This window comes from Salmo trutta, chromosome 39 (genome assembly GCF_901001165.1).
Source record: "Salmo trutta chromosome 39, fSalTru1.1, whole genome shotgun sequence".
In the NCBI taxonomy this organism is placed as follows: Eukaryota; Metazoa; Chordata; class Actinopteri; order Salmoniformes; family Salmonidae; genus Salmo; species Salmo trutta.
This window is the reverse complement of record NC_042995.1, coordinates 18936788-19008372: the sequence shown is the minus strand read 5'-3', so window position 1 is coordinate 19008372 and position 71585 is coordinate 18936788. Positions and strand designations below refer to the sequence as shown.

Below are 71585 nucleotides of genomic sequence, written 5' to 3'. Positions count from 1 at the left end.
ATCGACTACTGCAACAGTTCAGTGATTTTTTTCCATTGGAACTTTCAGGCTAATAGCCACACCATTTGTAACTGACAAACTGAAAAAGGTCAACCAATAAGGTTTGGTTGAATTTGTTTGATAAAATTTCTTCAAATGGCCTTGGTTTTCAAGGCAATATTATGTTCCAATATGATTTAACAGATTGCATTTTAAGGTCAACAATTGTGGGATTTGAATGTCATTGTTAAATCTTCAATTAGCTCCCTCAGTTTGTACACTATTTGCTGATGAAGAAAATAAAAGGAAAGGCTATAAACTAGCCTACTGCTCAGTTCTCTCCCGATCTGGTAATTTATTGTGATTCATTTTATAACCAATGAGGTACTACGTACAGTAGGTACTCTAATGATTTGGTTGGAGGTTTGGTCTTCTAGTTTGATACATCTTATGTTTGGACTGTCTCTAACTACAGACAGCTCCTGAGTGTCGCAGCGGTTTAAGGCACTGCATCTCAGTGCTAGAGGCGTCACTACAGACCCTGGTTTGATTCCAGGCTGTAATGCAACCGGTTGTAACTGGGAGACCCTTTAGGACGGCGCACAACTGGCCTAGCTTCGTCCGCGTTAGGATTTGGCCGGGGTAGGCCGTCATTGTAAATAAGAATGTGTTTTTAACTGACTTGCCTAGTTAAATAAAGGTTAAATAAAATATTAAAAAAACAGAGTCTGCTCCCTCTGTCCGTTCCTTTCAGCTCGCACTTGCCTCTGTCTCCCTTCCACCATCTCATCTCATCACCTCTCCGCAGCACATGGATAAGTCACGCCTGTGGCTTGACGGGGCCTGGTCGAGGGTCCTGTCCAGCGTGTCTAAAAATGATATTTCACGGCGAGAAAATGGAGGGTGCGAGAGAGAAACATACGCCGCCGCTGCTGCCGCCAATGTTCAAGGAAGCTTTTTGTGCTGAAAGGCACCAACACCTTATTTCTCCCAAGTCCGCCCAAACCCAGTGGATCGATCCATCCGCGTTAGACCACTGAGGGGTGGCTCTGACAGTTGGTTTCAGAATTCCCCTCCAGCTATAGTACTATTCCACTTCTAGAACCAGAACTGTCCCCAACTTCCATTGATCAATGTCTCCTCATGGGTTGTCTGGTTAGCTCTGACACCTCTGGCTGGTGTCTCCCTCACAGCGTCTCCCGTCATCATCACGAGTTCAGCATTGTTTTCCTCGCTGATGGGATTTGAGTCGGTGGTTTATTGAGGGTATTACCAGCTCTTGACGAGGGTTGATGATGGTTGACTGCTGATTGAGAGCACGGTACCAGGTGGTTAAATACATATTGTGGTGAACTTCACAGTAAATGCACATCATAACATTACATTTCATATTTCCACATTTTTCCCTCCCAAAAATTCTAATTGTTATTTTTCATCACCAGAAAGTGTGGAATGGGTTTATCCTATCTTATCAGGGGACAATACCTCAGATTTTATGGAATATATGTTTTATATTTCCATAATAATAATAATATTCTCATTTTCTCTTATTTTCATAGGTGTCATCAACAAAGCAATGACAGAAGGTATGTAGGGTGCTCACGTTGTCTAGTTTTATGCTACTTTAATTAACTTTAAAACGGTCCTGCCATTTCACAGCATGTGTGTGTGTGCTGACGTGCAAGCCTGCTTGTGTGTACTATACAGTATACTATGAGTACATAACAAGATTTGTAAGATATGTTCCGCCCTGTGTATCTGTGCGCGGTGGTGCATGAATGTCGTTGTATGTCTGAGACAGGAGTGTATCGTTTGAAGGTGAACAACACAGGCGGACATTGTAACTAGGTGTTGGTCTCTGTGGTCCAGGCTGTGTGAGATACTGTCTGTTTCTCCATAGGACGTGAAGGACAGGCTTCAGACAGATCTATGTATCAGACATACAGCTCCAGACTCTCCTGGGTTTCCTATTAAACGCATGTTTACACCACACAGACAGCATATGCTGCTATAGATACATTAGTGTAGAACCACATTTTTTGATGTTCGATCACCAATGGCAATCCTTTATGGCTTTCACACGTTGGTCCTTAGGATGAAGTAGTGTGCATTGATTTGCTAATATCGCGGGTTGATATTCATAGTCCTAAGATTCCCAACGTTGACTTGGGGATAGCGACTGTGAATAACAACAAGCTCAAATGGGTTGATCCTTGTAAACACACGCTAGCTAAAGTTCTAACGAGAAGACTTCAATCGTGTTTTTAATGTGAAACCTTTTAACATGAATGGCTAACAGGCTGTGGATGCAATCCAATGTTGATATCTGTGAGCTTTGACAGTGAGCAGAATGCCACTCCAAATCCTTGAAGTCTATCTCCCCACTTCCCTTTTCTTCAAACGTGTGTACACAAACTCACTCACAGATAACTACTTTTGTTGACGTTTTCTCATTCCGCCCCGGCTAATTTCTGTCGCTCATTATCTGGTGAGCGAATGGCAACCTAAGCCTCGGTCTCTGTCAATCCGGCACACACAAAGCAAGCAGCCAGCATTTCCAGCGACGGCGCCAGGGCTCGGCAGCCTGATAACATTGTCAGCGCTAATGTTCAGGGAGGAAGGAGTTGAGTGGCGGCGGGGGTACGAGGCCACTTCTTGTCACACAGAGAGACGAGATTACACCGTTCAGGCTGAGAGAGAGAGAGAGAGAGAGGCTGGTTTGGTTAACACAAAAGCCAGCTCTGATCTTCGTACAACCAAAGCAGCTTAACCACAAGGCTTTCTTGGTCTACTTGGTTCACTTATGTGATTTACTTACTATGATGTGCACCATTCACTGTTGTGTGTATAATTCTTGTGTGTCCTCCTCCTAAGACTGTCTAAAACCAGGCTCTTAGAAACCCCCCTGGGAAAGCTGACTGCCATAAAGAATAAAGTAGGCATATGGTTAACAAAAGCACTCTGTATGTAGCACTGTGCAATACCATATGTGTCAAAGAAAAGGAGGTAAATACCCTTTTCTCAGCCCTGTCCACCAGCTCCTAGCACTAAGAGCAGCATTCATATCCTGCTGATTTCCCTTCCTGGAATGTGCATTGACCACCCTGCTGATTCTGGTTGTTGTTGTTCCCCTACATGAAATATTAGCTCAGCTATGGCCCCTAGCAGTCTACAGCTATGTATGTGGCCTAGGGGAAATATAGCAATAGGCACATTACCACACCAAATGTTTATTGCTATGGTTCTGGCCAATTCAGTGGCCTGCTGTGCTGAGAGCTGTGCAGCACTAGCGCTGTCCATGGTGCTGACAAAGAGCTACTCGACAAAAAAAGAAACGTCCCTTTTTTTAGGACCCTGTCTTTCAAAGATAATTCGTAAAAATCCAAATAACTTCACAGATCTTCATTGTAAAGGGTTTGAACACTGTTTCCCATGCTTCAATGAACCATAAACAATTAATGAACATGAACCTGTGGAACGGTCGGTAAGACACTAACAGCTTACAGACAGTAGGCAATTAAGGTCACAGTTATGAAAACTTAGGACACTAAAGAGACCTTTCTACTGACTCTAAAAAACACCAAAAGAAAGATGCCCAGGGTCCCTGCTCATCTGCGTGAACGTGCCTTAGGCATGCTGCAAGGAGGCATGATGACTGCAGATTTGGCCAGGGCAATAAATTGCAATGTCCGTACTGTGAGACGCCTAAGACAGCGCTACAGGGAGACAGGACGGACAGCTGATCGTCCTCGCTGTGGTAGACCACGTGTAACAACACCTGCACAGGATCGGTACATCCGAACATCACACCTGCAGGACAGGTACAGGATGGCAACAACAACTGCCCGAGTTACACCAGGAACGCACAATCCCTCCATCAGTGCTCAGACTGTCCGCAATAGGCTGAGAGAGGCTGGACTGAGGGCTTGTAGGCTTGTTGTAAGGCAGGTCCTCACCAGACATCACCGGCAACAACGTAGCCTATGGGCACAAACCCACCATTGCTGGACCAGACAGGACTGGCAAAAAGCGCTCTTCACTGACGAGTCACGGTTTTGTCTCACCAGGGGTGATGGTCGGATTTGCGTTTATCGTCGAAAGAATGAGCGTTACACCGAGTCCTGTACTCTGGAGCGGGATCAATTTGGAGGTGGAGGGTCCGTCATGGTCTGGGGCGGTGTGTCACAGCATCATCGGACTGAGCTTGTTGTCATTACAGGCAATCTCAACGCTGTGCATTACAGGGAAGACATCCTCCTCCCTCATGTGGTACCCTTCCTGCAGGCACATGACCCCCCAGCATGACATTGCCACCAGCCATACTGCTCGTTCTGTGCGTGATTTCCTGCAAGACAGGAATGCCAGTGTTCTGCCATGTCCAGCGAAGAGATCCAGATCTCAATCCCATATCTCAATCCCATTGAGCACGTCTGGGACCTGTTGGATCAGAGGGTGAGGGCTAGGGCCATTCCACCCAGAAATGTCCGGGAACTTGCAGGTGCCTTGGTGGAAGAGTGGGGTAACATCTCACAGCAAGAACTGGCAAATCTGGTGCAGTCCATGAGGAGGAGATGCACTGCAGTACTTAATGCAGCTGGTGGCCACACCAGATACTGACTGTTACTTTTGATTTTGACCCCCCTCCCCCCCTTGTTCAGGGACACATTATTGAATTTCAGTTAATCACATGTCTGTGGAACTTGTTCAGTTTATGTCTCAGTTGTTGAATCTTGAGATGTTCATATAAATATTTACACAAATTTGTATGACAGTGAGAGGACGTTTCTTTTTTTGCTGAGTTTATATTCCTAATGAAACCTGTTCTGGAGGCTATGGCAGCTACGGCCCACTACCCTTTCTTTAATACCCATCTGGCTCCCTGAGCCTGGCCATTATGACTCTGACACATGTTGAGCCAACAGCCACGCTGTTGCCTCCAGCACCATGTTAGTGGAATAGGACGTAGTGCAGCTGGGTGGCTGTAAGGGGTCTGGATGGATGATGCCATTATAGCAAGGTTGGATATCACTAGCTACAGACACCTTGGTTCAGTGAGAGCTCATTTTGGCGCCGACACATGCTTCATCACTCAGCTAAACTGATCTTTTCATGCAGGGCCAAGGCAATATGAACCATCATAGACCTGGTACTTAATTTAGTATTTGTCCACTTGAAAGTGAGAGCAAACCAAACAAAGATGACATTTAGACAAAGTAATGAGTAAGACTGTAACTTAACCCAGACCTCCATTAATCTTCAGTGATGCAAATATGACCGCTTCCTGTCCCTTGACCTCTGACCCCTGTCATGGAAATGCCAGCTATTATCCACAAGGCCACTCTCCAGGAAGTGACCGTTCAGTCACCGCCCCCCACAGCCAGGAAAGCAAGGTCCCTAATCCCTAGCTAAGAGTGTTACAGTAAAAACCACCCCGTCAACGTTCGTTTCAACCCAGAACGAAGCGATGATAATTATCTGGTACTTCATTAATTATTTCATTTCCTGCCTGGTGGATGACATGTCGAGTGACAGTTTGGGGATTAACCTAACGTGAATAACAGCAGCGTCGCTTCCCTTATCGTCCTGGAAGGCGAGCGCTGCTGTCTCACGGTGAGAGCTACAGTTTAAGACGGGGGGATGCAAGGGAGGTGATGGCTCTCTGACAGGCAGTCAGGAAGGGGGAGGAAGGGGGAGGCAAAAGGGGTATAGGAAGAAATGTGAGCAATGTCATTTAATAGCTTAGGCTCAATAAGGTGGCAGTTGCAGAAGCGCTGTCTAAATGAATGGTTTCTATTATCTACTCTGCTTTCATGTTGACTACAACAACAAACTTGCCGTTTGCTCCCAAATATTATTGTCTTTTCTCATTGTCATTGAATGAGAAAAGTTGTAAAAAAGCAAAAACTTTTCAGTTTGACATTTTATGTATTCTACATCTAGTGGTGTCAGCACCCTCTCCCAGCACCCTCTCCTTCTTGAAAGTGTCATTACGGAAGTGATATGGAGTCTGTATTCCTCAATCACTCCGTCTGTAGTGGCTGGCCTGATTGGATAGATTCAGCAGGCTGCTTTTCTGTGGGAATGCTTATCAAATGCATCCGCTTCAAAGCAACGGCACCAAAGAAATGCTTCTGCAGCAATCAACAGATCATCTCCATTCAATTCCCTCCATTTTCTCTCATCTGCAGGAGGACTTTGCATTTGGTTGCTTTTGAGAGAGAGGACACCAATTACACTGTCCCAGTCTGTGTGAAGTATTTATATCCAAATATTATTGTTTCTATTTGAAACCCTCAGTCATTTATTTCCCCCCCAAAATAAATAAGTGTGTCTAGATTACTCCAGTAGCGTTTTCAAATGGTATGTTTGAGCAGTAGGTGCTGCTGTGGTCCTCGTTGGATATATCCACTCTCTGAAACTCTGAAAATGTGCATTAGAAATCTCTGCTTCTTTTTGGCCTATTTACCATAGTCCTTCAAGGGTCTCTCCCCTCTCTTCTGAAAAATAACTGTGTGGACAACACTTAGAGTTTCTGTAACCCGCCAATGGAATTGGTTTTTCCCCTCAGTGTTCCTATGACGTTACTGCGTCTCATTCTGTTGACTACTCTTCCCTCTACAGAAGTGCTATGTTGTTATCGCCACACAACAGACCATTGGGGGGGGGGGGGGCAGAATACAAATCTAACACCCTATTTAATCCCACAGGGCGGAATAGAGAGAACAGACTACTATCTTTCCACATTTTCTTGGCTTTGGTCAAGATAGATTGTGGAGATGAGTATTGGAAAAACGACAGTATGCCCGATACAATACAGCTTGTATTGACTGATGTATAAACTGTAGATTCAATCACTATTTAATGATATGATTTCCGAAGGGCAAATGAATATATGCAACAGCTTCCTTAGTGCTCTGTGACTGTAGGGTTGATTGGCTGGAGAAATGTCCCGTGTAAAATGGAACAGCAGAGTTAGATTAGCTTGAGGCGGTTTTTCTGTTTTACAATTATTATATTGATTTACTCTTTCTCCTTTCCGCTCCCTCTCTCCCTGGCTTTTCGCTCCGTCTGTTTGTGGGTTGATGTAGTATCTGAGATTAACGCCATGAACGGTAGTTTCTTCCCGATGGCAAGGGTATATCGCTCGGCCCATTGCTTCCTACAGTTGCTGTCACTGCCGTGCTCGTTTGCGCTGGTTACACTTAACTTTACGCTCAGTAGGCTATTTTCAGACATCCGATACTCCGTTCCATCAGTGTGTTGCAATCTTATATACTGTAGCACTGATACTGTACGTTTAACATGGACGTTTTTCCATGACTGTCTGGGGAAATATAATTTAGGTATTATATTTCTGTCGACTTCCTGTGTATCCTCAAATGAACCACGTAGGCTACTGTACTGTAGAGTGTGTGAACCGCAGCATTTTCCAGAAGTGCTAGTTCAGGGGTTCCCAAACTTTTTTGACCCACGACCCCATTTTCATATCAAAACGGTTTTGCGACCCCACCGAGTTATGTAATCAACGACTAATGTTGACTTTATTACAAATCAGTCTGACAGCACTTTTGACAGTATTTCAATCTGAAGGAAGTATAGTTCCAAGTGACTGAAATGCATCAGGAAGGTATTGAAAAGTTCAGAAGATCATCATGCCATCCTTTTGTATGATCTTCTGTGTAGAATAGAAGGCACCGTTCTGATTTAGTGTCTGGTCTTGTCCATTCTGAGTCCTGTGCGGCTTGTAGAGGGAAACAGAAGACACATACTTGTTCTGAGAGTCTTATCTTTCAGTGATGGGGGGGGGGGGCGTAATATTTTCCAGCTTAAACGGTTTAAAAGATAGAACCACAATTGTTCGGAAGAAAACAGAAAATGCTCTGTTTATTACAACCACGTCTACACCCACACCGAACGTGATTTAGTTGATTTGATTTCATTATGAGAATCGCAGAGCTAGTTGAAACCGAGGGATAATGGGACAGATATTAAAGTCACAAAAGACTGCCCAGACCTATATGGTCTGTCGGCATGGACAGGTTTAGTCCAGATACTGAATATGTACAGTACCAGTCAAAAGTTTGGACACACCAACTCATTCCAGGGTTTTCTACATTGTAGAACAATAGCAAAGACATCAAAACTATGAAATAACACGTATGGAATCATGTAGTAACCAAAAAAGTGTTAAACACTGCTTTGCTTCATCTTGGCCAGGTCGCAGTTGTAAATGAGAACTTGTTCTCAATTGGCCTACCTGGTTAAATAAAGATGAAATTAAAAACAAAATGTTTTTAAAAAACGAGTCCAAATATATTTGAGATTTGAGATTCTTCAAAGTAGCCACCCTTTGCCTTGATGACAGCTTTGCACACTCTTGGCATTCTCTCAACCAGCTTCATGAGGAATGCTTTTCCAACAGTCTTGAAGGAGTATGCTGAGCACTTGTTGGCTGCTTTTTCTTCACTCTGTGGTCCAACTCATCCCAAACCATCTCAATTGGATTGAGCTGACATAGCTTGAGTGGATCTGAAGTGACGAATGGGAGAAACTCCCAAATACAGGTGTGCCAAGCTTGTAGCGTCATACCAAGAAGACTCACGGCTGTAATCGCTGCCAAAGCTGCTTCAACAAAGTACTGAGTAAAGGGTCTGAGTACTTCTGTTAATGTGATATTTCAGTTTCTATTTGTAATACATTTGCAAAAAAATCGAAAAACCTGTTTTTGCTATGTCATTATGGGGTATTGTGTGTAGATTGATGAGAGAAAAAATGAATTCAATCCATTTTAGAATAAGTCTGGAACGTAACAAAATGTGGAACAAAAAGTAAATTGTTCTGAATACTTTCCGAATGCGCTCTATAGCAAGATATCTCAAGATTCCTTTCTGATGTCTGTCTGTCTGTCTGTCTGTCTGTCTGTCTGTCTGTCTGTCTGTCTGTCTGTCTGTCTGTCTGTCTGTCTGTCTGTCTGTCTGTCTGTCTGTCTGTCTGTCCTACAGGTCGAGCTGGTGTGAAGCAGCCTGGTAACCAGCCAAGGTTCTTCACCATGGAGGGAGATGAAGAAGAGAGCATGAGTGAGTCGCCCCCCCCCTCCCCCATTTCACCACACTGGTCCCTCCACTTGCTGTTATGCTTGTGAAGTGCTTACACACAGTAATAATATAATATCCCTAGTAGTGCAAAACTATTTACTTGGTTATTGATTGAATACTGTTAGCAATAACGCAACATTATTGGAAGGAATCCAGAATTGTAGGCCTACAATGTATTACATCTCCTCTCCCTGATTTGTTTGTGTCGGACTGACCTTGAGAAAGTGTCATCAGACTGTGTTTCCTGGCTCAGGAGGGTAGGATCAGAGTTTAATCTCCCATTCAGGGGGAGATGAGGGGATATCTCCTGCGTTATTTCAGACCATTTTAAGAGACGGATTCTAAGCTTGACCCCCTGCTCCTCTTCTCAAAGCTTCTAAAATCCCACAGAGTACCTCCTCTAGGTTCTGGGAGCAGTTATAGTTCAGTCTTAAACTGCCTGCAACAAGCCTGGGAGGGTTATTGAGGAAAGGATTCTCTTTCTATAGTCAAAATACAGGGTTTGGCAACAACAACAACAAAAAATTCCAAGCCCAATGTGGCTGCCTCATGTTGTAAGGTACAGAGAGAGAGAGAGAGAGAGAGGGGCTGTATGTATCTATGCCCACAGTATGGAGCAGATGTTGAATTCATTCAGCGCAGTGCTTTGGCTGGCAGTGCTTTGCCCCAGAACCATCACATAGATCCCATTACACACTTGACAGTTATGATGTTAGGACATGTTATGTGTTAGGACAGCCCTAATCCTCCCGCTGCCCTGTTACACCAAACCCAACCCAGACGGGAGCTCACTTGGATTACTGTGTCGGTCAGGGACGTCCTCGCTGCACAGCACACAGGGAGGGTTGTTGGCAGGCCGACGGGCATACGTTGCCAAGGTTACTCAAGGGCTTTCTGGTGTGCGTGCGTGTGTGCGTGCGTGTGTGTGTGTGTGGGTCAGAACTGAGCATGGTTGGCGACGGACGGTGTTGTCATGGCGTGGTCAATCACAACGCTCTGTTGTTCAATAATCTCTCTCTTTCCCAACAGGGTTGTAATCACAACTCCACTCCTGTTGCGCTGGGCTCTCTCAGCATTGTGTTTTTTACACTGTTTCTATTTTCTCTTGCATGCTTGTTATTTGCTTTACCGCTATATACTCTGTACACTTTGTTTTATAAAATGATGATATACAGCTTGGTCCAGAGCTAAATTATAATGAAAATAAAATGATTATTTGAATACGTTTTGGACTGCGGTGGTGCATGAAAATCCCAGAAAACACTTGTTTGTTTGTCTCCATTTTGGGAGGTGGCGATATCCTTATTCTGTCCCTCTTCTTTCCAAGCCCCGTTGTCGCTACCTTCTTCTCTCCTCCTGCATTTTGTACAAGGATGTATTTTATCCCTGAGCGCCGAAAGGAGTAACCTATCGAGCTTTTGCTGGAGGATGTTATAAATGAAAATTTACACCAAGTTCCATCAGCTTTATAATCAGGACGTGGCGATATGTGTTCCCCCATCCACAGCTACACCTCATTTATCGATACCATGATAAATACAAGCCTTACAGTTCAATTGCTCATGCAGTCCCTCACAGGATGTTTCTTGAAGTTTTGAGAGCCCGTTCTTCAATAACACAGATGAATAGATAATCAGGAGCCAGATGACAACACTGAAATGTTTAGTCATTTTGGTGGGGTTACTTTTGTATTTACACTTACATTTACACTACCAAAGACACCTAGGTCTTTGGTAGTGCTATTCTGAAAAATACATTAATAAATAAAATCGAAAGATTTTCCTCAGAAATCAGTCCTTTCATCAAGTTTTATTCAGCCCCCCCTTTGATTGTATTGGAGGTTAGCGGTGATACTAATATTACTGTGTATTTAAGATACAGTGTTTTCTATAAGGACTACTTAGAACTCTTTGAAAATCTAACATACAAAAGGAACACACATCACTTGTCCAGTTACAAAGAGAGATAAAGGAATCTATAAATTTTACATTTACAAGATCCTGCAACGAAGGCGTTGTAAGTTACTCTTTCTGGGCACTGCAGGTTCCAGCAGCACCGACGTTAAGGAAAACCGCAACCTGGACAACGTGGGCTCCTCCTCCAAGGAGGGGTTGGGGGGTGAGGGGGCAGCTCACCTCCCTAATGGGGGCAGTGCAGGGTGTGGAGGGGGCAGGAAGCGTCCCTTAGAAGAGGGTAATAATGGGCATCACAATAACAAGTACAGGCCCAAGAAGCGTAAGAAAATGCCCGGGCCCATTCTGCCCAAAAATGCCCTGATGCAGCTGAATGAGATCAAGCCTGGGCTGCAGTACAAGCTGCTGTCTCAGACCGGTCCGGTCCACGCGCCCGTGTTCGTCATGACTGTCGAGGTCAATGGGCAGCTGTTCGAGGGCTCCGGCCCCACCAAGAAGAAGGCTAAGCTCAACTCGGCTGAGAAGGCTCTGCGGTCGTTCGTTCAGTTCCCCAACGCCTCCGAGGCACACATGGCAATGGGTCGGACGCTAACGGTCAACACAGACTTTACCTCTGACCAGGCCGACTTCCCGGACATGTTGTTTAATGGGTTTGAAACCCCTGCCCCTACGGAGGAGTCCTTCTACCTGGGCTCTAACGGCACCAATGGCTCCTTCAGCTCCCTGGGACTAGTAGAGTACCCCCTGCTAGCGAACTCAGGTACTACCGCCCTGAGTCAGTCCTCGTTAGGCCTACCACCCACCTCCTCCGTCCCAGCCTTCGTCTCCCCCGCTATTGCCAAGAACCCTGTCATGATCCTCAACGAACTACGACCCGGGCTGAAGTACGAATTTGTGTCAGAGAGTGGAGAGAGCCATGCCAAGAACTTTGCCATGTCCGTGGTGGTGGACACACAGACGTTCCAAGGCTCAGGGCGCAATAAGAAGCTGGCCAAGGCCCGGGCGGCGCAGGCTGCTCTCTCTGCCCTCTTTAACATGCAACTGGACCAGACACCTTCCAGACAGCCCATACCCAGAGAGGGCCTGCAACTGCACCTGCCACAGGTAAGAACTACTACTGCCCACAACACGTTCACTCAGAGACTGTTGGATCACATGCTTGTTTCATATGGTTATTTGAAAAGCTTTACTTTGAATATAAGCCACAGAAAAGCACATAGTACACTTATAATGCAGGACAAACCCCCTCTCCCCATCGGAAATCTTGTGGAGCAGTAGAACAATTGTAGTAGTATGCAGAGACTCGTCTTAACTCTATCTGGGTGGTATAACATTTCATTTCATTTTCATTTCATAACCCCATGAAATAAGAGAGCAATGGTCAGATATGTCAGTTTGGTTCATCCTTCATTGCAGGCAGTATTCAGTGTTCACTTCCTATTAACTATTATCAGTTTAATTGACTTAATGGTTTAACCAGCTCATTATAAGCCTCTGACAGGGTTTAATTGAAAAGGAGACGAGGCTTTGAGAGACAGTGGTGCATTACAGCCTTGAACGTTCCACGTTGCATTGTGTACACTCAAATCTATTTACACATCACTTAATCCCGTACCCCTAATCCCTCCTGCCTGAGATAACGACTGAAGAGGCAAGGTCAATTAAACTGCAATCTTAATTAACATCAGCTCCTGAATGCTATTCAAACATACCTATTGATTAGACAAGCTGCCTGCTCCGTTGGCCTGTTTTAGAGCAGATCAGTCAATGAAGCGGATGGATGATTTGCGTTGCAGCGTTTAAGCTCCCTGGTGTCTTGTCTGTCACTCATCCCTATCTAAACCCCTTTATCTGCAGTTGGTATGTCTGATCCCTGAAGAAGTAGGCACCTCTAATCTATTATACTGCACTAGCCTGTCTTCTGTTCTGTTACCTGAGCTTCAGTTTGAGAAAGCAGTGTCTCTTAGAGGGTACCCTGGATTGTCATTGCCTCTGTGATTTCTAATGTACACATTCATGTGGGGGTTTTGGATAGATTTCCAATTGATCATAGATCAGAGCTAATATGATAAGCCAGAAAGGTGATCATCATAACATTTAAACTTCTCCAGGAACTTTCCCCTCTCCTCCCTCCACTTCTCTGTGTATTGCCTTCTATTCTGTCTGGGTTTAGTCTCTGGTTTTAAGGCCTGGGTTTTTCTTCTGATGTTATGATGCAGAATCCCGTGTATCTCATGTTCTGCTCGGTGGTTGTTTCAGGTTCTAGCTGATGCTGTGTCCGGTCTGGTAGTTGACAAGTTCAGTGAGCTGACGGATAACTTCACATCCCCGCACGCGCGACGGAAAGTCCTAGCAGGCATTGTCATGACAACAGGTACTGTTAGAATATCTTTATTTTTCCCGCCCAAAGGAACTTTTACTTTAACTTGATTGTTAATCTCTGATTCTCTGTCGAATCGAGAGAGCCCCACTGGTGCTGCATGGATCACAACTGGGGGTTTCATTAGAGACTAATCACAAAAGACGTTTGTGTATTTTACATTGTGGAATAGGTATCACTTCACATTTCCTAGTTGATTTTATCACTTCATCATGAAACACGAGAAAAATATGATATAGTGTACTCAGTAGACTATGTCGTTTATATACCATTTTAAACCGTTTTTGTCTCACAATCCACACATCCCACCCAGGCACCGATGTCAAGGAGGCACAAGTGATCTGTGTTACAACGGGGACCAAGTGTATAAACGGCGAGTACATGAGCGACCGCGGCCTGGCTTTAAACGACTGCCATGCTGAGATCATTGCTCGTCGTTCCCTCCTTAGGTACCTGTACGCACAGCTGGAACACTTCCTCAGGTAAGTCACTGTAACCACGGAGACTGGGTTAGTAGGAACTGACTGATCAACAACACAAAAAATGACATTTTACCAGAAGAAACAAATGTCAATGTAGAGAAACGGTTACCCTTTTCTTACCACACATCTGTCCATTTGTCTGTCTGTCTGTCCGTCTGTCTGTCTGCCATAGTAACAACAGAGAGGAGCAGCAGAAGTCGATGTTCACGAGGTGTGAGAACAAGCAGGGCTTCCGTCTAAAGGACAACGTGCAGTTCCACCTGTACATCAGCACGTCGCCCTGCGGAGACGCACGCATTTTCTCCCCCCACGAGGCTGCCTTTGAGGGTGAGACTTTTCCCTAGGTGGCTCTTCCATCTTTTTCTTCATTTTAAAATGCTTCTTCTTCACCATTTTTAAGGCTTATTTCCTTTCCATGTCATCCACAGATCAGGGAGACAGGCACCCTAACAGGAAAGCTCGTGGTCAGCTGAGGACCAAGATAGAGTCTGGGGAGGGGACCATCCCTGTGAAAGTCAGTAACACCACCCAGACCTGGGACGGGGTACTGCAGGGAGAGAGGCTGCTCACCATGTCCTGCAGTGACAAGATCGCTAGGTCTGTATCTGTCTTTGATACCACTCCTTGTTACTATGTCAACAGTTTAGCAACCAGTCAAACTATAACCATACAGAAGGTGTCCAGTCATTTTCATGGAATGAAGATGTAAATGTGATATTCATAAAAACACCAACAATGTAAATCTACGTAAACGCATTATTGTGAACTTCGTCCGACTTCTCACGAGTCAGAGATAGCCGCAAAGGCTTTTGCTTGAGCGAATCACACGGACAGAAAAAGCCCAGAGAACAAGCCTTGAAGAAACAATCTAACAAACTTTACTGAGATCTAAAGGGTGTAAATCAACAATATTGTTCATGATTACACACCTGCAGTTTGAGCAGCTGTTACAGTTCCTAGGGCACTCCCGGCAGGGATGCCATTTCCGTGGAGATTAATCAAAGGGCTAATCACGGCTCTACCATAATCACACCTGTAGCACTGCTCTGTTGGCATAGTGATTGGGACTTGAGAGAGGGTAGCTAGCCTGAGGAATGCACTAATCAGAATCATTTGAATAGCATCTGACTCCAGGCAATAAACACCCTTCATCACTAAAAGTGGAGCTTAGCGTTCGAAAAATAGGAAACGTCCAACTGAGAGGCTATTACATATTATTTTCTTCAACCCACGTTGCATTATCAGGTGGAGAAAAACAGGGCACAGGAAGACATTTTCAAATTCAACCTCTGCGTTCAGATTGATTGAAATGTTTTCAGGGTAAAATCCAAAATGTCAAGAATATTTTTTTTAACTTAGACTTGGGTCTTATCCGTATCGTGCACTCAGAAATGTCTGTGCTTTGAGGTGGTGAGACTCAAAAGGTCATGTGACTCAAAAAGCAGTGCCTCCCTTTGAACACCACCTCTCACTGCCGCCCTTCTCTCAGGTGGAACGTAGTTGGGATCCAGGGCTCTCTGATGTGTTACTTCACAGAGCCCATCTACTTCTCCAGCATTATCCTGGGCAGCTTGTACCACGCAGACCACCTCTCCAGAGCCATGTACCAGAGGATTGCTGACATTGAGGACCTGCCTCAGACGTTCAACCTCAACCGGCCACTTCTGAGCGGTAAGGGGTCTGGCTGTCGTCCTACTCATCCTACATCCTGATCCTACTTAGTTTACGTCAGACACAGCCCCTGGATTGTCCTGAAAACATACAGTACCAGTCAAAAGTTTGGACACACCTACTCATTCAAGGGTTTTTCTTTATTTGTACTATTTTCTACATTGTAGAATAATAGGGAAGACATCAAAACTATGAAATAACACATATGGAATCATATAGCCCTTACACAGCCTGGAGGTGTGTTGGGTCATTGTCCTGTTGAAAAACAAATGATAGTCCCACTAAGCGCAAACCAGATGGGATGGCATATTGTTGCAGAATGCTGTGGTAGCCATGCTGGTTAAGTCTGCCTTGAATTCTTAATAAATCGCTGACTGTGTCACCAGCAAAGCACCATCACATCTCCTCCTCCATGGTTCATGATGGGAACCACACATGCGGAGATCATCCGTTCACCTACTCTGTGTCTCACAAAGACATGGCAGTTGGAAACAAAAATCTAAAATTTGGACTCATCAGACTAAAGGACAGATTTCCACCTTTCTACTGTCCATTGCTTGTGTTTTTTGGCCCAAGCAAGTCTCTTCTCCTTTAGTAGTGGTTTCTTTGCAGCAATTTGAACATGAAGGCCTTGATTCTTGAATACTTGAATCCAAGATGGCATAGCAGTCAGACGTCCTTTGTCCTCGTCTTGTTGTGTCCCGTGTATATATATATTTACATCTTTTCTTCGCATATCTTTTTATATATTTTTTTTCTAAAAACTCAACTTCAAAACACTCTCCTGCAACCCGCCTCACCAATTGTTTAAAAAAAAACTATTATTCACCTCAAATCTGAAATCCACAACAGAAGCTAGCCAGAAGTTAGCCAGTTCACTGGCTATCGCCAGTTTTGTACAACGCGACTCAGACCAGAGCATACCGGACCTATTTTCTCTCCATATCCCCGGATTTCTACCGCAAGCTCTGGACATTTACACCTGGATCTTGCAGCTAGCTAGCTGCTATCCGAGTGACTATTGGCTCACGTCGATCCCGGAGCAAACATCAATTATTCCGGAGCTAGCCAGCTGAAGAGTTCCATCAGCCACTCCTGGGCTACAATCACCTATCCGGACACGTTTTACTGCCGATGCGGAGCCCCACCGGGCCTTCATGACTGGACTACCGACGTTATCTGCCCGAGGGAGTTATCCAACTGGTCCCTCCGTCGCGACGTAACCTGAACGCCCATCTGCGGCCTGCTAATCGTTAGCTGTCTTATCGGCTTTCTGAATAGGTCTATCGAACAATTTTCTTAGGCCACTATAACTATAACTATTTTGCCAATTGGAATGGTCCCCTCTACCACACGGAACCCCACTAATCTATCGACGGAAACGCACGAGGTGGCTAAAAACAGACCTCCCTCCATCTTCTGCCAGCTTGCTACCTATGGCCTGGCTAGCTGTCTGAATCGCCGTGACCCCAACCAACCTCACTACTCACTGGACCCTTATGATCACTCGGCTAAGCATGCCTCTCCTTAATGTCAATATTCCTTGTCCATTGCTGTTCTGGTTAGTGTTTATTGTCTTATTTCACTGTAGAGCCTCTAGATCTGCTCATTATACCTTATCCAACCTCTCAGTCCCACCACCCACACATGCGATGACATCACCTGGTTTCAGTGATGTTTCTAGAGACAATATCTCTCTCATCGTCACTCAATGCCTAGGTTTACCTCCACTGTATTCACATCCTACCATACCTTTGTCTGTACATTATACCTTGAAGCTATTTTATCGCCCCCAGAAACCTGCTCCTTTTACTCTCTGTTCCGGACGTCCTAGACGACCAATTCTCATAGCTTTTAGCCGTACCCTTATCCTACTCCTCTCTTCCTCTGGTGATGAAGAGGTGAATCCAGGCCCTGCAGTGCCTAGCTCCACTCCTATTCCCCAGGTGCTCTCTTTTGATGACTTCTGTAACCGTAATAGCCTTGGTTTCATGCATGTTAACATTAGAAGCCTCCTCCCTAAGTTTGTTTTATTCACTGCTTTAGCACACTCTGCCAACCCAGATGTCCTAGCCGTGTCTGAATCCTGGCTTAGGAAGACCACCAAAAACTCTGAAATCTCCATCCCTAACTACAACATTTTCAGACAAGATAGAATGGCCAAAGGGGGCGGTGTTGCAATCTACTGCAGAGATAGCCTGCAGAGTTCTGTCCTACTATCCAGGTCTGTACCCAAACAATTTGAACCTCTACTTTTAAAAATCCACCTCTCTAAAACAAGTCTCTCACCGTTGCCGCCTGCTATAGACCACCCTGTGCCCCCAGCTGTGCTCTGGACACCATATGTGAACTGATTGCCCCCCCATCTATCTTCAGAGCTCGTGCTGCTAAGTGACCTAAACTGGGACATGTTTAACACCCCAGCCATCCTACAATCTAAGCTTGATGCCCTCAATCTCACACAAACTATCAATGAACCTACCAGGTACCACCCCAAAGCCGTTAACACGGGCACCCTCATAGATATCATCCTAACCAACTTGCCCTCTAAATACACCTCTGCTGTTTTCAACCAAGATCTCAGCGATCACTGCCTCATTGCCTGCATCCGTAATGGGTCAGCAGTCAAACGATCTCCACTCATCACTGTCAAACGCTCCCTGTAACACTTCAGTGAGCAGGCCTTTCTAATCGACCTGGCCCGGGTATCCTGGAAGGATATTGACCTCATCCCGTCAGTAGAGGATGCCTGGTTATTTTTTTTAAATGCCTTCCTCACCATCTTAAATAAGCATGCCCCATTCAAGAAATTTAGAACCAGCAACAGATATAGCCCTTGGTTCTCTCCAGACCTGACTGCCCTTAACCAACACAAAAACATCCTGTGGCGTTCTGCATTAGCATCAAACAGCTCCCGTGATATGCAACTTTTCAGGGAAGTTAGAAACCAATATACACAGGCAGCTAGAAAAGCTAAGGCTAGCGTTTTCAAGCAGAAATGTACTTTCTGCAACACAAACTCAAAAAAGTTCTGGGACACTGTAAAGTCCATGGAGAATAAGAGCACCTCCTTCCAGCTGCCCACTGCACTGAGGATAGGAAACTCTGTCACCACCCATAAATCCACTATAATTGAGAATTTCAGTAAGCATTTTTCTACGGCTGGCCATGCTTTCCACCTGGCTACCCCAACACCACAGCAACTCGCCCAAGCCTTCCCCATTTCTCCTTCTCCCAAATCCAGTCAGCTGATGTTCTGAAAGAGCTGCAAAATCTGGACCCCTACAAATCAGCCGGGCTAGACAATCTGGACCCTTTCTTTCTAAAATGATCTGCCAAAATTGTTGCAAGCCCTATTACTAGCCTGTTCAACCTCTCTTTCGTGTCGTCTGAGATTCCCAAAGATTGGAAAGCAGCTGCGGTCATCCCCCTCTTCAAAGGCGGGGACACTCTTGACCCAAACTGCTACAGACCTATATCTATCCTACCCTGCCTTTCTAAGCTCTTCGAAAGCCAAGTCAACAAACAGATTACCGACCATTTCGAATCTCACCGCACCTTCTCCGCTATGCAATCTGGTTTCAGAGCTGGTCATGGGTGCACCTCTGCCACGCTCAAGGTCCTAAACGATATCTTAACTGCCATCGATAAGAAACAATACTGTGCAGCCGTATTCATTGACCTGGCCAAGGCTTTCGACTCTGTCAATCCCCACATCCTCATCGGCAGACTCAATAGTCTTGGTTTCTCAAATGATTGCCTCGCCTGGTTCACCAACTACTTCTCTGATAGAGTTCAGTGTGTCAAATCGGAGGGCCTGTTTTCCGGACCTCTTGCAGTCTCTATGGGGATGCCACAGGGTTCAATTCTTGGGCCGACTCTCTTCTCTGTATACATCAAGGATGTCGCTCTTGCTGCTGGTGAGTCTCTGATCCACCTCTACGCAGACGACACCATTCTGTATACTTCTGGCCCTTCTTTGGACACTGTGTTAACAACCCTCCAGACAAGCTTCAATGCCATACAACTCTCCTTCCGTGGCCTCCAACTGCTCTTAAATACAAGTAAAACTAAATGCATGCTTTTCAATCGATCGCTGCCTGCACCTGCCCGCCTGTCCAGCATCACTACTCTGGACGGTTCTGACTTAGAATATGTGGACAACTACAAATACCTAGGTCTCTGGTTAGACTGCAAACTCTCCTTCCAGACTCATATCAAACATCTCCAATCCAAAGTTAAATCTGGAATTGGCTTCCTATTTCGCAACAAAGCATCCTTCACTCATGCTGCCAAACATACCCTCGTAAAACTGACCATTCTACCGAACCTCGACTTCGGCGATGTCATTTACAAAATAGCCTCCAATTCCCTACTCAATACATTGGATGCAGTCTATCACAGTGCCATCCGTTTTGTCACCAAAGCCCCGTATACTACCCACCACTGCGACCTGTACGCTCTCGTTGGCTGGCCCTCACTTCATACTCGTCACCAAACCCACTGGCTCCAGGTCAATTACAAGACCCTGCTAGGTAAAGTCCCCCCTTATCTCAGCTCGTTGGTCACCATAGGAGCACCCACCTGTAGCACGCGCTCCAGCAGGTATATCTCTCTGGTCACCCCCAAAGCCAATTCCTCCTTCGGCCACCTCTCCTTCCAGTTCTCTGCTGCCAATGACTGGAACGAACTACAAAAATCTCTGGAACTGGAGACACTTATCTCCCTCACTAGCTTTAAGCACCAGCTGTCAGAGCAGCTCACAGATTACTGCACCTGTACATAGCCCATCTATAATTTAGCCCAAACAACTACCGCTTCCCCTACTGTATTTATTTATTTAGCTCTTTTTTTCACCCCATTATTTCTATTTCAACTTTGCACTTTCTTCCACTGCAAATCTACCATTCCAGTGTTTTACTTGCTATATTGTATGTACTTCGCCACCATGGCCTTTTTTTGCCTTTACCTCCCTTCTCACCTCATTTGCTCACATTGTATATAGACATATTTTTCTACTGTATTATTGACTGTATGTTTGTTTTACTCCATGTGTAACTCTGTGTTGTTGTATGTGTCGAACTGCTTTGCTTTATCTTGGCCAGGTCGCAATTTTAAATGAGAACTTGTTCTCAACTTGCCTACCAGGTTAAATAAAGGTGAAATAAAAAATAAAATTCACACAGGCCTTGATTCACACAGTTGAGATGTGTCTGTTACTTGAACTGCAATTTCTGAGGCTGGTAACTCTAATGAACTTATCCTCTGCAGCAGAGGTAACTCTGGGTCTTCCTTTCCTGTGGTGGTCCTCATGAGCGCCAGTTTAATCATAGCGCTTGATGTTTTTTGTGACTGCACTTGAAGAAACTTTCAAAGTTCTTGACATTTTCCGCATTGACTGACCTTCATGTCTTAAAGTATTGATGGGCTGTCGTTTCTCTTTGCTTATTTAAGCTGTTCTTTCCATTATATGGACTTGGTCTTTTACCAAATAGGGCTATCTTCTGTATACCACCCCTAACTTGTCACAACACAACTGATTGGCTCAAACACATTAAGAAGGAAAGAAATTCTACAAAATAACTTTTAACAAGGCACACCTGTTAATTGAAATGCTTTCCAGGTGACTACCACAAGAAGCTGGTTGAGAGAATGTCAAGAGTGTGCAAAGCTGTCATCAAGGCAAAGGGTGGCTACTTTGAAGAATCTCAAATATAAAATTACTACATTATTCCATGTGTGTTATTTCATAGTTTTGATGTCTTCACTATTATTCTACAATGTAGAAAATAGTAAAAAAATAAGAAAAACCCTTGAATGAGTAGGTGTTTCCAAACTTTTGACTAGTACTGTATATCTCACAAAGGAATCTTTTTATTGCACTTTCTCTTCCCTGCAGGAATAAGCAACGCAGAAGCACGGCAACCGGGTAAAGCTCCTAACTTCAGTGTGAACTGGGCTGTGGGAGACCAGGGGTTAGAGGTTATCAACGCCATGACAGGCAAGGATGACTTGGGACGGCCCTCGAGGCTCTGCAAGCACGCCCTCTACAGCCGCTGGGTGCGCCTGTACTGCAAGGTAGGATACTTAGTAACCCGCACAACACCTTATATACTCTCAGGTGGCTGTTGCTATGCGTGGCTGGGTATTTGAGACTTATTATCTTCCAAGAACTCAATTTAAAAGGTTTGACATCGTGTTTGTTCACTTCATTGTTGAATCATTTCTTACCGTGTTTTATTCTTGTCCAATTAAAACCTCTCTCTTCCGGCCTTTAGCTTTCACAGACTCTGAGAATCAAAGGTGCCAAACCCAGCTTGTACCATGACGCCAAACAGGCAGCGATGGAGTACCATGCTGCCAAGCAGACTCTGATCAAGGAATTCCACAAGGCAGGACTGGGAGCCTGGGTAAAGAAGCCTATCGAACAGGACCAGTTCTCACTCCAGTCCTGAGTGGATTGTTTTCATAGAAATAGAATGACTATGTTGTTCTAAAATGTGTATGGTTGTTGTCATGGGAGGAAGAGGACGCTCAGATGAAGATACTACTCCTACCAGCTGTTTAGACTTGATTTGTTCTGTGTTTTGGATGATGCTCGCCAAACCCTTGTTCCCTCTCCTGATCACTCCACTTTTGACCGTAAGACACTGAATTTGGTTGAATTTTGTCTGATTGTTTTTCTCAATGACTCACTGTAAAGGCTTGTTTTCCGTTATTGTCCGCGTCAACCGAATGATTGTTGATGTTTTGTTAGTTTAATGATGTTTATTCCACTTACACTAGTAACCTAACACGTGACATACGACAGCTGTACAACTGGAAACCTGGGATTTTTTAAACGGATTTTGTTGATACATTTTATAAATCAATACATGCAAAAATCAACTGAAATCAGTTGGCTATCTACAGACAAACCTTGTCTACACTCACTGTATGATTATGCCAAATATATAGAAGGCTTTCAAGCTTACCTCCCAGTAGTGGTCATAACAATATCTATTTTGCTGTCTTCTTCCTAAGTATTAGCGTTGTGGCCGTTCCTCTTGTCTTGAAGGCTGATGTCCTCTCGTGCACTTTTCATGTGCAGTCTTTTCTTTGTTTCTGCTGTGAGATGTAAAGCATTGCACCGTCTGAGGACGATATGTTTGTTTGTTTTTGAATATTGATATATACGTGTGCTTTTTGATTCGGAAAATTTGATTGAGAATGCTTTCTATACTGATAATGACATGTTTTATCTAAGTCTATCTGAAGTAGGCCTAATTAACTTCTGAAAAAGATTTGATTCCTTTTTCCCTTTACAGTGAATGACATAAATTATACTAAAGTACATATGGCCTTTGAAACGTACATTTCTGTGGAAAGATATTCTTGCAGGATGGCTCACACTCTTGTGGTTGCCAGACAGATGCAGTGGACTTTATGTACTGCTTTTTATTTGAACACACAGACAACATTTTGCTATCACTATGTATCATTTGTTGAGCTTGACAAAAAAAACGACAGAAATTATTTTAGCTTATATTTAGCCATGAGTGTTGAGGTGACTTGAGCTATTTTTACTTCTGTCATCATACGCCTTCTTGCCTCACCAAAGATGATTTCTATTTGCGTTTTGTTTCTTTAATGTGTAATATTTGTTTGTACAAAGTTTCTGGACACTTCATTTTGATTACTGTGTTTTATACTGCTCGATGTCATCTCTGTGGACTATTTATTTTTAAATGAATTGAAATGGATCCCTGTGTTAATGTAGCAATTTAAAAGTACGAAACTGTAGATCATTTTGACCTGTTCTGTGTCATTTTTAACAATTAACATGTTACCAAAAAAAGATGTATTTCTAACAGGCTCGGAAATGTTAATGTACAGTACTTTATCCAAGTATACTCATTGGAATCGGACTTCTCTCGTGAATAAGCCCATTTTGTAATTTTCCCCCTTCTGTATTGTCATACTTCTCATCCGCATTTGGCATGTTTTCTTATTTGTTTATTTTAAATAGAGTTGTAAGAATCCACAAGAATCAAGGCGATTGCAGTTTTTGAAAGGGGGCCAAGCACAACTTGTGATGTTTAAAAAAAAAACACTTGAACTGCATCAGTAGTGAATGGCTGGTTAACCATTGTGATTCACTTTTGATCACTCCGTCCAAACCTTTGGCTGTTATGAGGGGTCTTCTCTACATATGTTTGCTTTCTCTGACCAAGTTGTGAGCGTTGACTGTGAACTTTGACCGGGTCTTTTGCCGTCCTGTAATGGTTCATGCACCGTTTGATTGATGTGCCCAGTCCAATGTAGTCTCTAGAATACGGGCCCTAATGCATGAGCTCTCGCTATAAAGCATGAGGAAAAAATTGAATAAAACAAACCAGATAAACAAAAATCATACATGTAGAAAATGAAAAAAGACCTATAAATGAGAAATATAATAAATGGTAACATAGGTAGATGTTGTATATAGTTGTCTTTCATTATTTCATACACTATTTGCTGCCAAGTTTACTGCATTAAGTCATTTCTTATTTTATACACAAAGCAATTATATTGACAATACAATAATTTTAAAAAATGTGACAGAAATGTATGAAAAGTAAAAAGTGGCATTATGATGATTTTATAGAAAATAGCGTAATAGCAATGATGTTAACACAATGCTAGGCAGCTGCTCTGTTTGCATTAAAGTAACTGTCCAGTGAAAATCAAAATTTTAAAAGCTTATATTCTGTTTGCTCATACCCAAATAATGTTGTTGACTCGTCCTTTTCTTGTAGTTGTGGACAAATAATACATTAGAGAAAACCCACTCATTTAAACCCCATCTCAAAAAATGCTTGAAATTTGCTTGGAGAATGACATCACAGGTCTTTCTGTGATTGGTCCAGCAGCTTTTTCCTCCCCCCCCCCCAAATTCTCTGGTGGGGAGAAGGAGTCTAAGGGAGACAGGCTCAGGAGGGTGCACAAGCAGCTGGTGTTAAGAAACAGGACAAAGCCTATATAACAACTATCTAGCCAGTCACTTCTATTTAACATTTTGTAGTTTGTAAGAGTTGGACTGCTGGCTGTTTAGAAGCAGTAAGCTAGCATGCTAACATTAGCTATCGAGATTAACTTAGCTAGCTGGCTAGCCAACTGTGATTGACTGATATATGTAGCAGCAGTTAGCTAGCTAACTTGCAGTAGCGCCTAGAAACCACAAACAAAAATACAGGAATAGTGACAAAGCAATGGACAGAAACAACACACACTTGTAAAATAATCAGTCTGCATTTATTGCTGTTATAGTAAAATTCCCTAGTAGTTCCATCATGTTTCCAAATCTTGAACATCCATACTAGCTATTTGCTAGGCTGTGTGCAGCCCTATCCAAGTGTATGCCCCCCTCCCCCGCCAAACCCCTCTGTTGTTTCCACTCAGGCCAAGCAGGGACACATAGAAAATCAGCTTATTAACATCCTTAATTATCATTTTTTGGAAGGACATCTATTTCATTCATATTTTAATTAAAGGTAGACTCAGCGATATGACATAGATGCAGAAAGTAAACAGCATAGTGGGTCAATTTCTGCAACAACTAAGAGCATTGAAGCGCAAGGCTCAATTTCTCCGCTGTTTTGGTCCTGTGGCTACCACGCTGTACAGTGTACAAGCACAGATACTGGGTGAGAGTGAAGTGTTGCATCTCGCTCATCTCAATATCTCCAGTGCTGCTCGTGGCAACGTCATTTCACTGAGTCTACCTTTAATTTTAGGTAAATATTTCATAGAAATCTGGAACGCAGGACAGAGACTTTAAATGTTATCTGGACAATCCCTAACACTATCTCCACATGAGGTGGTGCAGGGATATTACTTTGTGTCATATCAGCCTCTTGCACCTGTGGTACATGAGAGTCAGATCATCTCTGCATGGATTACCTGTCCTTTCTGCCTCAACAGGGAGCAAAACAAACAAAAAATAGAGCAAGAGAGACCTCAATAATCAGGCTGTTTCCATGCCAATCCCAATTGTTGACACCTTTCTACATTTTTGGACCAAATACAAAAAAAAATAAAAAATTGTTTAATGGCAAATATATACACTGCTCAAAAAAATAAAGGGAACACTAAAATAACACATCCTAGATCTGAATGAATGAAATAATCTTATTAAATACTTTTTTCTTTAAATAGTTGAATGTGCTGACAACAAAATCACACAAAAATAATCAATGGAAATCCAATTTATCAACCCATGGAGGTCTGGATTTGGAATCACACTCAAAATTAAAGTGGAAAACAACACTACAGGCTGATCCAACTTTGATGTAATGTCCTTAAAACAAGTCGAAATGAGGCTCAGTAGTGTGTGTTGCCTCCACGTGCCTGTATGACCTCCCTACAATGCCTGGGCATGCTCCTGATGAGGTGGCGGATGGTCTCATGAGGGATCTCCCGGACCTGGACTAAAGCATCCGCCAACTCCTGGACAGTCTGTGGTGCAACGTGGCGTTGGTGGATGTAGCGAGACATGATGTCCCAGATGTGCTCAATTGGATTCAGGTCTGGGGAATGGGCGAGCCAGTCCATAGCATCAATGCCTTCTTCTTGCAGGAACTGCTGACACACTCCAGCCACATGAGGTCTAGCATTGTCTAGCATTAGGAGGAACCCAGGGCCTAACCGCACCAGCATATGGTCTCACAAGGGGTCTGAGGATCTCATCTCGGTACCTATTGGCAGTCAAGCTACCTCTGGCGAGCACATGGAGGGCTGTGCGGCCCCCCAAAGAAATGCCACCCCACACCATGACTGACCCACCGCCAAACCGGTCATGCTGGAGGATGTTGCAGGCAGCAGAACGTTCTCCACGGCGTCTCCAGACTCTGTCACGTCTGTCACATGTGCTCAGTGTGAACCTGCTTTCATCTGTGAAGAGCACAGGGCGCCAGTGGTGAATTTGCCAATCTTGGTGTTCTCTGGCAAATGCCAAACGTCCTGCACGGTGTTGGGCTGTAAGCACAAACCCCACCTGTGGACGTCTGGCCCTCATACCACCCTCATGGAGTCTGTTTCTGACCGTTTGAGCAGACACATGCACATTTGTGGCCTGCTGGAGGTCATTTTGCAGGGCTCTGGCAGTGCTCCTCCTGCTCCTCTTTGCAGAGAGGCGGAGGTAGTGGTCCTGCTGCTGGGTTGTTGCCCTCCTACGGCCTCCTCCACGTCTCCTGATGTACTGGCCTGTCTCCTGGTAGCGCCTACATGCTCTGGACACTACGCTGACAGACACAGCAAAACTTTTTGCCACAGCTCGCATTGATGTGCCATCCTGGATGGGCTGCACTACCTGAGCCACTTGTGTGGGTATTAGACTCCGTCTCATGCTACCACTAGAGTGAAAGCACCTCCAGCATTCAAAAGTGACCAAAACATCAGCCAGGAAGCATAGGAACTGAGAAGTGGTCTGTGGTTACCACTTGCCGAACCACTCCTTTATTGGGGCTGTCTTGCTAATTGCCTATAATTTCCTCCTGTTGTCTATTCCATTTGCACAACAGCATGTGAAATGTATTGTCAATCAGTGTTGCTTCCTAAGTGGACAGTTTGATTTCACAGAAGTGTGATTGACTTGGAGTTACATTGTGTTGTTTAAGTGTTCCCTTTATTTTTTTGAGCAGTATATTTTTTGACCATTACAGGTAATGAATTCATGAAAATTGACAAATGAAAGAATGATGCTGGGAAGTGGCAGTGTGTCAAGGGGAAGTGGGATTAGTGGAGAGAGCTATTTATGCTTTCCCCCTTTCATGTTTTATCTGCAAATTATAAATTATGTTTCAGGAAGTTACGTCTCTAAAAGGTGAAAATAAAACGGTTCTCCCTCCATGACCTTGACAGATGTGGCTGCTGGGAGATTTGTTGTAGCCCTCTCCTGTCTATTTCAGTTCATAGTATTGTAGAGACAATTCTCCAAAGTCCAAAAAAGACAATTCTCTTAAGTTAACAAATGTACAGTACAATACAGTATTATTTGGTAGTAGAATACAGTCAAAATGGAAACTACTTTCTTGGCTTTCCAATAATATTGTGTCTATTAAATTGCATGACATTTATAATACAACATGGACATAAACTTACGTTCATACAGCTTCAATTTATTTTTGTTATACCTTGTGCATACTTTCGTAACATCCTCCTCCCTTTTTATTTCCCACCTCCTGACTTGGATACAGTAGTGGTCCATCCTTTTGGACATATTTTCATTTGTCACAGCTCATTTGCCCTGACAATGACAATCAACCTCCATTACCCACCTAATGGAGCGGTGGACCCAACGTACATCCAGTACTAGTCCTTAACAGATGGTAAGGATACAGACAGAACTCTACATCAGCAGTGTTTATCCTCCCCTCCTAGCCCCAGCCCCATGCACTGCAAAATAAGACTAAACTTGAGTTCCTAACAACATTCAGTTCCTATAGTAACATTCCTAACAGCAGAAGGACATCCTCACCAGCTGTATACCACCCACCCTATAACCATGCTGCTTTTGGGAGCATCTCATTCTCAACCCCAAATAGTGGTGATATAATGCTGACTTCTATACAGTACATTGGTCCAATTGGTTAGCAAAAGAGAAAGCTACAACAGAATGAACCAGTGTGCCAGGCAAATAGCCTTAGAATAGATATCAGATGGCACATTACACGTTGCTTAGTTGTTTATTTCCTAGAATAAGTCTCCTGAGACTTGAAGAACCGCAGAACAGAAGCTAATGTCAGGCATTCTGCTAAAACTGCAGAAGGAAACACATTTCTACCACATGAAACAGATGCTACTAAACTGTTTCATTTAAAATACAAGGACAGCATTAAAAGCTCTTTAAATTGATTAATTTACACAAACAGAAGATAGGCGACTTGCGTTAGAAACAATTAACTACAATAAAAAACCTGCAACATTTTTAAAGTACGTTTTTTACGGGGGGGTGTTTTTTACAAAGATGGATGCCACATTTTACGTTGCAGAGCTGACCTTGGCATGAGGTGATGTGAATGTCAGCTCTTGGCATTTGCAATCAGGAGGCAATTGTTTGGCGAAATTACGTGGCATTTAACTAAATTTCAGATAACAACATGAGGTTAATTAACTAGTTCTTTGCAAAATATCTTATACTTTTAGAAGTGTAAAAGTAAATATTTAATGAGACAACGTTGTTTTCCTCGAAATTGGAAGACATTCATTCATATGGGCCAATGTCTTCTTGGCTGGTGGTTATCCAATATCCAGTATCCACTTCGCTCACAGGTATCATTCTATAGAGACCACCCATCTACCATGAATCATTCATCTAAGGCTGCATTTACACAGGCAGCCCAATTCGGATCTAATTCAGATTTGTTTTTACTAATCAGATCAGCTTGGTTCTATTCCAGCAATATCAGAATTGGGCTGCCTGTGTAAACACAGCCTTATGTTAACAGGATTCACACTAGTTCAAGGCTTAAATTTCCATTCAAATGTTCTGCTTGATATACAGTATGTGGGGACAGTGAGTAGCCATGGAGGCTCTTCGGACAATTCTATTCCAATATGGTATAGGGAAGGGATGACCTTTTTTTTTTTTTTTACCTTTATTTAACTTGGCAAGTCAGTTTAGAACAACTTCTTATTTTCAATGACAGCCTAGGAACAGTGGAACTGCCTTGTTCAGGGGCAGAACGACAGATTTTTTTTATTTTTAACCTTGTCAGCTTGGGATTTGATCTTGCAACTTTTTGGTTACTAGTCCAACGCTCTAACCACTAGGCTACCTGCCGCCCCATTGCCTGTATGAACTCCAATCTACCTTCCACAGGGAGGCAGGTGATGCCTAGAATGAATAAGGCCTACAGAAATTTACTAGCTGAATTTGAACGCCTGACAGCTTTCACACATACTCTAGGGATAACATATGGGATTTCTTAGATGGTTCAGCTATATCCAATAGTCTCAAGTGGTTGTTTACTGTATCTGACCACTGTTTTTTTTCAACACCACATTGGCCAATAAGGGAGACATTAGATAATGTACAATATTCACATTTTTCTGCCTGATCAAAAGCCTGAAAAGAAGCAGACAGAATAATTAAAAAACAGACCCTCTATTTATTCACGAGTATACTGCATGGGTGATAGTGTGGCGGCTAAGATTTGCATTTTGACCTTCTTGAGACAATTACAGGTTTGCCCTTTCTCCAGTGTGGCTGTCCAGTGACAGGAGAAAGACATCAAATGCCACCAGCTTGCACCAGCTCGTGTGTAAGAGGTTGACAGATATCCTTTTAATCTCTTTCTTACTGACATTATCTTAGGGCAGAGTGATTTTTAAATGTCCATACTGTGTTTTTAGTCTATGAAATGATGGGTAAAATTCATACCTAGAAGTCAGTGGAGGCTGCTGAGGGGAGGACGGCTCATAATAATTGCTGGAAAGGAGCGAATGGAATGGCATCAAACCATATGTTTGAACAAAAATATAAATTCAAATTCGTTTGCATCCCTGTTAGTGAGCATTTCTCCTTTGCCAAGATAATTCATTCAACTGACAGGTGTGGCATATCAAGAAGCTGATTAAACAGCATTATCATTACACAGGTGCACCTTGTGCTGGGAACAATAAAAGGCCACTTTAAAATGTGCAGTTTTGTCACACAACACCAGTTTTGTCACACAACACCTCAAGTTTTGAGGAAGTGTGCAATTGGCATGCTGACTGCAGGAATGTCCACTAGTGCTGTTGCCAGATATAGTACATTCGCAAAGTATTTGACTTTTTCCACATTTTGTTAGGTTACAGCCTTATTCTAAAATGTATTAAATAGTTTTCCCCCCCTCATCAATCTACACACAGTAACCGTTAATGACAAAATCTATAACTGTTTTAGAAATTTTAGCAAATTTCAGCAAAGTATTCAGACCATTTACTCAGTACTTTGTTGGAGCGCCTTTGGCAGCAATTACAGCCTCAAGTCTTCTTGAGTTTCTCCCATTTTTCTCTAAATATCCACTCAAACACTGTCAGGTTGGATGGGGAGCGTCGGTGCACAGCTGTGTGCTTTGGGTCGTTGTCCTGTTGGAAGGTGAGCCTTCACCCCAGTCTGAGGTGCTGAGCACTCGGGAGCAGGTATTCATCATATACTTTGCTCCGTTTCTTGTTTCTTGTTTCTCATGGTCTGAGAGTCTTTAGGTGCCTTTTAGCAAACTCCAAGTGGGCTGTCATGTGCCTTTTACTGAGGAGTGGCTTCCATCTGGCCACGCTACCATAAAGGCTTGATTGGTGGAGTGCTGTAGAGATAATTGTCCTTCTAGAAGGTTCCTCTACCTCCACAGAGGAACTCTGGAGCTCTGTTAGAGTAACCATCGGGTTCTTGGTCACCTCCCTGACCAAGGCCCTTCTCCCCCGATTGCTCAGTTTGGCCGGGCGCCAGGTCTAGGAAGAGTCTTGGTGGTTCCAAACTTCTTCCATTTAAGAATGATTGAGGCCACTGTGTTCTTGGGAACCTTCAATGCTGCAGACATTTTTTGGTACCCTTCCCCAGAGATGTGCCTTGACATAATCCTATCTCGGAGCTCTACGGACAATTCCTTCGACCTCATGTCTTGGTTTTTGCTCTGACATGCACTGTCAAGTTTGGGACCATATATAGGCAGGTGCGTGCCTTTCCAAATCATGTCCAATCAATTGAATTTACCACAGGTGGACTCCAATAAAGTTGTAGAAACATCTCAAGGATGATCAATGGAAACAGGATGCACCTGAGCTCAATTTCGAGTCTCAAAGCAAAGGTTCTGAATGCTTATGTAAATAAGGTATTTCAGTTTTTTTTTAAGTATAAATTTGCTAACATTTCTAAAATCCCGTTTTCACTTTGTCATTAAGGAGTATTGTGTGTAGATTGATGAGGGAAGAAATTTTCGAATAAGGCTTTAACGTAACAAAATGTGGAAAAAGGGAAGGGGTCTGAATACTTTCCTAATGCACTGTAATTTAATGTTAAATTCTCTACCATAAGCCTCCTCCAATGTCGTCTTAGAGAATTTGGCAGTACCTCCAACCGACCTTACAACTGCAGACCACGTGTATGGCATTGTGTGAGTGAGTGGTTTGCTGATGTCAATGTTGTGAACAGAGTGCTATATCGCGGTGGTGGGGTTATGGTATGGACAGACATAAACTACGGACAACGAACACAATTGCATTTTATCGATGGCAATTTGAAGGCAGAGATACCATGACAAGATCCTGAGGCCCATTGTCTTGCCATTCACCCGCCGCCATCACCTCATGTTTCAGCATAATAATACAATGCCTCGTTTCTCAAGGATCTGTACACAATTCCTGAAAGCTGAAAATGTTCCAGTTCTTTCCCAGCCTGCATACTCACCAGACATGTCACAGATTGAGCATGTTTGGGATGCTCTGGATCTACATGTACGTTCCTGCCAATATCCACCCATTCGCACAGCCATTGAAGAGGAGTGGGACAACATTCCATAGGCCACAATCAACAGCCTGATCAACTCCATGCAAAGGAGATGTGTCATGCTGCCAACAGATGCATATCTGTATTACCAGTCATGTGAAATCCATAGATTAGGGCCTAATGAATTTATTTCAATTGACTGATTTCCTTATATGAACTGCAACTCAGTAAAATCTTTGAAATTGTTGCATGTCGTGTTTATATTGTTGTTCCGTATATTTGATACCATTCCAATAATACCGCTCCAGCCATTGCCACAAACCCTTCCTGCCCAATTAAGGTGCCATCAACCTCCTGTGCAGACGTTTATGATACACTGGTGTCATTTTGAGATTAGGTTATTTTGAGATTTATAGCAGATAGCTATATTCAACTGAAGCAAGTTTGACAAATGATGACACTTAATTCCCAAACTAAACTCAGCAAAAAAAGAAACGTCCCTTTTTCAGGACCCAGTCTTTCAAAGATAATTCGTACAAATCCAAATAACTTCACAGATCTTCATTGTAAAGGGTTTAAACACTGTTTCCCATGCTTCAATGAACCATAAACAATTAATGAACATGAACCTGTGGAACGATCGTCAAGACACTAACAGCTTACAGACGGTAGGCAATTAAGTCACAGTTATGAAAACTTAGGACACTAAAGAGGCCTTTCTACTGACTCTGAATAACACCAAAAGAAAGATGCCCAGGGTCCCTGCTCATCTGCGTGAACGTGCCTTGGGCATGCTGCAAGGAGGCATGAGGACTGCAGATGTGGCCAGGGCAATAAATTGCAATGTCCGTACTGTGAGACGCCTAAGACAGCGCTACAGGGAGACAGGACGGACAGCTGATCGTCCTCGCAGTGGCAGACCACGTGTAACAACACCTGCACAGGTACATCCAAACATCACACCTGCGGGACAGGTACAGGATGGCAACAACAACTGCCGTGTTACACCAGGAACGCACAATCCCTCCATCAGTGCTCAGACATTCCGCAATAGGCTTAGAGAGACTGGACTGAGGGCCTGTAGGCTTGTTGTAAGGCAGGTCCTCACCAGACATCACCGGCAACAACGTCGCCTATGAGCACAAACCCACCAACTCTGGACCAGACAGGACTGGCAAAAAGTGCCAGGGTCTCACCAGGGTTGATGGTCGGATTTGCGTTTGTCGTTGAAGGTATGAGCGTTACACCGAGGCCTGTATTCTGGAGTGGGATCGATTTGGAGGTGGAGGGTCAATCATGGTCTGGGCGGTGTGTCACAGTATCATCGGACTTAGCTTAACGCTGTGCGTTACCGGGAAGACATCCTCCTCCCTCATGTCGTACCCATCTTGCAGGCTCATCCTGACATGACCCTCCAGCATGACAATGCCACCAGCCATACTGCTCGTTCTGTGCGTGATTTCCTGCAAGACAGGAATGTCAGTGTTCTACCATTGCCAGCGAAAGCCCGGATCTCAATCCCATTGAGCATGTCTGGGACCTGTTGGATCGGAGGGTGAGGGCTACGGCCATTCCCCCCAGAAATGTCCGGGAACTTGCAGGTGCCTTGGCGGAAGAGTGGGGTAACATCTCACAGCAAGAACTGGCAAATCTGGTGCAGTCCATGAGGAGGAGATGCACTGCAGTACTTAATGCAGCTGGTGGCCACACCAGATACTGACTGTTACTTTTGATTTTGACCCCCCCTTTGTTCAGAGACACTTTATTCCATTTCTGTTAGTCACATGTCTGTGGAACTTGTTCAGTTTTTTTCTCAGTTGTTGAATCTTGTTATGTTCATATAAATATTTACACATGTTAAGTTTGCTGAAAATAAACGCAGTTGACAGTGAGAGGACGTTTGTTTCTTTGCTGAGTTTATTATGTTATATTCGACATCAGTAATTACCTGCGCAGCGTGACTGCAATCAAACGATATGGAACATATTTTTAAGGTTGCTATGTTACGTTAGTGGAACGCAGAAACTAAACTCGCCCATGTCTGAGAAAAAAATCTCGATTCACCAATCAAAATCCTACATGAACTATCCCCTACATTTTCCTTTATCTTATTGGTTGAAACCGACCACAATCGTTCCTATTTTACTTCCGCGCTGTTTGTTTGAAATTTGTAAACTGACATTTTTGGAGAAACCAATCATCACAACAAGCACATTCATGGTGAATATGCTAAGCCCGAACGTTATTGTAGGAAAGGAGTATTCAGAATGTTTTATGAATTATATATATATTTTTCTGCAACATGCAATACTTGGCTAACTAGCTAGCAACGTAGATTGCTAGCTAGCTAACAGTAGATAGCTAGCCTATGTGTTCAACGCCCCTGCTATCTCAGCTAGCTAGTAAACTAACCTATTTTCACCCCTGCAGGTGGAGAAGAGATGGAACAGGTATTACAACTATGTTTGTGTGTTGTCATGGTGGTCTCAAAGGGGGACCAAGTAATTTGATAACCCCATATAACGTTAGGTGTTGACTGGGGGAGGGTACAGTAGGAGGCTGACACTGTCACACACCGACAGCCTCCTGTCAAATAGAAGATGGAGCAAGAGGAACGCTTAGAATGTATTTATCTCACCAGGAACAGACATGGTGGTGTGTATAGCCTAAAGTGTATAACATACTGAGGAGAGTCAGCGTTAGCCAGAGAGGAGATGGATAGGAAGAACACAAAAGCTGTGTTTCATTCAAGAGACGAGACATATGTGTTTCTGTGGACCTACAGCCAGTTTCAGGTAGAGCAGAGCTCATATTATGCATTGTATGCATTTAAAAAAAAAAAATTGGGAACAAACTGCATCATACTACATCCTTTGTGTGTTGTATTGTAATAGACCGTTTGATGTGGTGGTTTTGCTGTGTGTTTGGACCTAGCAGCAGGAGCAGACAGAGTGGGATGCTGTGAACAGACTCCTCCAGCACCATGGGTTCAAGCCGGTTCACTTTGCTGATCCCGTCGAGAATAAGAACCTTGCAGGTAATGGATTAGTATGTTTTTGTATTATCTTCTTGCTGTAACATTCTGAACTGTCATATCTTAGCTAATGTCTTAACTCACTTCTTGGATCATGTTGAACAAGTCTATAAGGAGGAGTGTTAATGCTTTAGACCGCTCAACATGCTACTTACTGTCTGTCGTGTTTCTGTGTGTGCAAATAATGAATAATTATTGGCTCTAGGTGTGCATTGTCTCATCTAAGTTAATACTCAAACTCACCCCTCTGTGTGATGAGCCTTTTCCCAAAGGGAAACCATTTGGTGCACGCATTGCTCCTGTTCTGCTTATGTTCTGCTTATTGGTTCTTCTATTTCCAGTAGGCTGCCAGCCAGGGTCTCAATGTTTCTGGCTAGTTTTCTCAATGTTATTTAGTGAGGCACTGGTCATGGTACCAAACAATATAGGCCTATAAGTAAAAAGAACTGGAAGGAAAATGGAAAATAAGATATTCTACTATAATGTGTGTTATCTTGGTCATAGACTTGGTTCTTCTGGAGAAGAAGTCGGCCTGTGACATCAGGACTATGCTGCAGACGATGCTTACAGACTCGGAGAGGAGACAGACCTTGATTCAGGAGCTCATCCAGTCCAAAAACCAACTTAAGTAAATAGTTATATACAGTTGAAGTCGGAGGTTTACATACACCTTAGCCAAATACATTTAAACTCTGTTTTTTCCACAATTCCTGACATTTAATCCTAGTAAAAATTCCCTGTCTTAGGTCAGTTAGTATCACCACTTTATTTTAAGAATGTGAAATGTCAGAATAATAATAGAGAGAATTATTTATTTCAGCTTTTATTTCTTTCCTCACATTTCCAGTGGGTCAGAAGTTTACATACACTCAATTAGTATTTGGTAGCATTGCCTTTAAATTGTTTAACTTGGGTCAAAAGTTTCAGGTAGCCTTTCACAAGCTTCCCACAATAAGGTGGGTGAATTTTGGCCCATTCCTTCTGATAGAGCTGGTGTAACTGAGTCAGGTTTGTAGGCCTCCTTGCTCACACACGCTTTTTCAGTTCTGCCCACAAATGTTCTATAGGATTGAGGTCAGGTCAGGGCTCCAATACCTTGACTTTGTTGTCCTTATGCCATTTTGCCACAACTTTGGAAATATGCTTGGGGTCATTGTCCATTTGGAAGACCCATTTGCGACCAAGCTTTAACTTCCTGACTGATGTCTTGAGATGTTGCTTCAATATATCCACATCATTTTTCTACCTCATGATGCCATCTATTTTGTGAAGTGCACCAGTCCCTCCTGCAGCAAAGCACCCCCACAACATCATGCTGCCACCCCCGTGCTTCACGGTTGGGATGGTGTTCTTCGGCTTGCAAGCTTCCCCCTTTTTCCTCCAAACATAACGATGGTCATTATGGCCAAACAATTTTATTTTTGTTTCATCAGATCAGAGGACATTTCTCCAAAATGTACGATCTTTGTCCCTATGTGCAGTTGCAAACCGTAGTCTGGCTTTTTTATGGCGGTTTTGGAGCAGTGGCTTCTTCCTTGCTGAGCAGCCTTTCAGGTTATGTCGATATAGGACTCGTTTTACTGTGGATATAGATAGATACTTTTGTACCTGTTTCCTCCAGCATCTTGGCAAGGTACTTTGCTGTTGTTTTGGGATTGATTTGCACTTTTTGCACCAAAGTACGTTAATCTCTAGGAGACAGAATGCGTCCTGAGTGGTATGATGCGTTCCTGAGTGGTATGATGGCTGCGTGGTCCCATGGTGTTTATACTTGCGTACTATTGTTTGTACAGATGAACGTGGTCCCTTCAGGCGTTTGGAAATTGCTCCCAAGGATGAACCAGACTTGTGGAGGTCTGCAATGTTTTTTCTGAGGTCTTGGCTGATTTCTTTTGATTTTCCCATGATGTCAAGCAAAGAGATACTGAGTTTGAAGGTAGGTCTTGCAATACATCCACAGGTACACCTCCAATTGACTCAAATGATGTCAATTAGCCTATCAGAAGCTTCTAAAGCCATGACATTTTCTGGAATTTTCCAAGCTGTTTAAAGGCATTTTAATTTAAATTTAATTTAAATTTAAATGTAATTTAGTGTATGTAATTTTCAGACCCACTGGAATTGTGATACAGTGAATTATACGTGAAATAATCTCTGTAAATAATTGTTGGAAAAATTACTTATCATGCTCAAGGTAGATGTCCTAACTAACTTGCCAAAACTATGGTTTGTTAACAAGAAATTTGTGGAGTGGTTGAAAAATGAGTTTTAATGACTCCAACCTAAATGTATGTAAACTTCTGACTTCAACCGTAGTTATATAATTCATATTAAATAGTTATATTTTTTATCATTTGAGACACTCATGGACATGCAGAACATTGCTTTTCCAGTATGTAGGAAACCTTACTTCTTGAAGCCTAATATTTTTGAACCCTCAATTATTTGATCCTGTTTCTCACCTCTTTAAACATTCCTCCATCACCTTATATGATTAGAATAACCTCCATGCCAGAAATAAATGTTTTTTGGCAGGTCTGTGGTTCATCCATCTACCTAATAATGTAGATCCATGATCATTTTTCAGCCAGCTGTTGTCACACAATAGTCTTAGTGGACATGAGTAGTAAGCCTAATACAGTGAGACCGAGTGGGGTAAGAGGTAGACATGGGGCCGGCTTCCACCAGCTGCTCAGCCAGCAAGTGTTAACCATTGGGGCGTGACGGAGGGAGATCACCTAGCCTGAACATCAATCTATCACCATGTTAAGCCTGTCTGTCAGAGACCCTCTCTTTAGCCTGGAATTTAATCTGATATGCTATTTTTTCCCCAAAAACATCAGTTCGGATTCCAGGCTACCTCACTTTACCTTCTCTCCTGGAAAGATAATAGCTGGTTTTTGGCTGTTTTTCTAGGATAGCTTATTGATATATCTGACGACTCAATATATGATTGAAAGTTGGATTTGATATTTTTCATATTGCCCAGATGATCACTTGAATAATTATGTATATCCTCTTAACCATAATTTCCTGTGAAAGATCTTCTGTTTGATATGTACTTACCCTAGTTTGTTCAATATAACCCTCTTCAATTTATATTATCCAATTAAACAGGAGGGTGGCAGGTAGCTTAGCGGTTAAGCGCGTTGGGCCAGTAAGTGAAAAGTTGCTGGTTCAAATCCGGAGCTGACTAGGTGAAAAATCTGTCTGTGCCCTTATTGGTCCTGTAAGTCTCTCTGGATAAGAGCGTCTGCTAAATGACAAATGTAAATGTAGGATTACATAGAATTGAATGATCTTATTATATATTCAAATGGACTATTATCTATCATTTAGTAAGGGGTAATTGTGTGTCCCAAAGGAATAGTAGCAATGCTTCAGTGTAACATTTCTGTCTTTGTGTTGCTTTACAATTACCTGTATTGTATCATAATCCATTAGACCTGCCAGCTTTAAGTAAAGTGTTACCGATGTTTGTTCCAGAGAGGAGGCTCAGCAGCACGTTAGCCGCGCTGCCCGTCAGTCCCAGAGGGTGTCCGAGTTGGAGGGAGTTCTGGACGGGGTGAAGAGCAAGCTGCAGGACCTGGAAGATAGTTACATTGGCAAGGCCGTGCAGCAGCACAGCAAAGTGCACCAACTTCAGCACGACAAGAGAGATGCACAGGTAGGTGGTGCCCTGGAAATAACAAGGGCTGGTTTACCGGCAGACACAGATTAAGTCTAGTCCTGAACTAAAAAGAGCTTTCAATGAAGATTCTCTATTCACCATGTTTTTTAGTCCAGGTCGAGGCTTAATCTGTGTCTGGGGAACTGGCCACAAGAGTTGGGCACCTTTTTTTTTTTTTTTTTTTTTTTTCCCCTCCAACAGCACATGGTATCCCCTGATTGTACTGGCGATTATGATTATACTGTAATATACTGTAATTGTCTTATCTTGTTGTTTTGTTTGTCTGCTCTGCCGCTGGTAGAAACACTGCCAGGGCCTGGAGCAGAAGCTGTCTGAGGAGAAAGATGTGGCTTCCCAGCTGCAGAGGAAGCTCTACTTCACTGTGACAGAGGAAGAGAAGCGGGTTGCTAGGCAGAACCAGGTGTTTCAGCAGATCCACAAGAGATCAGCTCGGACCAACTCACCAGTGGACCAGCAGTAAGATAAACCGCTGCTGTCGTTAAGACCATAGATTAGGATTCATAATACAGCATTTTACCCTTACTTGACTAAATTATTACAGATTTATGGCTGGATGTTATAGGATTTCAAATACCTTTCTTTTCTATCAGGGTGTTGGATGTAATTGACATCTATGAGGCCCAAATGGAACAGCTCCGCGATGATATGAAGTAAATATTGTAGACAATCTTATTTTCAATGTTTTGCTTCATTTTTATAACAACACCCTTTCTCACTGTAAGACTAAAGAAAAGTAGACTGATGTCACTAACCAACCTTTACTTCTTCCCTCAGGTCTCTCAAAGGAGAGTCTAGGGGATCACAAACATCTGACCAATCGCAGAGCAGCATGAGAAGCACCACTGGGGTCTCCCCCAATCACAAAGCTCTCCTGAAGGTGACTTCCTGTACTTTTCTAACATGATGAACACCAGAACTCATGGTTCTGGATGACTTTTCTTGAACAGTGTAACGACTGTCCCTCTTCCCCACAGTCCATGATCATGATCTTAGCTCCGAATCTTTCTTCTCCCCAATAGTCCTATCAGGAACAGTTAAAGGACACCAAAGCTCAGAGGGTGGAGCTTAGGAATGAAATTCAGCAGTTGAAGCAAGACTTGGAATCTAGGCCCACAGTGAAAGAGCTGAAGTCCTACAAAGAACAACTGAGACGCATGGACAGACTTATTCAACAGAATAACATGAGGTGGGAAAACATTACGCAACTGTCATTCTTGGATACAAGGAGCACCACAGCTTAACCTCAGTTAACCCCACAGTTAACCCCTTCCTTACCTTAACCTAGAGCGCTGCCTGTCCTATTGGTAGTCATATCATCTCCTTTACCTCCACCACAGGTCTGCTCGGGAGTTTAAAGAAGAGGAGAGTGCTGCTCTGAGTAACCAGGAGGTGGCGAAGGCAAAGGCCTTGGCTGCCAGACACGAGAAGGTATATCTCCCCTTGTTTAAAGCGGGAGCGAGTATCAACTCACTTTACTTTGTTTTTGATTCAGACTTTGCTGGACTATTTGCCGTGCCTGACTTTCAGGTTCTGAATGACGTCAGAGCGCTTTTGACTACTTCCGGGGCTCCACTGAGGCTCTATAAAGCGAGGCCATCAACCAGCCATCAGCTGTCCAACAGGGCCTCAGAGATGGTCGAGTTTGACGAACTCCTCTCCACTCTGGAGATGTGGGCTGACCAACTGGCTTCACTGAAGGTGAGAGCTGACTGACTGTCTATAAAGCGCATCTAACATGTATGCAGCCAGGTCCAATGGTCCAGTGTCAACTTGCCCTGTCACTGCAAGCCAGAGTTTAGGAGCTCTTCATATCGTCAACATCTCAGTTTTCTGTGATATGTATGGCTAGAATAGGCTACTTTAACCGCGTCTGTTTACCATTGTCTGTAGTCTAGAGACCCATGTCTTTGTCTCTCTCTCTGTGTGCTTAGGACCTGCACTGTGCCCTGAGTAAGTTGATGCTGAGACTGTTACCATGGCAGCCAGCAGGCGCTAATAGTCTTATGGAAAGTGTTCGAGTGGAGGACCTTATGCTATTGGTGGACACTCTGCTAGAGGAGACCAACTCTGGGGAGGATAAGGTTTGTAGTCCTGGCTTACAGCAGTGAATGGAGTAACCATGGAAATTACATCTCAACTTTAGATAAGGCAAAACATTATACCTCGGCACATTTCTCATGTAGTGTTAGTGATACAGCGATATCAGAATTCTCAGATTCTTGTTCTTAATCAAATTTTATGAAAAGTTACGTTGTGTGTATTGGTGAAAGCCGAACTCTTTATGTGAAACTAACTCTAACCAGGTGTTGAGGAGCCCCACTAAGAACACTCTCCAGTCCATGGTGTCCCACTTCCAGAAGCTGTTTGATATAACCTCCCTCAGCGGGGTGTATCCACGTATGAACGAGGTCTACACCAGGCTTGGGGAGATGACCAACGCTATGAGGAACCTGAGGGACATCCTGGCCCTGGGTAGGACTGTCTGTCTACAACTCATTTTAGCTATCCTACAGCACCATTAGGGAAAGGGGGATACCTAGTCAGTTTTACAACTGAATGCCTTCTTTGTCCATTTATTTCCCAAAGAGGTGCGGGGTGCAGCCTTAATCGACATCCACGTCTTCGGCGCCCGATAGCGCATACTGTACTGGTCAATTCATGTTCTCCAGAACATACACTGAACAACAATATAAATGTAATATGCAACAAAGTTTTACTGAGCTACAGTTCATACAAGGAAATCATTCAATTGAAGTAAGTCCATTAGGCATTAATCTATGAATTTCACATGACTGGGAATATAGATATGCATCGGTTGGTCACATACCTTAACTGCACATTGTACAGTGGCCTTTTATTGTCCCCAGCACAAGGTGCACCTGTGTAATGATCATGCTGTTTGATATGCCACACCTATCAGGTGGATGGATTATCTTGTCAAAGGATAAATGCTCACTAACAGGGATGTAAACAAATGTGAGAGAGAAGCTTTTTGTGCGTTTGGAACATTTCTGGGATCTTATTTCAGCTCATGAAACCAACACTTGACATGTTGCGTTTATATTTTTGTTCAGTATACTTGGTTGAGGGATGTTATTCCTTTCCCACTTCTAAATTTAATTTCAGATGACAGAGCGCCCCCTAGTGCGGTGGTAAACCAGGTAGCCAGTCTGGTCAACTCCCCAGAGGCCACGGTTGGCCACGAGCTCCACTTCCTCCTGGGAACCAGTGATATTGACAGGTACCAGCAGCAATTGCCAGAATTTGTTTTATTCTGTGTAATGTTGTCTTACTGTTATAAAATTAGCCTAGTGCCTGGGGTTAAATATGTGCGCTTGTCAGTATTATTTTGAAGGTAAAGGAACATGAGGAGTTCTTCCCTGCATTCTACTTTCTGGTTCAGGAGCTGCTCCAGACTCTAGGTAAGGAGACGTTGCCATCCAATAATGCATTTTGTTTGAAATCGTTTACTGATCATGTGGTTAGTACGTCCATTTTGGTTGATCTTTCAGATGTTGACTGTCTGGATGACATCATGCCCGTTCTGAGGTCACTAAAGTCAAGAGCAGAGTAACACTGGTGCTTTGTAATTATGTAACAATGCCTTTGTTTTGTGTATTTGCTGGAGTGATTTTATGGCATTCTACTTTTGATATGTAAATAAACAGTATTAATTAATACCTCTTCCAACAACATCTCTTCAATTCATTAGTACAGTGAAATAACGACATGTTACCGGTATGTATGACAAACATAATATCATGTTTTATTTTTGGTGATATAAACCCTTCCTTTCCACACCTAAGAACAAACCTCAGTTCATATGAGAGTTAAGAAACAAGCTGTGTACAAAAATATTGTCGAATTTTTTAATTACACAGCTAAGTTATTTTCAAAGCTATGCTTTCTGAGAGGGAAAATATGTCTGGCAATTATCACGTCAATCATTCCACACACACACGACATTCTATTTTTAAGCAATAAGGCCCAAAGAGGTGTGGTATATGGCCAATATACCACGGCTAAGGAATGTTCATATGTACGACGCAACGTGGAGTGCCTGGACACAGCCCTTAGCCGTGGTATATTGGCAATATACCACGAGGTGCCTTATTACTATTATAAACTGGTTTCCAATGTAATTAGAGCAATTAAAATAAAATTGTCATACCCGTGGTATACGGTCTCATATACCACGGCTGTCAGCCAATCAGGGCTCAAACCACCCAGTTTATGATGCATGACGGTTCTTTACAATGTCGAAACCATTTGACGTAGTGTTCTATTCAGAAAGGTCATGGAGCAAAACAAAACACGGTTTCACTCTTCACAAATTAATTACCATGTCAGCCGCTGCTTCACTCTTTAGCGTTTAAATAAAATACAAGGAAGGTAACTGTGGCAGTAAGGCACAATAAGGCATACAATAAGTGTTTTTAAAAAGTAATTTCAATAATACCTCAGTGATTGGAATGTAACACATGCATATAACTTAGCTCTGGTCCGGGCTGTCGGTGCGCGTTCCTCCACTAATGTAACATGAGGAAGGAACGTCCTGGACCAGAGCTCGGTATTACTATAGATGGAATCCATCCAGAAACCCATGAGTCTACAATAATAATGCATAGAATAAATATCAAGCTATATAATACACACTAGTGGTGAACAGCATATTTTAAAAAGACATGCAAATATATATTCTACTATCTGCAGAATTAAAGTTGAACAAGTTCAAGTCAAGTTTCCACACATTATCTGATATCCCATTAAAGTGAATGCTCAAGACAACTAAGAGATTGGACAATTAAATACATCTTGAATGTCAATGTACTGTTGACCATCAAACATTGTATTTCTGTTTGGTGTGAAGTACAGTATTTTCAATGATAACCCTAACCAGACCTTGATCATTTGGCGCCCTCTAGCTGTAGAAGTGAAAAGTAAAGTAATACAAAGGGTTACCAGTATTAAAAAGAGAATTATCAATACTCTGGCTGGGATTTGACTAAGTCAAACAATGACGACGATCGGTGAATGTATTCCATTTTGTATTTATTTGTCTTCTGTCTGTCTGATGGGAGGGGGTCTTTGTCCATTTATTTCTTCACATGAACCCAGAGCTAAAGACCCAATGAAAAAGAAGAAATCGAGTCAATAATTTAGAGATCTGTGTCACTACATAACGCATCTATACTCATTAACTAAGCTTTCTGTCAAATCAATAGTTTCTTATCTAAAAAAAAACAACATTTCTTTATACCCTGGTCCCTCCCTATCATCTCACTGACTTCACAGGTTTCTGAAGCAACTGTTGTGGTTTTGGTTAGTAGCCTCGTCACAAGTTAACTTAACATCCTTAGCTTCCATCTCTAGGCTCCTGTCAATCAGAAATACAATCACACTGATGAACTAAAATGACTGTATAACGCCTGCAGTCCACACACACACACACACACAATATACAATTCTGGTGTACATTCATTTTTGTTAGTCTCTGCACATGCATCATGAAATTGAGGGGAAATAAGTTATGATTGAATTAGGATAGATTAATGTGTAATAGAGCTTTGAGCTGTCCAAAACATTTCAGCAATAAACATCTTGGATGGGAATTAAGTTTCAGGACGGCCGTTTATTTTACAATAACATACTTCTTGCGGTCTGTCCTTTTTGCAACCATTTAGGCCTATGTGATTAAGTATCAAAACTGGTATCTTACTTTTTACGGTCTTTGTCCTTCTTGAGGTTGGCGTTAGTGTTGAAGGGCTGGCCTTGGAGCAGCTCGGTAGCTGTTTTCTTCTTGCTGAAGGTGTTGATCTCGTCCTCCAGAGACCTTCTCTTCTCATCCAGCTTGCTCTTCTCCTCAGAGTGCAGTCTCTTCAGCTGCTCAAACTTACCTTGCAACTGAGGGAAAACATCAAAAGTTTTTTTTAATACCTCGAATTTCTAGTGCTTTTCTAAAAACACAAAAGACGCCTCTCGCGAGGATCTCTTCAACCAAAAATACATTAATTTAATATGAAAAATCATTGAAGATGGGTTTTCTGTGATGATTTCCCCTACTAATGATTAGTTACAAATCATGAGTCTTTGAAAGCCACGTCTACACCTATATGTCTCTTGCTGACCTGTATAGCATGCTGTCACAGTAGGACACAGTGTGTTTGTGTGTGTGTGTGTGTGTGTGTGTCCAGTACCTCTCTCTCAGCTTCCTTCAGCTCAGTCTCCTTCTCCTTGACTCTCTGGACAAACATCTGCCTCATCTCCTCCTCTCTCCGCTGCAAATCTCCCAGGAACTCGTGACGCTTGGCTTCATAGGTCTCCTGCAGGCTGTAGACCCACACGGTTTAAAACAAAATGTACAGCCTCCTCTCACTGTATAATGTTGAATGTTTTTCCACAGACCTTTTAATCTATGCATCTCATCTGGTTATCACAGGCCCAAAATGATGATAACCGTGCGTGCGCACACTGCTCTCTCCGTACCTGACTGGCTTGCTCTCTGGGTTTGTGTCTGTGAATCCCATCTCCTCCAGTTTGCAGCGGCGGTAGAGCTCGTAGTGGCGCGTGTGGGTCTGCTCCCTCAGGTCCTCCATGTTCACACAGATCAGCATCTCCCTCAGCTTCACAAAGTCACAGTGGTTCTCATTCTCCACTGAAACAAGACAGACAGACCTTTACCTCCTGGCATTTGTACTGCAGAGCCATAGACACTTCACTTCAAAGAAAGCCAGCTGTAAGCCTGAAGCCTACATGGTAAAACAGGTTTGCCTACCTTGCACCACACCCCAGGGATACTGCCGAGCTTTGACCATTTTATTTCCAATCTTCACCTCCTCTGAGCTCCCCACAACAGCAAAAGGCAGGATACCCTGACATTAGCAAACAGATCATAGAAGACAGAATACATTTACATGCACACTAAGTCAATATTAAAGTGATTTTGGCAGTAGGTTAAGTATGGCATTAGTCATGTAAACACCTTACTCAGCTTATCTTAAAATCAGAGTATGGTCAAAAATCAAAAAGCATACGCTAGGGTTGGACGGTATATCCTAATTTACCATATACCGGTATTGATACATGGACTGTTTTTCTTCTTCTATAATGTTATTTCAATGTTTGGTTTGTTAAATGTGACTCGTATCTCTCCCTCCCTCACCAATATGTCGATGCCGTTTTACACTTTGCTTCTTAATATAAATCAAAATCATTTGTATTTGTCACATTCACAAGCGTTCTATAATTACACTATTCGTTTGTGTATATTACTGTCTGCAAACAGAGAGTTTGCCTTTACTTAGCAAATGTTTTTGTTAGCTGCTGGCTAGCTAATAAATGTACTGAGTCAGAGCAAAAATAGCTAGCAAATACACCCTGATACCAGTGCTGTCGTAGGCCTAAATCAGCATGTTTATTTATTTCATTGAATATCTGAAACATGCAGTGAAGCAGCTCAACAACTACATCCTACCAGTCATCCAACAGATTCCCATTCAGAGCGACACACAGAAGCATCAAGGGTCAATGCCTTGCTCAAGGGCACGTTGACAGATCTCCCACCAAAAAACGTGAACCCGAACCCTCGAAGATCCCCCCACAGTTCCCCAATAGCTGTCCCTCAACCATCCTAGACCCCTCCTACAGTCCCCCTCCAAGAAGAAAAATTTAAAATACAATCAATTCCATTCCCCACCACCAAGAACCCCCCAATGCACCAACAACCAAGAGAATGAACTAAAGAGAGAGAAAAAAAAGAAAACAGCAAACATTTTAAAACACAAAAACAACATCAAGGACAACTAAAATCATAACAGCAATGCCAACTGTATATGTTTGTCTGCATGTCTGGCACTATTACAAGTACGCGTGTGTTCTTGTATGCGTTTATTTGAATGAGAGTGTGTGTATATGCATGTGTACAAACTAGAGGTCGACCGATTTAATCGGAATGGCCGATTTAATTAGGGCCGATTTCCCGTTTTCATAATCGATAATCGGTATTTTTGGCCACCGATTTGCCGTTTACATTTTTTTTTTTACACCTTTATTTAACTAGGCAAGTCAGATTAAGAACACATTTTACAACGACGGCCTAGAAACGGGGGTTAACTGCCTTGTTCAGGGGGGGATTCGTTTTTGCAACCTTCGGTTACCAGTCCAACGCTCTAACCACCTGCCTTACATTGCACTCCACAAGGATTAACAGGCTGACTACCTGTTACGCGAGGGCAGCAAGAAGCAAAGGTAAGTTGCTAGCTAGCATTAGACTTATAAAAAAACAATCAATCTTAACATAATCACTAGTTAACTACACATGGTTGATGATATTACTAGTTTATCTAACGTGTCCTGCGTTGCATATAATCGATGCGGTGCCTGTTCATTTTCATTGAATCACAGCCTACTTCGACAAACGGGTGTTGATTTAACAAGCGCATTTGCGAAAAAAGTACTGTCGTTGCACCAATGTACCTAACCATAACATCAATGCCTAACAGGAATATTTAGACTTTGCCACCCGTTAGATAAAATACGGAACGGTTCCATATATCACTGAAAGAAAAAAAACTTTTGTTTTTTCGAGATGATAGTTTCCGGATTCGACCATATTAATGACCTAAGGCTCGTATTTCTGTGTGTTTATTATATTATAATTAAGTCTATGATTTGATAGAGCAGTCTGACTGAGCGGTGGTAGGCAGCAGCAGGCTCGTAAGCATTCATTCAAACACCCCTTCGCTGTGCTTCAAGCATTGCGCTGTTTGACTTCAACCTGGGTGGGTATAATTTGTGGAACGTTCCAACAGGAATCTATTCCAAAAACTTCGTAAATAACAAGGTTTCCAAAAAACAACGCATACAAAGTTGTATAGCGGCAGAATAAGATACCGGGTAGGGAGTGGTCTATTTCATTGCGTTTTTCACTCATCACGTTTATTCCGAAAAATGTCTGTCCTCACATGTCTGTTTGCCTATGGACAAACATTAAGAATAAGCTACGTGGTGAGTTGATGCCTATTTGGCAGCTAGTTAGCTAGGTTTGTATGCGTTGCTACTTTGTATGTGTTGTTGGTTGGCAACCTTTTACTTTAAGTTTTTTGGAACAGATTCCTGTTGGAACGTTCCACCCCTTCAAGCCTATCAACTCCCAAGATTAGGCTGGTGTAACCAATGTGAAATGGCTAGCTAGTTAGCCGGGTGCACGCTAATAGCGTTTCAAACGTCACTCGCTCTGAGACTTGGAGTAGTTGTTCCCCTTGCTCTGCATGGGTAACGCTGCTTCGAGGGTGGCTGTTGTCGATGTGTTCCTGGTTTGAGCCCAGGTAGGAGCGAGGAGAGGGACGGAAGCTATACTGTTACACTGACAATACTAAAGTGCTTATAAGAACATCCAATAGTCAAAGGTATATGAAATACAAATCGTATAGAGAGAAATAGTCCTATAATTCCTATAATAACTACAACCTAAAACTTCTTACCTGGGAATATTGAAGACTCATGTTAAAAGGAACCACCAGCTTTCATATGTTCCCATGTTCTGAGCAAGGCACTTAAACATTAGCTTTCTTACATGGCACATATTGCACTTTTACTTTCTTCTCCAACACTTTGTTTTGCATTATTTAAACCAAATTGAACATGTTTCATTATTTATTTGAGGCCGAATAGATTTTGATGTATTATATTAAGTTAAAATAAGTGTTAATTCAGTATTGTTGTAATTGTCATTACAACAAAAAAAATGTATAATAAAATTGCCCGATTAATCGGCAGCGGCTTTTTTTTGGGGGGCCTCCAATAATCGGTATCGGCGTTGAAAAATCATAATCGGTCGACCTCTAGTACAAACATCTGCACGGCATCAGCCTCAGGCAAACTGGCATTAGCTGTAAAAACACTGCCCCTCAGTGTCATTCAAACATACTTTTTATTATGTTTTATTTCGATTTAAAAAAAAATAATAATGATCTCCCACGCAAGAACTCCACTCCCACTTGTCTCCAATTCCACATCCCAACCCTCAGCTTCTCTCACCCCATCCCATCTATCTCTGCTGGCCACCATCTTCGGGTTTCTACGCAACATATATCTTTCAACTCTGCTGTGATGTTTAACGTACAATTTCAATCTATCTAATCAAATAGAATCCAGATTGCGAGTTGAAGGTAAATATTTTGACTAAGAGTATTAGTAATTGACTGACCCGGTCTCTCCAGATCTCCTAACAGTACTATTTCTAGGGTCAATTTTAGATCAATGCTATGCATTTTCAGCCATTCCTGAACCTGAGACAGGCTACCTGAGGGCAATACCAAAACAAAATGGTCTATTGATTCTGTATCCTCACAACAAAATCTGCAGAGCTTCGATGATTTTATGCCCCAAATATTCAACATTTTGTTGGTGGCGAGAATTCTATATAATAATTTTAGCTGAAAAGCACCGAAGTCTTGAATCTTGCGTTGTTTTATATATCAACTCATACACCCTGTACCATGGAATCGGTACATCAAAAATGTATTCCCAGCTATTTTGCAATCTGTATGGCACAGTTGTCAACATCCTGGTCCTCAAATGAAACAGGTATACTTTCCTATTTTTATTCCTCAGTTTTGATCCGTTATATTGGGCAGACAGACCAGTTCCCTACCTCCTCCTGCTGCCACCTGCCTCCTCCATTTTTGGGGTAATGCTATAATCAATTGGTTGTACTCTTGGATTGAGCAGACCTTCCTGTACAATTCTGATAACTCCATGAAGGACATAAATCAGCATGTTGTTTGTGCAACAGTATCTTCTAAATCAGAGAGGAATCGGCGAGGTATGAATATGTTATCTGCGCATGTGCTAGCACCAGCCGAGCGAGCCTCCCTCTTTAGCGTGAGTGAAGTGAGATCGGACAAAATGAAAGTAGGAATATTTGAAGTAGTTCTCATACAAACTTTAGAAGTCCGAACTCTTTCTAAAAAAATAACATGTCGCTGTCGTAGAACATTTCTTTTTATTGCATATTTTCTGTATTGATCAAAGTCCCATCAGGTAGCCTGATTTCTGATGTGTCCATGTAAACAGGATTATTACGTTACTCGTTCTTCTTCCAAAGCATGTAAATGTTTTCATCAAACTATCCACAATAATCGTGTTACTGTGTGCATGTAGCCATACTCACTGAGGTGCATTGTCTAGTCAAATTCCCCACTGTGAGGAATGGAATTGGGCAGAGAGCCTGAAAGATGCCAAGGGATGTGTTGGCTGGAGCCAAGGGAATGTTCTACAACTCACATTCATGGCAGTGTTGATCTTGGAGACCGTCTCGTCGTCGGTAGGGAACTGGTAGATCTGGACACCGTTACTGACCAGCTCACTCATGATCTTGATCTTAAACTTGTGGAGCTCGCTCTTGGAGATGGTGTCTGCTTTGGCGATGACAGGAATGATGTTGACCTACAAAGAAATACACAGGTTGTCTTATAAATAATAGATTTTCTTTCCAAATTGACATTTATTCCCTCAGGAATCAAACAGGACATTTCATTCATTTTACAAGTAGAAACAAATTCCTTTTGGGGAAAGAACAATACTGTAAAACATACAACTATGGGGCTTCTGAGTGGTGCAGCGGTCTAGGGCACTGCATCTTAGTGCTAAAGGCATCACCACAGACCCTGGTTCGATTCCAGGCTGAATCACAACCGGCCGTGATTGGGAGTCCCATAGGGCGGTGCACAATTGGCTCAGCGTCGTTAGTGTTTGGCCGGGGTAAACCGTCATTGTTAATAAGAATGTGGTCTTATCTGACTTGCCTAGTTTAAATAAAGGTTTAAAAAAACATAACTAAAGCACAGTCAGGACAGACTTCTGTGATTGCCCAATGGCTGAACCAAGTCAACATTCTACTTTGTCAGACTTGTTCAGTCCTGTCACAGTAACACAGTAGTAATTACTCATCATGCAACTCCCAGTTTTTACCAACCGCCATGACACTTCCTAAACTGCCCAAATACTCCATAACACTAAATAAAATGAAAAACACCCCCTTAATTAATTCTACATTTAAACACAACAACGACATTTTTTCCCCTCATATTTATATACTAATGCTGTAGAACTGTGCCAGAAAAAAAAAGAGAAAAAAAATGCAATATTGACAGCTTCTTTTAGTTTTAGGCCCTCACTTTGCTGTCCAGTTTCTTCATGGTGACCAGGTCCAGGGACTTGAGAGAGTGTCCTGAAGGGGCGATGAAGTAGAGACAGGCATGGATACGGGAGTCGTGGTAGTTGTGGAGGGACCGCTTGATCTTCAACTCCTCCTGTAGATACGACTCGAACTGGGTGTCAATGTAGTCCACAACATGCTGGTAGCTGCCGAAGGAAACATTCAGAGAGCAGATATTCCATCAGAAGTTGTGTAGCATATGTGGTAAAAAAAGTGATTTGTGGTGGATAGAAAGACAAAATAATGTGTTTTTGTTTCGTCATTCAGCATCAGGGTCATATTCGGTAGGGCATAGGATACGGTCGCAAAACGTTTACGAAACGGAACACTAAAACAAGGATTTCTTAAGTTATCGGACAAGTTCAGGTAGGCGGTTAGGTTTGGTGCCTAATGAATACAACACAGATATATCATGACTGCACTTCTCTCACCTCTCCTGCTTGTTCATCTGGTCCCCAAAGCCCACTGTGTTGACGATGGTCAGCTTGAGCCGCACGTTGCTCTCCTGCAGGTCATAGGTCTGCGCTCGCAGCTTCACCTTGGGCTCGAAGTGAGAAGACTCAAAGTTCTCAAAGTTAGTGTTGAACAGTGTGTCCATTAGGGTGGATTTGCCAATACCCGTTTCGCCTGGATCGTGAGGGGAAATACTGTTTGCTAATCTTTGTGATAACATTGCTTTGTAAAATTAGGATCAAACTTGAGGAAAATGAAAAATACATTTTAGACAGTTCCAAAGAATGACATTGAGGATTCTGGGCACAAGTCCAGAATAAATGAATTGAAAGGAAACGGGACAACATTTTTTTCCATCTAAAAAGGGGATACTTGTCTGGTGGCTGAACTTTTAATGTAACATCACAACGTTACTCACCAATACAGAGGATATTGAAGCAGAAACCTTGGCATGTTGATTTGTTGACCAGCTGGTGAGGTAGGCTGTCGAAGCCAACATGGCCAGACAAGGACAGGGGCCGGGCATTTTTGTCCTGTTATAGGGAGACATATACTGAGTTGGCCTAATGTTAGACTATGACAATATCTGACAACAGCTTGGACTGGTTAACCTAGGTAAATAATCTTATATTCCTATGTTTTCATTGTGTGTACAGTCGTGGCCAAAAGCTTTGAGAATGACACAAATATACATTTTCAAAGTCTGCTGCCTGAATTTGTATGATGGCAATTTGCATATACTCCAGAATGTTATGAAGAGTGATCAGATGAATTGCAAAGTCCCTCTTTGCCATGCAAATGAACTGAATACCCAGCAAACATTTCCACTGCATTTCAGCCCTGCCACAAAAGGACCAGCTGACATGTCAGGGATTCTCTCGTTAACACAGGTGTGAGTATAGACAAGGATAAGGCTGGAGATCACTCTGTCATGCTGATTGAGTTCGAATAACAGACTGGAAGCTTCAAAAGGAGGGTGGTGTTTGGAATCATTGTTCTTCCTCTGTCAATCATGGTTACCTGCAAGGAAACACGTGCCGTCATCATTGCTTTGCACAAAAAGAGCTTCACAGGCAAGGATATTGCTGCCAGTAAGATTGCACCTAAATTAACCATTTATCGGATCATCAAGAACTTCAAGGAGAGTGTTTCAATTGTGTGAAGAAGGCTTCAGGGCGCCCAAGAAAGTCCAGCAAGCGTCAGGACCATCTCCTAAAGTTGATTCAGCTGCGGGATTGGGGCACCACCAGTACAGAGCTTGCTCAGGAATGGCAGCAGGCAGGTGTGAGTGCATCTGCACACACAGTGAGGTGAAGACTTTTGGAGGATGGCCTGGTGTCAAGAAGGGCAGCAAAGAAGCCACTTCTCTCCACAAAAAACATCAGGGACAGACTGATATTCTGCAAAAGGTACAGGGATTGGACTGCTGAGGACTGGGGTAAAGTCATTTTCTCTGATGAATCCCCTTTCTGATTGTTTGGGGCATCCGGAAAAAAGCTTGTCCGGAGAAGACAAGGTGAGCGCTACCATCAGTCCTGTGTCATGCCAACAGTAAAGCATCCTGAGACCATTCATATGTGGGGTTGCTTCTCAGCCAAGGGAGTGTGCTCACTCACAATTTTTCCTAAGAACAGCCATGAATAAAGAATGTTACCAACACATCCTCTGAGAGCAACTTCTCCCAACCATCCAGGAACAGTTTGGTGACAAACAATGCCTTTTCCAGCATAATGGAGCACCTTGCCACTTAGTTATCACTTTTGCCTTATGGCTCGGGGAACAAAACATCGATATTTTGGGTCCGTGGCCAGGAAACTCCCCAGACCTTAATCCCATTGAGAACTTGTGATCAATCTTCAAGAGGCAGGTGGACAAACAAAAACCCACAAATTCTGACAAACTCCATGCATTGATTAGGCAAGAATGGGCTGCCATCAGTCAGGATGTGGCCCAGAAGTTAATTGACAGCTTGCCAGGGCGGATTGCAGAGGTCTTGAAAAAGAAGGGTCAACACTGCAAATATTGACTCTTTGCATCAACTTCATGTAATTGTCAATAAAAGCCTTTGACACTTATGAAATGCTTGTAATTATACTTCAGTATTCCATAGTAACATCTGACAAAAAATATCTAAAGACACTGAGGCAGCAGACTTTGTGAAAATTTATATTTGTGTCATTCTCAAAACCTTTGGCCACGACCGTACACTACTTACCCATACAAGGCTACATGTTCATTTGTCTACAGTACACACAAACATTTATCTATTTCTATGAATGACACCCTACCTGACCTGTCCCTTTCTTTCCTGACACTGATTGTGGATAGACCTGGAAAGGCTGGAGAAACCAGATCAGTTTCAGCTAGCACACAAAGTTAACTTTCACTGGCTGCCACATCGGCAAACTAACTCATGCGTTGGCAAACTAGCTAGACAGATCATGGCTAATTTTGTTCTATGTCCATTTCATATATTAATTCTTGCCCAAAGGGCGTAAACAAGTACCAGCAGTAAAACCTTGCTTTTTAGAAACTCTCGTTGGAGCTACGCTGTTAGCCACATAGCTAGCTGGAAAGTGAAAAAGTTACTGAATCAGTTCCAGGTCGTCTTATTGCAATCCTGCTGTGCAGACGGTCAGATCTCACAACGCCCAGATAAGTGTTTACCTTTCAGGAAAACGCAGCGCGACAGCAATAAAGACGACCAGGAACGTAACCATGCTAACTAGCAAGCTAAACGTGCCGTAAGTTTTACAACTGTAGATATACATTATTTAGCGATTAAATTAAACACAACAATTACCCCCTGAGCAACATCCGACGTAGTCATCTCGGAATAAAGCAGCTAATGGCTACAAATACTAACAGGCTGTAAAGAAAATAGGCTCAAACTAAAAACGTTGAAAAATCGACTACATACGTAGCCATGAAAGGAATGTAGGCTTGCACACTTTTTTTCATGGCTGGGGAGACACGAGTGACAGTTATGTTTGTGTTTAACAAAATAAACTATATATATTAAGTACTATATCTTCTGATTTTGTTGTATGTATTAATCAAATTCTGACTACCGAGTAGTTATTTTGAACTGCAGGATTGTTAGTTACTATATAGCGACCCCGATAGAATGAATGGTATAAACCACTTTTCCGGAAATTCGTTGGACATACATGGTGTGAAAGAAACTAAGTAGACATTTTGGTTCTTTGAGCGACTTTGACTGACCGACCACTTATAAAGATTCCAAAATGGCGTTTCAAGGGTCACAGTTTCCCTATGTAGTGGTTGCTAGGAGGCGTGGACAGATATACTTTTGAGGAGATGGGAAACGCCATTGGAATCGTATTAACGCTCATTGTGTACGTTGCCCACGCGGAGCATTTCTGGGACGAATGAGTGAATGGGAGTCGACTGGGCGTTAGCTCAAAAACACAACATTAGCATGAATTTAGTGAACAATATGTACAACATTATAAGAATTTTCCGAGATGTGAGATAATGAACTTGTTCTCTGAAATCGTGAAATTACGGACTTTCAAGGAAAATAGGCAGGTTTCTCGACTGATACCCTGATTTTGAGAAGATTAGTTTTGCAACCACGTGAAGCAGCATAACAAGTGAACGCGATCGTTTGACATTCTGCTGTTTGGGGCGTTATGCCACGTTCAAGACAACTGGGAAAGAATGAGCTCCGATTGGGAAAATCGATTTGAACAGCCATCCAACTCGGAATTCCAACTCGGAATTCCAACTCTTCCTAGAGCTCTGACTTTCCGACCTTAAAATACAGGCTTCATTATTTGACCTCGTATTTTTCCGAGTTCCCGGGTGTTTTGAACGCTGCATTATACCACAGATAAACATTGAGCCAGATATCAAACCGGATGTATAAATGTGAAGCATCCGGTTGGCGTTTCCACTCACTACCAAATATGGTGATGCGAGGAAGCCCAGTGGCCTGCATGGTGAGAAGCTGGAGTGAGATGGATTTTGGCCAACATTCTTCTAATTTTCTAATCAATGAAACATTTGATCTCCATACAGTTTTATGTCTCCAAAACTATAATCTATAAAAAACAGAGTGGACTGCGTTTTGCAGACTCTACCCTTTGCCAAAGTAAAAAAAAAAATGTTTAGGAGTGCGAATTGTCTTATTGCACACGCGCACTTCATAGTATGCGTTCCCTAACGAAAATATGCAAATAAATGCTAGAACGCGCCAATAAGATCTCACTAGCTCGTGCATGGCTCTTCCCATCTCCTTGCTTGTTCTACCCACCATGATTAATTTCCTCCCATTGGAAACGACAGGCTCTGGTCTATCTTGGGTTAGTTATAAAAATCTTGGTTATACCTTCATTCATTACCCAAAGGGATTCCTATCTCCTCCTTTCTCCAATGTCTCTGTAGTGGATTGCTGTGACCATAGAAATAAAACGGATAGACAGGTCTGCTTGCAAAAGGGGGTTCTTCCTTACTCAACTCTGGGTGGGGTGACAGTTCTATTAATTTCTATTCTGTATCAAAGAAGCACAACAAGGTCTGAGGGTGATGTGATGGGACAACACCAACCAGGGCAGGTGAAAACCGTAATTGTACGGGCTGATTCAACTCTAGCTAATTTATAAACATAAAAAGAAAGATTATTTTTTAGATCTGTAAGTGGTTTACCGTAACCTTTTAATTTATTTATTTTTTAATCAGTAATGGCGACCGAGTGCACCCAAGAAGCGGTTGTTCAATTTCTAACCGAGCGAGGAGGGAGAGTGAAAAACCAGATATTCATTGACTATTTCAAAGCTGGTTTCCCGGAAGACCCTGACCAGAAAGCAATTGCTCGGGAGAAATTCAAGGGATACGTGGACAATGTCGCATTTGTAAAGTTGGAGAATGGAGTGAAAGTTGTATGTTTAAAAAAGAAGTATCGAGTTTCATTGAAGTGTACAGTGGAAAAAGACAGCGCGTGCAATGGTAACGGGACAGGCACCGTATTGGAACAAGATAGCAGCACCACTGTCCTATCAAAATCATATAAGAACTTGATGGAAGATTGTGCACCACAACTGCATCTGTCAGTATCATCTGCTGGGGATGTGCGCTCTTGGGAAACCACTGCAAACGAAGAGGCACAACAAGAAATTTCACCTGGCTCAGGTTACGGAACTGACAATGCCACAAGAGCGAGACCGCCTGACATTTCTGGAATTATTTTGGAAGGTAAAATTGTAGAAAGAGCTGCGCCAACGTGGTCTGTAGTTCAGAATAATAGTTTATCAGACAATATGGGAAATGCGTTAGGCCTTGGTGGCAATGGAGAGCAGAAATTGACAAAGGAGGACATTCATTCCAACCGCAAAACATTGCAACCGCACGACATACCGCAAATTGCAGTGATTGAGGCGTCACCTTTACCTACATCCGCGGATGGCTCTATGTTCCACTTACCCAGACGTCCATTTCCAACTAATGCACAGGACAGCCTGCTGTCCCGTCACCCTTCATCAGAGGACGGGGCAGAGGAAGGCCAGTATTATGATTTTCAACAGAGCATATCTGGGAGTGACAGCTACACACCTAAAAGTAGCCGTAATAACTTTATTGAGCTCATGATGAACAGCTCCCTCCAGGTGCGACGCAGCATGGTGTTGAGGAACTCAGACTCCACCTCTGTGGTTTCCTCTACTACAGACGAAGACGGTGCTTCAGTCACTTTGGACCCGTTGGAACACGAATGGATGATGTGTGCATCCGACGGCCAATGGGAGAGTCTCCGCCGTCTCCTTTCCTGTGAACCGAACCTTGTCATGAAGAAGGATTTTGTGACTGGGTTCACCTGCCTGCACTGGGCCGCCAAGCAGGGCAAACAAGAGCTGCTGGCGCTTATCGTGAACTTTGCCAAACAACACACAGTGCCCATCAACATCAACGCCCGATCAAGTGCCGGCTACACGCCACTACACCTAGCAGCAATGCACAACCAAGTTGAGGTGGTGAAGTTACTGGTAGGAGCCTATGACGCAGACGTAGAGGCCAGAGATTACAATGGGAAAAAGGCGTGTCAGTATCTTACAAACAGTGTGGCCGTTGATATCCGTGACATCATCGGGGCGGGTGGCGGCGGCGGCGACTCGGGCTCAGAGAACACCGACGATGGGGATGGGGGGCGTTGGAGGTTGTCTAAAGTTCTCCAGTCTAATCTGATGCCCCCCAAACTGCACAGTCACAGCGAGGAGAACACAGGTGATGGAGAAGACCAGGCCAGACAGAAACCCTTGCTGAGGAAATCGTCCTTTAGCAAGATGAGGCCCAAACTTCAGAAGATCCGCTTCAGATCTTCGCAGATAGTTCACAGCACATCGTTCACAGCGCACTGTGAGACAGAGGAGCTTAGCGGGTCCAGGAAAAGCTCATTTAAATCCAGACCCATGTCAAATCTGTTTGGCTGAAGAATAGCCCCTAAGTGGACTCGACAAAGAGCAATAAACCACAACAGTGTAGGATGACTGACACAAGGGGGTATAGTCTGATGTTACAAGTGTTTTTGTTGTTGTGGCATAGGCCAAGTCTGGTGTTACACATACTTAAGGGTTTCCCTCCCCAGGCGTTTTATGAATATACTGAACTAACAGAATATGGTCTTACATGATCTATTGAGGAACTGGCCAGATTGCCACCCCCGGTTAGGCTAAATATTTCTGTCTTAATCCTCTTATCATTCCGAAGTAGCCAAGTAGGTCTTATTGTTTGTCTGCTTTAACCCTTAACGTACATGTAAAGCTGCCTGTAACCCACTGGGCAAAGATGTCATTTTAACATCTAGTTTTGATTTACATTTTGTCGAGTTTTTAACGAATTTGAATTCAATGTGAAATCAACAAAAAATGACACCATGTCATTGGATTTAGGTTAACATTTGGGTGATTTAAAAAGAGAAAATGATCTTACATTGATTACTTTTTTTCAAATCCAATCAGTTTTCCACATTGACTTGATGTCATCATGTTGACTTTTTTTGGTCGAAATAACATGGAAACCAGGTTGACTCGACCTGTTTTTGCCTAGTGGGAAGTGTTTAAACTTCAAGTTATTTGACCACATGGTAGAAACAATGTCATTGATTTCACAATGCTTGGGAACAATTCTATCTTATTACTGTCAGACTTATTAATTTATTCTCCCTTTTTATATTTACGTTGCTTTAAGCACTTTGATTTTAAACTGTTATTGATCCAGCTATCCTGCGGTTGATGCCATTCAGTCCACCTGAAAGACTTGAGATGGGAATTTACTTCCTCTTTGTGTTCAAGTGGATGATTGGAGGCCAATGAAAAGGCCTCTCTCTGGTCCTTTAAGTCTGTAATCAGGATCAGTAGAGGAGCTTTCTGTGTCACAAGGTATGCGGTTGTTGAGTGCATGGTAGGCCCACTGTGTATAGTGCTATGATGAAATATCAGGTTTCATAACTATTCACGTTTAAACAGGTACATTTTTGACCTGATCATAGCTCCTTATTTTGAGTTGTCTTAAGGTTGCAGTTGTCTGGTATCAAGTTGTAGGTTACCCTCTGTTCTGTTTTATATCAACAAGCTCAGGCTTGCTGACCCAGGAGAGCCTAGCTCAGCTGAGAGCGAGCAAGAGAGACTGTAGTGTACATACAGTGCCTTCAGAAAGTATTCATACTCCTTGACTTAGTCCACATTTTGTTGCGTTACAGCCTGAATTCAAAATGGATAAAATATGTTTTTCTCACCAATCTACACACAATACCCCATAATGACAATGTGAAAACATGTTTCTAGAAATGTTTGAAAAGGTATTGAAATTAAATATCTCAATGACAAAAGTATTCACACCCCTGAGTCAATACAGCTGTGAGTCTTTCTGGGTAAATCTCTAAGAGCTTTCCACACCTGGATTGTACAGCATTTGCCCATTTATTCTTTTTTTAAATTATTCAAGCTCTGTTCAAATTGGTTGTTGATCATTGCTAGACAACCATTTTCAGGTCCTGCCATAGTTTTTCAAGTAGATTTAAGTCCAAACTGTAACTCGGCCACTCCGGAAAATTCTATGTTATCTTGGTAAGCAACTCCAGTGTAGATTTGGCCTTGTGTTTTAGGTTATTGTCCTGCTGAAATGTGAATTAATCTCCCAGTGTCTGGTGGAAAGCAGACTGAACCAGGTTTTCCTCTAGGATTTTGCCTGTTCTTAGCTCCATTCCATGTCTTTTTTTTATCCTGAAAAAAATCCCCAGTCCTTAATGATTACAAGCATACCCATAACATGATGCAGCCACCACTATGTCTGAAAATATGGAGAGTGGCACTCAATAATGTGTTATGTTTGAGGCAAATCCAATAACACTTTGTATTCAGGACAAAAAGTTTTTGCAGTATTACTTTAGTGCCTTGTTACAAACAGGATGAATGTTTTGGAATATTTTTATTCTGTACAGGCTTCCTTTTCACTCTGTCAGTTAGGTTAGTATTGTGGAGTAACTACAATGTTGTTGATCCATCCTCAGTTTTCTCCTATCACAGCCATTAAACTCTGTAACACAAAACTCTGTTTTAAAGTCACCTTTGGCCTCATGGTGAAATCCCTGAGCGGTTTCCTTCCTCTCCGGCAACTGATTTAAGAAGGACACCTTTATCTTTGTAGCGACTGGGTGTATTAATACACCATCCAAAGTGTAATTAATACCATGCTCAAAGGGATATTCAACGTCTGTTTTTTTATTTTTACCCATCTACCAATAGGTGCCCTCATAGCTTTTGGAAAATGACCATTTTTTTCTCACAAAAGTGGTGCACTGGGCCTTTAAAAATAGTCCTGTATTAGTGAACTGATATAGCCTTCTGCTATAGCCTTTAGTTTTTGTGCAATGTTGCACTGAATTCTAACACTTATTTGTACTCTGCACTTTTGTTATTTGTTAATATAACTGGAGTTAAAACAAATATTTAGTAAATCATTGTCTCATGTACTAGTCTAGTTGTTTGTCTAGATTAGATTTAAGGCCTACTACATATGGCATTAACTGTTTTGGGGGAAATTAATGTTTTTTATCGCTGAATAGCCTACAGTAATGCTACATAGTTTACATCTGATTTTGCTACTTGATTTTATTGTGCAGTTTTGTATTCTCGCAAAATTAGCTCTTACCTTTTTATTATGCAACTCTTTTTTTCTTTTATCAACCACCTGCTGCTAATTATGATATTCAAAGGGCTGGAACCGTATTTCTCTTGTCTGTCTGTACATTAAATTATATTATTTTATAGTCCTCTTTTCGATTATCAAACAAAATAATGTTAAAAAAAGAGTTTGTCTGCAATCATTTAAGATCCATGTTCAATACTCTCTGTCTTCAATAATGTTTTCAAAGCTAGATTGTGGAGTTTGCATTTTTTATCATTTGGAAATGTATACCTACATCTTTGTGTTGCTTAACAGAAATATCAAACTACTGTTAGCGCTGCCTTTACACAACCTGAGAAATAAACTGTCATACTGTCACTATTGAGATCTGTCTTGTTCTGTTTAATGCAGCAGTCTGTCTGTCTGTCTGTCAGTAGTAACTAATACACTGTGTCCATAGTTAGGAACATTTCTGCTTAACTAGTAGTGCACACATTTATTTATTTACTTATACTGTGTGCAAGATGGCTTTTATGTTCTCTTAAGGGCTCTCAAACAAACATTGTTTTTATTGCCTGTGAAATTCTGTGCCCCAAAATAGGATGCAAAATTACACTGTGGGTTCATTGTGGGAAATGAGTATGCTACGTTTTCAATGGTAATTGCTGTATGACTAATCTTAGGCAAACCTCAGCAGGTATTTTATTTTATTCCTCCATTGAGTAATGGAGTGGAATAGCATCGACACATCATTTTTTGTTGTAAATCATTCAGTAAAATGAAACAGTAGATATGGACCATCTTAGCTCCACTCTACAGAGAGATGTGTTTGTTCTTGACCGGGGCAATGCATTACAGTCTGGGACAGATTGATTGAAATTAAATAACTATATAATATATATACTGTACATTGTATTCGGAAAGTTTTCAGGGCCCTTAACTTTTTCCACATTTTGTTACGTTACAACCGTATTCTAAAATTGATTTTTTTTTAAAAATTCCCTCTTCAATCTACACACAGTACCCCATAATGACAAAGTGAAAACAGGTTTTAAGAAAATTTTGCACATTTATAAAAAAAAATACAGAAATACCTTACTAACATAAGTATTCAGACCCTTTGCTATGAGACTCGAAATTAAGCATAGGTGTATCCTGTTTCCATTGATTATCTTTGCGGTGTTTCTACATCTTGATTGGAGTCCACCTGTGGTAAATTCAATTGATTGAACATCATTTGGAAAGGCACATATCTGTCTATATATGGTCCCACAGTTGACAGAGCATAAACCAAGGTACTGTTCGTAGAGCTCCCAGACAGGATTGTGTCAAGGCACAGATCTGGGGAAGGGTACCAAAATATTTCTGCAGCATTGAAGGTCCCGAAGAATGCATTGGCCTCCATCATTCTTAAATGGAAGAAGGCTGGAACCACCAAGACTCTTCCTAGAGCTGGCCAAGAACCCAATGGTCACTCTGACAGAGCTCCAGAGTTCCTCTGTGGAGATGGGAGAACCTTCCAGAAGGACAACCATCTCTGCAGCACTCTGCGGCCTTTATGGTAGAGTGGCCAGACGGAAGCCACTCCTCAGTGAAAGGCACATGACAGCCCGCTTGGAGTTTGCCAAAAGGCACCTAAAGGACTCTCAGACCATGAGAAACAAGATTCTCTGGTCTGATGAAACCAAGATTAAACATTTTGGCTTGAATGCCAAGCGTCGTGTCTGGAGGAAACCAGGCACCGCTCATCACCTGGCCAATTCCATCCCTACGGTGAAGCATGGTGGTGGTAGCATCATGCTGTGGGGATGTTTTTCAGTGGGATGGACTGGGAGACTAGTCAGAATCAAGGGAAAGATGAACGGAGCAAAGTACAGAGATCCTTGTTGAAAACCTGCTCGAGAGCGCTCAGGACCTTAGTCTGGGGCGAAGGTTCACCTTCGAATAGGACAACGACCCTAAGTACACAGCAAAGACAACGCAAGAGTGGCTTTGGGAAAAGTCTCTGAATGTCCTTGAGTGGCCCAGCCAGAGCCCGGACTTGAACCACATCGAACATCTCTGGAGAGACCTGAAAATAGCTGTGCAGCGACACTCCCCATCCAACCTGACAGGGCTTGAGAGGATTTGCAGAGAAAAATGGGAGAAACTCCCCAAATACAGGTGTGCCATGCTTGTAGTGTCATACCCAAGAAGACTCGAGGTTGCAATCACTGCCAAAGGTGCTTAAACAAAGTACTCAGTAAAGGGTCTGAATACTTCTATAAATGTGCTATTTCAGTTTTTTATTTGTAATACAGTTGCAAACATTTCTAAAAAACAGTTTTTGCTTTGTCATTATGGGGTATTGTGTGTAGATTGATGAGGGGAAAAAAACAATTTAATCCATTTTAGAATAAGGCTGTAATGAACAAGATGTGGAAAAAGTCAAGGGGTCTGAATGCACTCTCTATATAAAACCATTTCAGGTCATCAGTGATGTGTACGTCGCGGAAGTTGAAGCTTTTGACGCTCTCCACTGAGGCCCCGTCGATGTGGATGGGGACGTGCTCTCTCTGCTGTCTCCTGTAAATCACCATCAGCTCCTTTGTTGACTTTGAAGGAGAGGTTATTTTCCTGGCACCACTCCTCCAGGGCTCTCAGCCTTGTACTTTGGGGCTTACAGTGTATAGGGCAGCCCGACAACCTAAAGCTCCTAACCAATTGGTACTGTTCATCCCTTAAAAGACAGGAAGTAGAACTTAGCTCTGCACCCCAAATGGGACCCTATTCCTTACATAGTGCACTACTTCTAACCAGAGCACTATGGGCCCTGGTCAAAAGTAGTGCACTATGTAGGGAGTAATGTGGCATTTGGGACGTATCCCAGGGGATAGACCCCAGACAGTAGAGATAGAGTTGGAGGACATCAGAGAAGACAGGGATTTGTGGAATTGCGCACAGTGGGAGTTTGAAATTGAAACGGCTGACGTGGAATCAGAATGAGTCACCAGAGGCACTGCTCCCTTGCTATCTCTGTATTCCTCTCTCTCTCGCTATCTCTGTATCCTTCTCTCTCCTTCTGTCTCTTTCTCTCTCACTGTCTATGTCTGTCTGTCAAAGGATGTTCACCTAGCTCAAGAATCATTATCTCACACAGGCCAACCAACAAGGTCAGTGTGACAGTCTCTCTCCACGTGTCTGTTTATGATTCAGGTTTTAAGCCATGTCAACATCTTCCATAGGATCCTGTCAGACTGATAAAAAGGTCTGACAGGATCCAGTAGATCCTTGACATGTTGAATGTCATTTTACGTCTGTTCAAGCCTCAGCCTGCACATCTCCTTTGAATTACCAGTCCAGTGCGTTAAATATATTGTTTGGGCGTTACCTTAATAGTCTACTCCACCTACATGACTCAAACCGTGTGTTTTGGTTACCACCAAATACAGACTTCCATCTAGTTTTCCATACGCCTAAAACACTCTTTACCACATAAAGTGGTTCATAAGACATCATGGCCTTTGTTTTGCACAATCCAAGGTTATTATGCTCAGAGGTTTTTATGACCTATTTTACAAATGAAACTGGTATAGTTGACATTTATAGTGAGATATAAATCTGACCTTGAGTTGGCGCTTTCTGAGTAAGACACTGAACTGCTCTAGCAAGTCCACAAGATGGCACTGAATGGCAAAGCCATTCTCTCTCTCTCTGCATCTCTTGCTCTCTCTATCCCCTCTCACTCTCGGTCTCTTTCTCCCCACCCCTTCTTTTCTCTCTCCCTCTGTCTGTCTGTCTGTCTCTCTCCACTCTTTCTCGCTGGTTAATATCATAGATGAGATGGGAGTGTATCATAAATTCAGCGGGAGGTGTAATAAATCTTATGTGGCTTAGCCTTCACATTGTCACGGACAGTCGCTAGCTGTGTTAATGAGGACACTTAATCTGACACTGCTGGGGACTGAAATGGGATGTGGGCTACATGAATCAACCGCTCTGACTAGATGACTGTGCATCCCAAATGGCACCCTATTCCGTATATACTGCACTACTTTTGAGGCCTCTGGTCAAAAGTAGTGCACTATAGGGAATAGGGTGCCATCTGGGATGTTCACTATGACCCTGACTAGACAATGGAGACGAACTGAGCTATACCGTATGCCCTTAATCGATTTAATCTGATTCAAGTCTCTCTGATCAAAAGTAAAAAATACAATTTCATTTGTTGCCTTCTACCAATGTGTCCCATTCACACTGGCAGGCTTACCATTAGGCAGACGAGTCAATTGCCTCAGGCTACATATCATCAAGGGGCCTCATGAGCTGGACATAAAATAAAATAATTTCTCCGCTTGAGGCTCCCCCATGCTCCACTCGAGACATAATAAAATAATCCCCATCAAAATATTTTTGGTTTAAGATAGAGATATTTTTGCATGGGCTGCGTCTCAATCCGCCTATGTCGGCCTTCTGCATCTGCAGTGGAAGGTGGTAGAGCTACAGCGGTGATTGTCAGACACAGGAGGTTGGTGGCACTTTAATTGGGGAGAACGGGCTCGTGGTAATGACTGGAGCAGAGTAAGTGGAATGGTATCAAATACATCAAACACATGGTTTCCAGGTGTTTGATGCCATTCCATTTGCTCCGTTCCTGCCATTATTATGAGCCGTTCACCCCTCAGCAGCCTCCACTGTTGTCAAAACATGAGATTTCTCAAGAATCGGTCTTCTCGCGAAAACGATGGTGTTGTCCGTTTTTCTCTCCGACACACAAGTGTCAACCTGGAACTGGGCCAAAAAATGAATGGATTTGAAAGGGCATTTCCACGTCAAAGGTATTACAGGTAATTCCAGGATAAAAATGATTGTACATTTTTTTCCTGAGCGTTCTTATACCTCTCAGATATAGGACAGACACTTCAAAACATACTTCCTTCTGATTACATGTTTGACTATCTGTTTTTCCATGTATGAATCTGTTACTAAATGCGTTTCTATGGGCTAATAGAAGTAAGGCCAAATTTAATGTCTCATCCAATACTTATTTTATATATTTTTTTAAATCAAATAGCTAAATTATCCTTGGTATGACCATCTTAAAGCAATTCCATGTGTTACTTTAGTAGGAGTCTCACATTGCCATACCTCCAAAATCACATAGCTCTCACGACTCCCTTGGAGGTTTGAATGGTACACAGGCTCCCAGCAGCAAGATTATGATTGGATGTTACATTTAAAGAAACCCTCCCCCCACACGCCCGTTGGTGCTAAGTGATATGTTCGTCATTGTTGTAAGACTGGAAAGGACACATTTTGCAGAGAGTTGGTCCGTATGCTAGTTTTCAACATTGCAGAAAATGGAAGAAAACCTGAAGGAAAAACTGAATTGTGTTTCGTCAGTCGTGTGCTCTATACACACATTCGACATACTACATTAACATATTTTGATGGGATTTTAATCAGCGATTTCCCGGCCAGCCTCACCATAGACTGTAAAATGAATCGCCACGCACTGGTGCATCTACGACACTAATCTAGTGAGCACTATTGGAGCGCCGGACAAGAAAGGCATTTGATTGGTTTGGCGTGTAGCAAGGCGTCACTGATTTACACCGGGTCTACACCCTTATTTAGCTATTTTTCTGCCATGAACTTCTCCAGGCTTTCCTGTATAAGGGAAGACTGGTTCTCGACGAGGCTAGCTTAGTAGAAACCCAACCCAGAAACCCAGCCTAAGGCCATTAGACTCTAGGGCAGAACCCTGCTGGTAGCACATGGGCTGAATTTGGCCCGCGGGTGATTTTATTTGACACCCCAAGTCTTCTGAGCAAAAAACAAACAAACAAAAAATAATGTATATACAGTGCATTTGGAAAGTATTCAGGCCTCTTGATTTGTTCCACATTTTGTTACGTTACAGCCTTATTCTAAAATGTATGACATTATTTTTCCCCCTCATCATTCTACACACAATACCCCATAATGACAGTGAAAACAGAAGAAAGAAAGTATTCAGACCATATGCTATAAGACTCAAAATTGAGCTCAGGTGCATCCTGTTTCCATTGATCATCCTTGAGATGTTTCTACAACTTGACTGGAGTGCACCTGTGGTAAATTCAATTGATTGGACACGATTTGGAAAGACACACACCTGTCTAAGGTCCCACAGTTGACAGTGCATGTCAAAGCAAAAACCAAGACATGAGGTTGAAGGAATTGTCCGTAGAGCTCCGAGACAGGATTGTGTCGAGGCACAGATCTTGGGAAGGGTACCAAAAAATGTCTGCAGCATTGAAGGTCCCCAAGAACACAGTGGCCTCCACCATTCTTAAATGGAAGAAGTTTGGAACCACCAAGACTCTTCCTAGAGCTGGCCGCCTGGCCAAACTGAGCAATTGGGGGGAATGGTCAGGGAGGTGACCTTTGGTCAGGGAGGTGACCAAGAACCTGATGGTCACTCTGACAGAGCTCCAGAGTTCCTCTGTGGAGATGAAACAACCTTCCAGAAGGACAACCATCTCTGTAGCACTCCACGAATCAGGCCTTTATGGTAGAGTGGCCTGATGGAGGTCACTCCTCAGTAAAAGGCACATGCCAGCTCGCTTGGAGTTTGCCAAAAGGTACCTAAAGGACTCGCAGACCATGAGAAACAAGATTCTCTAGTCTGATGAAACCAACATTGAACTCTTTGGCTTAAATGCCAAGCTTCCCGTCCTGGCCAATACCATCCCTACGGTGAAGCATGGTGGTGGCAGCATCATGCTGTAGGGATGTTTTTCAGCGGCAGGGACTGGGAGACTAGTCAGAATCGAGGGAAAGATGAACGGAGCAATGTACAGAGAGATCCTTGATGAAAACCTGCTCCATAGTGCTCAGGACCTTAGACTGGGGGCGAAGGTTCACCTTCCAACAGGACAACCCTAAGCACACAGCCAAGACAATGCAGGAGTGGCTTCGGGGAAAGTCTCTCTTTGTCATTATGGGTTATTGTGTGTAGATTGATGAGGAGAATAAAACAATTTAATACATTTTAGAATAAGGCTGTAACATAACAGAATGTGGAAAAAGTCAAGGGGTCTGTGTACTTTCGGAATGCACTGTATATACAGTACCAGTCAAATGATTGGACACACCTACTCATTCAAGGGTTTTTCTTAATTTTTACTATTTTCTACATTGTAGAATAATAGTGAAGATATCAAAATTATGAAATAACACATCTGGAATCATGAAGTAACCAAAAAAGTCTTAAACAAATCAAAATATATTTTAGATTTGAGATTCTTCCAAGAAGCCACCCATTGCCTTGATGACAGCTTTGCACACTCTTGGCATTCTCTCAACCAGCCTCATGAGGTAGTCACCTGGAATCCATTTCAATTAACAGGTGTACCTTAAAAGTTAATTTCTGGAATTTCTTTCCTTCTTAATGCATTTGAGCCAATCAGTTGTGTTGTGACAAGGTAGGGGTGGTATACAGAAGATAGCCCTATTTGGTAAAAGACCAAGTCCATATGATGACATGAACAGCTCAAATAAGCAAAGAGAAATGACAGTCCATCATTACTTTAAGACATGAAGGTCAGTCAATCCGGACAATTTCAAGAACTGTGAACGTTTCTTCAAGTGCAGTCGCAAAAACAATCAAGCGCTATGATGAAACTGGCTCTCATGAGGACCACCACAGGAAAGGAAGACCCAGAGTTACCTCTGCTGCAGAGGATAATTGCATTAGAGTTACCATCCTCAGAAATTGAAGCCCAAATAAATGCTTCATGGAGTTCAAGTAACAGACACATCTCAACATCAACTGTTCAGAGGAGACTGCATGAATCAGGCCTTCATGGTCAAATTGCTGAAAAGAAACCACTACTAAAGGACACCAATAATAAGAAGAGACTTGCTTGGGCCAAGAAACACGAGCAATGGACATTAGACCGGTGGAAATCTGTCCTTTGGTCTGATGAGTCCAAATGACAGATTTTTGGGTCCAACCGCCGTGTCTTTGTGAGACGCAGAATAAGTGAACGGATGATCTCCACATGTGTGGTTCCCACCGTGAAACATGAAGGAGGAGGTGTGATGGTGTTGGGGTGCTTTGTTGGTGACACTGTCAGGGATTTATTTATAATTCAAGGCACACTTAACAATTATGGCTACCAACACCATCCCATCTGGTTTGCGCTTAGTGGGAGTATCATTTGTTTTTAAAAAGGACAATGACCAAACACACCTCCAGGCTGTTCAAGGCACACTTAACAATTATGGCTACCACAGCATTCTACAGCGATACACCATCCCATCTGGTTTGCGCTTAGTGGGAGTATCATTTGTTTTTAAAAAGGACAATGACCAAACACACCTCCAGGCTGTGTAAGGGCTATTTGACCAAGAAGGAGAGTGATGGAGTGCTGCATCAGATGACCTGGCCTCCACAATCACCTGACCTCAACCCAATTGAGATGAGTTGGACCGCAGAGCGAAGGAAAAGCAGCCAACAAGAGCTCGGCATATGTGGGAACTCCTTCAAGACTGTTGGAAAAACATTCCAGGTGAAGCTGGTTGAGAGAATGCCAGGAGTGTGCAAAGCTGTCATCAAGGCAAAGGGTGGCTACTTTGAAGAATCTAAAAAACTAATCTAAAACATATTTTGATTTGTTTAACACTTTTTTGGTTACTACATGATTCCATATGTGTTATTTCATAGTTTTGATGTCTTCATTATTATTCTACAATGTAGAAAATAGTAAAAATAAAGAAGAAAACAATTGAATGAGAAGCTGTGTCCAAACTTTTGACTGGTACTGTATATATTTTTAAAGTATTTGTACGCATAATAAGGAGCTATACAGTATGTGATTGTATACAAACGTAAGCAAGGTTTGAAATGATTCTGTTTTAGTTAAATATTATATCTGTTTAGGCTTCTTGCGGCCAATTTACAGTTGACAAATTATTTGTAATTATGGTCCGGCCCCCCGACCATCCGCTCAAGAAAAACTCGGCCCGCGGCTGAATCTAGTTGATAGTCACTGCTCTAGGGGGATACAATACGTATATCTTTAGTAAAAAGACAGGTGCTGGTGAAAGTACTGCCATCGTCGTCAAGGCAGAGGACATGTACGTATAACCCATGTATCGGATGCTGTCTGGCCAAAAAGAGTATGGCATGTCATACTCTTTTTGACCAGACAGCATCCGATACATGGGTTACATATAGTAAGACTGTGGTGCTGTTTCGCTTGCTCGGATGCTTTCTCCGGTGAGATAGTTTCAGCCGCTTGCAAATTGACAGAAATTTGGCGGGTGCACCGTTTGGATGCTGGAATTATTTGGGTGCGAAGGTAACCTACTTTTTGATGTGATTAGTTTGACAATCAGATGAAAACATCATGACTGGTTGTGTTTATGGTACATTAAAAAGGTAATACATTTTTTCTGTATTTTTTAGATGGGGGGGAGCAGACTGGCCTCTGCCTGGGCCTCCAAATCACAAAGTCCGCCCCTGCCCATTCATCATAGTATCACTGGGGGTCATAAATGTCTAACGTAGGCTCTGTGTATGTCCATTCTGAGGTATCATCTGTTGGCTGGCACAGACTTCAATACATCCTTGACTAACCGGTGCCCCCGCACATTGACTCTGTACCCGGTATCCCCTGTATATAGCCTCACTATTGTTATTATACTGCTGCTCTTAATTACTTGTTACTTTTATTTCTTTTTTTTTTTAGGTATTTTTCTTAAAACTGCATTGTTGGTTAAGGGCTTGTAAGTAAGCATTTCACTACACCTGATGTATTCGGCACATGTGACAAAAAAACATTTGATTTGAGCTACCATTTACCTTACCATGACCTTCCCTTAACCTTAGTTGTGAACATAATGAACATATTGGATTATCTGTGAAATGTTCTCTGACACTGATTTTGGCAGAAACCAGAGCCATGAGAAGGACTGATGCTCCTTTCCTCTAGACTTGAGAAGGTTCTGAGGCTGGTTCTGAAGCTGACTTATGATAGAAAGCTCAATGTGCCTGTACTGCATGTTCACTAACAGAGGGTGCTGTGGCTGTCACAGATGATGTCTACATCTATTCCCTGGACAACGACAAATCCTATTTTACAGTCTGGCCATGCCGTATTGAAATATCTGCCCGAGACACGATCCATTTCCTCTGAAAAGGCATCACAAGGGAGAGTGGTGTGTGTGTGTGTGTGTGTGTGGTGGAGCGGATTTCCAAGAACAGTCTTTCAGCCACAGAATAGGCTAGACCCATTATCTACATGAGCAGATTCATTATACTGCTATTCCTTGTTGCATTACGCATGTAATTAACTTTAAATAGGCCCTCTACTCAAGTATGCTAAATTGAATCCTGAGCTGACAAAGTAAATCTCCAGTGGTTCAAGAGAACACTGCATAAATTGGAAAGAGGATGCATGTGAATGGCTGAGTCAGGACTGTTTCAATTATGGCAGAGTTTGTGTAAGTAATTGTAATGGGAAACAATGTATTATTGATGTAATTAGTGAGACAAGAATGCTGTTTGTGTGAGTGTGCTTGTACAAAAATGACATAAACACGTAAACACGTACATAAACACGTACATACAAAAGCATAAATGTTCACGCAAAGGCATAACTTATTACACTATAATTGACGTCATGCTCTTCTTTAAACACATTGGGGCCGATTCCAACCCGAGTTAATTGCAGGTAAATGGAATGTTTTTTTCTCTTTTTATGCACTTGTTAATTCTGACCTTGAACTTAAGCGTGAGAATAGTATGCGTGCTATTCAACCGCTATTTGTTTTGGGTGGAGATTGAATAAATAAATAAAGGTGTGGCGGATTCCCTAATAATCCCACCACCTTTATGCACGAGGAAACCATGAATGAGGTCTAGTGAACCTACCAGTTTCAAGAGAAAAAAGCATCCCCTTCATTTTTTCCAATAGAAATAACATAATTCTCCACGCACTGTAATTTACAACTTGATAAGCGCTATTGATAAGAGCTAGGTAAATTAGTCATCTGTTTGGAGAAGGGAATTGTGAATATAAATTACACTTGGTCTATTTGACCTTATAA

The 71585-nt window shown here is 42.6% G+C and overlaps 4 protein-coding genes across 9 annotated transcripts in view; 3 read left to right on the top strand and 1 right to left on the bottom strand.

Moving 5' to 3' along the window:
• LOC115179806 (double-stranded RNA-specific editase 1) overlaps positions 1 to 23982 on the top strand; it is a 29740-nt gene extending 5758 nt beyond the window's left edge. Inside the window, exons 2-10 of the mRNA XM_029741600.1 lie at positions 8982 to 9056; positions 11118 to 12091; positions 13247 to 13361; positions 13681 to 13849; positions 14022 to 14176; positions 14278 to 14446; positions 15339 to 15520; positions 21420 to 21598; positions 21799 to 23982. Of these exons, the coding sequence (XP_029597460.1) occupies positions 8982 to 9056; positions 11118 to 12091; positions 13247 to 13361; positions 13681 to 13849; positions 14022 to 14176; positions 14278 to 14446; positions 15339 to 15520; positions 21420 to 21598; positions 21799 to 21975 (2195 nt within the window). The 3' untranslated portion in view covers positions 21976 to 23982. The remainder of the gene's footprint in view (positions 1 to 8981; positions 9057 to 11117; positions 12092 to 13246; positions 13362 to 13680; positions 13850 to 14021; positions 14177 to 14277; positions 14447 to 15338; positions 15521 to 21419; positions 21599 to 21798) is intronic.
• A 10121-nt stretch (positions 23983 to 34103) lies between these two features.
• On the top strand, positions 34104 to 42382 carry LOC115179779 (centrosomal protein of 70 kDa-like). Of its 5 annotated transcripts, none has more exons than XM_029741539.1 (16): positions 34104 to 34187; positions 34398 to 34417; positions 34905 to 35004; positions 35506 to 35629; positions 38488 to 38668; positions 38973 to 39148; positions 39283 to 39342; positions 39467 to 39569; positions 39712 to 39878; positions 40030 to 40120; positions 40220 to 40390; positions 40624 to 40773; positions 40996 to 41164; positions 41819 to 41933; positions 42035 to 42114; positions 42205 to 42382. In XM_029741539.1, exons 2-16 carry the CDS (start codon positions 34409 to 34411, stop codon positions 42264 to 42266), a joined length of 1758 nt encoding a protein of 585 aa, XP_029597399.1. In that variant the 5' UTR covers positions 34104 to 34187; positions 34398 to 34408; the 3' UTR covers positions 42267 to 42382. The 5 variants fall into 5 exon arrangements, with proteins under 5 accessions (XP_029597399.1, XP_029597398.1, XP_029597400.1 ...); XM_029741538.1 differs by having other exon boundaries at positions 34902 to 35004; XM_029741540.1 differs by lacking the exon at positions 34398 to 34417 and having other exon boundaries at positions 34106 to 34187.
• Positions 42383 to 43131: 749 nt separating this feature from the next.
• LOC115179782 (septin-10) lies at positions 43132 to 54326 on the bottom strand. 2 transcript variants are annotated; one of them, XM_029741542.1, is made up of 11 exons: positions 54169 to 54316; positions 53654 to 53704; positions 51784 to 51898; positions 51344 to 51539; positions 50872 to 51058; positions 49979 to 50140; positions 45468 to 45564; positions 45179 to 45347; positions 44890 to 45022; positions 44412 to 44596; positions 43132 to 43812 (listed from the first exon to the last, which is right to left on the bottom strand). In XM_029741542.1, the coding sequence occupies exons 1-11, from the start codon at positions 54193 to 54195 to the stop codon at positions 43797 to 43799; spliced, it is 1338 nt and encodes a 445-aa protein (XP_029597402.1). In that variant the 5' UTR covers positions 54196 to 54316; the 3' UTR covers positions 43132 to 43796. The 2 variants fall into 2 exon arrangements, with proteins under 2 accessions (XP_029597402.1, XP_029597403.1); XM_029741543.1 differs by lacking the exon at positions 53654 to 53704 and having other exon boundaries at positions 54169 to 54326.
• A 794-nt stretch (positions 54327 to 55120) lies between these two features.
• On the top strand, positions 55121 to 59217 carry LOC115179781 (ankyrin repeat domain-containing protein SOWAHC-like). Its single transcript, XM_029741541.1, has one exon. The coding sequence runs from the start codon at positions 56072 to 56074 to the stop codon at positions 57809 to 57811; it is 1740 nt and encodes a 579-aa protein (XP_029597401.1). The 5' UTR covers positions 55121 to 56071; the 3' UTR covers positions 57812 to 59217.
• Positions 59218 to 71585: the final 12368 nt, after the last annotated feature.

Coding starts and splice junctions, on each gene's coding strand:
- LOC115179779 (XM_029741536.1), top strand. CDS start 34,682: ATGGATAGGAAGAACACAAAAGCTGTGTTTCATTCAAGAGACGAGACA. Junction 40,121..40,219: donor TGGCTGCCAGACACGAGAAG/GTATATCTCCCC, acceptor CCTGACTTTCAG/GTTCTGAATGACGTCAGAGC. Junction 40,391..40,623: donor ACCAACTGGCTTCACTGAAG/GTGAGAGCTGAC, acceptor CTGTGTGCTTAG/GACCTGCACTGTGCCCTGAG.
- LOC115179782 (XM_029741542.1), bottom strand. CDS start 54,195: ATGACTACGTCGGATGTTGCTCAGGGG. Junction 50,141..50,871: donor TGAAGAAACTGGACAGCAAA/GTGAGGGCCTAA, acceptor ATTTCTTTGTAG/GTCAACATCATTCCTGTCAT. Junction 45,565..49,978: donor AGATCAACACTGCCATGAAT/GTGAGTTGTAGA, acceptor TGCTAATGTCAG/GGTATCCTGCCTTTTGCTGT.
- LOC115179781 (XM_029741541.1), top strand. CDS start 56,072: ATGGCGACCGAGTGCACCCAAGAAGCGGTTGTTCAATTTCTAACCGAG.